Below are 55,433 nucleotides of genomic sequence, written 5' to 3'. Positions count from 1 at the left end.
GTATTCATTCTCACAGATGAAGTCATTGAGAGCCTTCAAAATGGTGATTCCTTCTGAGAACGGACCTCCAGATGAGGTCAGCTGAGCATTACAACATTCAATCTGGTGTTATCAGGGGAGGAGCTGATCAGACTACCAGGCCGGTAGAGAGTCATCTCTTCATTTTTATTTTAAAGAGAAATCAGCTTCTCCAGCCACTGAAAGGCTGGCTCTGAAGCACCAGCATGTCCTCCACCTCTTCTGCCACTACTGGATGTTGAGTATGCAGTCAACTATTGTAATGATCCATTACAGCTATTGTAGTGATCGCATGTCTCGTCTCCAAGTTTCCCGAAAAAAGCAGGAAGCTATCGTGATTCTGCTTTTTTTTTTTTTCTGCACCACACTATGCAGCTACCTAGCTGGTTAAAAAGGAGCATTTGAAGTTGTGTTCTCTTGGTGGGTGCATGGTGGTGTCATCCTGCTGGTGGGCAAAACCACACAAGCAGCCCTTTCCTCTAGATTAAACAAACAAACATAAAGCTCCAAATGACCCCCAAATACTGTAGCATTGTCAAATTATTTTGTGAATTAAATAGATCAATTAAAGAGAAATGAGTGAAAATAGGCACCATCCCAGTGGAGCTACCTTCCTGCAAAAGCGTTCCCACTTACCTGGTCAAAGGCTGAAGTCGAAGTTCAGATTCTTGAAGGGAATCGCAGTACTTCTTCAATTTTGTGCCGGGGGTCTCTCCGTTACACAGCCCAGGACTGGAAAAAAAAACAGATTAAAACTTTCCCGGACTGGAATTTGTGCGGGGAGAAACACGAGGGACGTGAGCTTCCCAAAAACCCAAGGGACTTCTGTCGGGCCGTGGGCTTGGCTGGCGTGAGGGAGGAGGGGACGCGGGAGCGGCCGGGTGTTTCGCTGTCCGCCCGAGCGGGGAACGGCCCCCTCTGGCGCGGGGGTTGCTTTGCTCGCGCTTGCTGCAGCGCACGAAAGTGTGGCCGTAACTCACAAATGCGTGCATGCATGTACAGGGGACGCATACGTGTATGTATGTGTATGCACACATGTATCTATATGGAGGGAAATGTACTGTAACATATGCATTATAAATATATATATGTATCTGTGCATGCTTATTACTAAGTATCTATAAAATACGTATGATCCCGCACGCACGTACCGGCCCACCAGGCTGCCTAAGCACACACGGAGGCACACGCCCCTCCGTGCCCCGCCCACCACCAACGTCCCCAACCGCCACCGCCCAGCGCGGGACTGGGCCCGTTGCCCTTTAAGCCTGCCTCCGGCGCCTCACCACGTGCTGGGGGCGGGGCCGGGAGCGCCGCGCAGCCAATGGGGAACGCCGGAGGGGCGCGGCGCGTTCGCGTCCCCGTTCCCGTCGCGCGGCTGCTGGCGGCGCGTCGTGCCGTGCCGTGCCGTGCCGAGCTGAGCCGAGCCGTGCCCCGTCCGGCGGGCGGGAGGCAGCTGTTAGCGCCGCTGAGCGGGAGGGCGGGCTCGGCCCCTCGGTCAGGTGACGGGCGGCCGCCAGGAGCGGCGCGGCGCGGCTGAGCGGTCCGGCCCGGCGCTCCCCTCCCCTCCCCTCGCCTCGCCTCGCCTCCGCGCAATGCTGGGCGGCTCCGCGGCGGCGGGGATGCTGCCGCGGCCGCCGCCGCTCGCCACCCGTTGAGCCGCTGCGAGAGGCGCGGCGGGGCCGCCGCCAGGCGGGGCGGCGGCAGGGGCAGGGCGGCAGCATGGCCCCCACCCTGCTCCAGAAGCTCTTCAACAAAAGGGGCGGCAGCGCGGCGGCCCCCCACGGCCGGGCTCCGGGGGAGGGGCCTGCCTTCAGGTGAGCGGCGGGGCCAGGGCGGGCCCGGGCTCGCCGGAGCCGGCTCCACATGGGCCCCGGGAGCCGCCCCGGCTGCGGGGGGCAGTGGGGCAGGTGGCGGAGAGGCCGGCAGGGAACGAGAACATCGCCTGGTGTGCCGCTGCTCCCCGCCGGGTTCCCCCTCGGTGAAGTTCCCGGGAGGAGCGGCCCGCGGGGAGGGGGCACGCCCGGCCGGGCGAGGGGGGCGGCGGGAGACACCCGCGCAGGGGTGGCTCTTCCCCCGGCTTTCCCTCTCGTTGGATCTCTCAGCCATTTTACATCCGAGCTGGAAGTGGCACGCTCGGGAGCCGTGGGGCGCTCACCGCCCGGCCCCGCGGCAGCACCGGGGGAGAGGCGCCGGGCTCCCCTCTCCTGGCCTTTGTGCGTGATTGCTGTGATAAGTCGCGTTCAGGTCTCATAAGCACAGGAAAATTAAAAAGTGGGTTAATTGTTGAGACCTAAATACACGTGCATAGTCTGGTGACCCACTGAGCATTAGGCACCTTTCACTGCTCTCTTTGCTTGTGATATCGCAAATCCTTAAAGGTGAGATTTAGTAGCTACTGCTACTTCAAGGCTTGAATATGTAATCTCTATCGGATACTGAATTATTACTGTTTTCTAAACACTCGGGAACAGCATTTTGCTCAGGCTGGTGGTTTGAAGCTTTGTTACTTTTAGCATCTGTTCTGCTCACAAGACCAAACCGATCCTGGTGAGCACAGTGACTATCACATGCATGTCCGGCAAGCTCTGTGTCTTTTTTTCTGTTCAGCGTGAGTTGACTAGTCGTGTGATCAGATAATATACAGGACTGAATTGGAATCTGGGCTTTCACTGCTGAAATTATTAAGAATTCTAAGGGAGAGGGGTGGAAAATGTCTTGATGCACAAAGTGCCATAGTGCCAAGTACGAAAGATCACAATCATGGAGCCATTATGATTTCAAAGACAGTCTGTGTGGGCCATGGCCAAATGCGTGGCCAAAATTGCAAGATCATGGTGAAAAATGGAGTAACATCAAAATGGCATTAGGATATTCGGGTTATAAGGCGATTCCTTTGAAAGTGGTAGGACACTGTACTGGTACTGCATTCACATCAGAGAAGGGTTGGTGAATTTCAGGAGGCTGTAAAGTCTATATGCGATACTTGCTAGTGTTTGTAGCACTTATTCACCCTGTGAATTAAGTTTCTCCTTTAATTTGAAAGAAAACAAATATATTTTCCATATTTAAAATGAATGGCAATTCCTGGGTAACTCTATTAAATATTTTGCCTTGTACTTAAAATCTTACCAAGTAGTCTGTATCAGAAACTAGTGCTGTTAGTTCTAGTTTTAAGGTTATTGGATTCGTCAAGGACTTCCATGAAGGCAGATTTCTTGCACAGTGTGTCCCCCATTAAAATCAGCAAGATTGCTCCATCTGGAGTATTTTGGGAGGTTAGGGCTTGCATTTGTTTTCTTCTTCTTTCTATTTCTTAGGTAAGATATTCCACACTCAGTTTTCCATTTGAATAACATTTAAATGATGTGATACTTTAAACAAAAACTGTTATCGTTAGAATATTATTGTAGGTACTCATCACTCTTTTTATCCCCTATTTCCCCCCATTCCTTTTCTATCTGCTTAGTTTTTGGCAAACTTAAGGTTAGTAAAGTTCTTTGAAGCATTTTGCATGTGGGGGGTTTTTTGCCTGTTAATATTGCATTAAGCTTCTTCCTTATGACTTTTAAATGCACTGCAATGCTTTTTCTTTCTTTCCAGTGATCTTGTGATGGCCTGCAGGAGCATACTTACTGGGTCTTAGAAGCTCTAGTACAACGTTTTTAATAAACTTTCTGTTGAGTGGTAATCTCCATTTGGAGATATGTGATTCGACCTAAGTAAAAGGGAAGATTTAATCTTTTGTAGCCTCTGTATTAAGCTTATGCTGCTGATCACTGTTAGGGGCAAAGTGGCAGGATGATCTTCTGTTCTAATGGCAAGCCTATATTTTTAAGGATTTTAATTATTTTTATTCCTTCTTCGTGTTTTCATTAGTGAGGTCTCTCCACATCCAGTATGTCTTGCTGCGTATAGCTCTCTTAAGCAGCCCTGTGAGCCCAATAACCATCTGTATCCCTGGACCTTGAATTGTTATGAGTGTCTTGAAAGCCTGAGTGTCTTCACACACCCTCCTCACCCCAAGCAATATCTCCAAAAATCTCTTTAGTAGATAATACCTCCTCAGATTAACTTAAATTGACAACTTTTTTCAAATACGTCATTAGGAAGCTATGTATTTTTCTAGCCTTCCCAGGAATACAGAAGTTTTGTTGCAGAAGGCCATCAACCAGGCTTGAGATTTGCCTGTAATGAGTACTGTGTGTGCTTGTTCTGTTGCCCCCCTCCCCTTTAATGGAAGCTAAACCTTGACCAAATGTCGGTGCTGCTTACTCTCTTTGGCTCTGAAGAGAACAGCAAGCTACAAAGTCCATGCTGCTTACCAGGATGAACTGGCACAACCTCAGAGAGAAAAAGAGACATGGTGCCTGTAGCTGAATGTGGAGCCACAGGAAATGGTTTCTTGGGTGCAGGAGCATTAACATCTTAATTTGGATCAGGAATGCTCTTTTAAGGAAAACCTCTCAATTGTCTCCACTTACTGCACTTTGGCTCACGTAGCGAAGTGGCTTCGGTGCGTAAACTGGATTCCTGTTGGACTGAATGAAATTAGAAAGTGTGCTCCAACCACTAATGGGCATTCAGTCCCTGGACCAGACTACAGCTGGCCAAAACCCCAGAACACATATAGTGTGGGTGTCAGGTCCTTAGCACCAATTAACTCACTCTGTGGATGTAGTCCTGTTGGGCTGCACTACATGTTCATGTAAACACAACCCTTACTTGCTGGGTGAGGAGAAAGTAAACATGAGGTGTAGATGTTAATATAGAGCTATTAGGGTAGTAGGACTTTCTACTAGCCTGCACCTCCCTTCAAAGTAATGGAAGTATGAAGTGGTAGAAGGGTAGTAGTTAGAATTGTAGAATATCTTAATTCTTTTTTAAAAAGAGAAATTACAAACCAGCTGGAGAACAGATGGGTATTAGTGACATGATACTGTATTTGTTCTAAGCAGTTTTGTACACAGACCTTCAGCTTCTGGTTTCTATTACTACCGCTTTTTGCTTCCCTTAACTAAAAATATCTGTATGTGTGCTTGTGTATATATGCATATAATGCATACATTAAAATATACATCTATACACATACACACACACCCCTTTCGACAGAGACATTTGAGTCACTGTAGTTCAATATATTTCTTTTCAGCCTCTAACACTCTGAGGAAATCCTAACCACTTTGTGTGTGAGAAATATGTATTTATGTGGCTAAATTCCCCTAATATTTCTTATTTCCTTATCAAATGTTACTTCCCTTACAAGATTGATTTAAGGTAGTTTGTACAGACTTTTGGAGTGCTACTAGGGTCATGTGCTCAACAGAATGATAGCTATCACTGCAAAAACAAAGCATCCTACTCCCCATGAATTTTAAACTTTAGGGATTAAGTAGAGTATTTTATAAGCACGTAGTATCTCAAGACTGGAAAGTCTCAAGTGCTCAGCATATATTTGAGTAAGGTATTGGGGGATGGATTCCATTAAGGAAATGGATATGGGTTGCAGATAGTTTGATTGTACTTAATTTTTTAGCAGTTCCTCTGTAATTGTGTTTACCTGATTCTAGAATGAGATTTCACATCAGTGCTTTTCTGTACCTTTTAGCATGAAAGATTGATATTATCCTTAAACTGAGGGCTAAGGTTTCACACCAGTTAGAGTCTTTGTTAGTGGTTTGGGTTTTTTTGCAGTGAAACCGCTATATCCAGGGGTATAAGAACAAAAAGAAATGCCTTGGAGTTTTTGGAAAACTGTGCTTTCACTGCTGAATGTGTAATTTCTGCATTGCAGCCTCTGATGAAATTTCTTTGATATTGGTATGTTTAGTGAAGGAATGTTGTAAAACAGGGAATAATTTCATTTTATGTGGATTCTATAAAAAAAAGATTGTGTTATTTCAGCTGTGTCTGAAACTTGGAAACGGGCTGTTTCTTCAGCTTTAAGTATCAGCTGCTCCTTCTGGTGTCTATAATGGAGCGGATGTCATGTTGTAACTGCAGGATATCTATCTGGTAACAGTTTGTTAGCTTTGGTATATGAGATCATTTGTTTGGCAGCTGATACTAGTAATTCCTTTGGTCATAGTGCTGAAATGCTTGGTGAGATCCTACTTGCTAAGCATTATTTCACAGCATTTATTACCAGCCTGGCAATGTTCCACCTTCTGAAAAAGGAAAGAAAGCGGCAGTGAGCTTTGAGTCTGCTTGCATGTCAGTTTGTTATATCTTTGTTAAAATGATACACTCCTCAGTAAAATCTCGTAGCCTAATTGGGTTTCTCTTGAGCTTCTTGCAGCTTTGTAGACATCCACGCAGCAATAATGGTACTGAGCACCCATTGTACATCTTTATACATGGAAATATCATTAAACATCTGGTTGTAAACCCTTCAAAAAGCATTTGGAAGAAAATCATTATTTTATATGCTGTAGGAAGGGTGATGCAGCCCAGGGCCAGGTCTGAGCATGGGGGCAGGGAAGGTTAAACAGCAAATCTAAGCCACGTACCTCTTCACTGACAGCTGAAGGTGAGCCTTAAGGTGCAGTATTGTACTTCTGCTCTGGCATTAGCCTTTCCTCAGTAATGAGAGCTAGAGTAAGTTCTGCAGAAGGAGATTTATTACAGTCTCACTCAAGAAAACAGCTTAGAGAGGAAGTGATTGAAAGTATGGTCTTTTGACGTGGAAACCACACTTCCAGCCTGGGGCTGTTTTGAAGGAAAACAAACAAACCCCAAGTCCTCCAGCTTTTGAACTTTGCAGGAACCAAGGCCATTCTCCCTCTTAAGCTGTTTTGATTTCCCCTTCCCTACACAATTCTGTCACTGAACAATCTCTTGGTTTCTTCTAGCTTTGCTCTGAGACTACTTCTCATTCTCTCTTAAAGTTGCAAGAAGACACCCCCTTCTTATTTCTTTTTTCTTTTTTTTTGCCACAGATGGCTAAAAAACTGTGTGGAAATGCATAAGCTACTGACGTTCTGAGAGGGATGGATGTACCTTGGTTATTTAATTTAATTCCATGAAAAGCTGCGTTCTTGCCTGACTGATCAAATTGGTTTTGCCAGTGGGTTATCTTATTTCTGATTTACAAATAACTTATCCATGTGGCATAACCAGGTAGTAGCGTGTTTCCTACACACCTGACTCTTAAATTGATGCACAGTTGGATAGTAGGTGCTTGATTCCTTATTCTTAGGGTACTTTTGCTGTTTCCATGTCCAAAACTGGGTAGTTGGGTACTCTGCAACATACTATGCTCAGTAGAAAGTGATTTGGGGAATAGTAGCAGCAGAAAGCCTTGGAGCTACCTTCCCATGTCAGTAGCACAAGTTAAAGCAGAACACACTACAATCTAAAGCAATGATGCTAATGCTGTAGCGGAATACTTGTCTGACATAAATGGATTGATGTGAGTGAGAAAATAGAGCTGCTTGGGGCTGAAAAATGTGGGTATTCATTCATAAAAGCTGAATTCGTAGAGAAACTTTTTAAAAGCTGATGCAGAGCTTTATTGCCAGTAGAGGCTGGCTTCATGTAAACTTAGTTGAAGCAGCAGAATAGCTTTATTAAAACTTGGGAAGAAAGGAAGATGGAAGAGGTTTGACAAAATTGTTGTAATCATTAGTCATTATGTCACCCCATTGTGACATTGTGGGATGTAGGAGTTCCAGTGCATGGTAGTGGCCTTTTGCTGTAGCTTTGGACTGAACAGTGAGTAAGAGCAGACCAAAAGCCCAGAGAGAGTAGATGTGACAAAATAGCTGGGGTCAGAGAGGCCAGAAAATGGAGTAATTGTTTTCATAAAAGCAATTTATTTCTTGTTCTGGCATTTCAGTAATATTGAAGCTGCTGAGGACTTCTTTTGCAAAGAGAATTCTTTGGATTAATATTGACTGTGTGTGCTACAAACCTTGGTGACATACCTGTTCCTGTAGGTATTCCTTCTGACACTAACAATCATGTGCTTTCATCTGTAATCTACTTTGCACCTTAATGATGTTCAGGGATGGCTTCTGAGGAGAAGACTCAGTTTTAGAATCATAGAATCATACAGGTTGGAAAAGACCTCTAAGATCATCGTGTCCAACCGTCAACCCAACACCACCATGCCCACTACACCATGTCCCTAAGGGCCTCATCTACACGTCTTTTAAATACCTCCAGGGATGGTGACTCCACCACTTCCCTGGGCAGCCTGTTCCAAGGCCTGACCACTCTTTCAGTAAAGAAATTTTTCCTAATGTTCAATCTAAACCTCCCTTGGCGCAACTTGAGGCCATTTCCTCTTGTCCTATCGCTAGTTACTTGGGAGAAGAGACCAACACCCACCTCGCTACAACCTCCTTTCAGGTAGTTGTAGAGCACGATGAGGTCTCCCCTCAGCCTCCTCTTCTCCAGGCTAAACAACCCCAGTTCCCTCAGCCGCTCCTCATAAGACTTGTGCTCCAGGCCCTTCACCAGCTTCGTTGCCCTCCTCTGGACGCGCTCCAGCACCTCCATGTCCTTCTTGTAGTGAGGGGCCCAAAACTGAACACAGTATTCGAGGTGCGGCCTCACCAGTGCCGAGTACAGGGGCACGATCACCTCCCTGCTCCTGCTGGCCACACTATTTCTGATACAGGCCAGGATGCGTTGGCCTTCTTGGCCACCTGAGCACACTAGACCCATGTCTTGTGTTATATATTTGTCAACAGTTGTTTCTACTAAGTACACCCTTGATTAAGAGCACACTACACAGTGGCATGGTCTTGCATGCCACTCAGACAGTGTTGTAAGAAGAATGTTTTTCTGCTACCCTAATTATCAGTATTTGCTATGTGAAGGTTTCCATGGGTACACTTCTTAGGCAAAAGATGAGGAATGCAATTCTGTAGGGTGGTGGTTAACAGGCTTGCTAGAGAGAATAAGGGAGAAAAGGAGGACTTTGAATTCGGTACTTCTTGTGTGAAGGCAGCAAATGTCTGTACCTTTGCATGCACTTCCTCTGATAGGGTCAGATTACTACTGATCTAACAGGCATAGATGTGGTTGTTCACCTTTGCCTGTCATGAATCATCTCCTGTGTGTGCTCTGCCTCCACTTAATCTTCAGGCTCAGGTTCTTCTCCATTCTGCTTTCTCCTTATCTTAACAGTGCTTGCTGCCTTTCTTGCCTCACTCCGTTTACCCTATTTGTATGCATTTGTCAGTTGAATACTGTAGCAATGTCATGTTTTTATATACAAGATTGAGGTCACAAGACAAACTTCAGCACAGACTGCAAGGCAAAGCATTCTTCTGAAGCACCGAGAGGACTAGCTTAAGAGTTTCAGTTATAGTGCCTGTGCCTTCCCCAATTCAATTAGGGCAAATATGGGTGCTTTTACATGACCAACAGCCAAAATATCTCTGTTTTGTCAGTCAGCACACTTCCTGGATATTGGTGAGGTTCTTAGAATTGTACTGATAAATGGGCATGAGGGTTTTACATCACGCTTGCTGCTGTTAAAACTGACTCATGATTTTCCTTCCATAGACTGTGCTGAAGTGAAACTTGAGTTGTGTGTGATGTAATTACTGAATCAGTATGGAGCTTTCTCTGCAGCATATTCTCACTTCAATGTAATACACTTCAGCTTTTCTCCTCCAAGGTGCTCAGTGGAGTTTCACATGTGCTAATGAAATCAGCTGTATTAAGTAAACAATCTGACAATATTTATTTACTTTTCTAATAGAGGTGCTAACAGGCTGAATTTGGTATTAGCACTTTCAAATTAGAAATCTGAACACTTTAGTAGTTTATATTTTATAATGAAGTCAGGAAGTTTCTTACTCTTAGCTTTTATCATCATTAAGTTTACTGACTTTTATGAAAGAAAACAGTGGCTGGAATGAACTCGGTGCTCTGGATTTCTGTGTGGAGCCTTTGCGCTGAATTCTGAGTCCGGATATTATCCAGCACCTGAAATTGCTCAACTTTTGGGCCTGGGTATGTGAATGCACAGTGTCAGGGGTACAAATCTCAGTAGAGTACATTAGATGATGTTTTTGAAGGAAACCTCAGAAAGAATGACCTACAAACTGTTGAATACATAGTTCTAAGCATAGTTCTTAAATTGTTATTCTTTCACTGAATGTAGATAACTTTACAGAATTCAATATAATGTTGTAATGTTAAAGCACTCTCTGGTCTGGAAAAGACAATTATGAAAGTTTTTTAAAGTCTGCAAGTCAAAGGAATTAGCTTATCTTAAGAGAGATTTTTGTGTCTGTCTTCTGTGTTTCTACGTGTGGACACATGAACTCGTCTAACTATTGCTGAACAGCTGAGCGCTTGTGTCCGTCATCTTTCCTCGCTTTTCCTTTCACGTTCCCACAAAATGACCTTCTAAAATCTTCATGTTTAACACTCTGCTCTCTAACTTGCACTTGTTGTGCTTTTTAAGACAAAACCTACTCTAGGAAAGGTCCTGGGCCTTTTGTTTCTGAAGTCCTGGCTTGTTTAACATGACTGGTTTAAACAAGCTGGGCAGAGACCCGTTAAGCTGCCAGAAAGGAAGGTTGGTGAGCTGTGGTGCAGGCACAAGGAAGAAGCGAGTTAGGTGCAGAAACCACTTTGCCTGGCTATACAGCAGCGGGGTTGGTCCATGTGTGTTAGGGCTCTGGTCCTGGCAAATGGCTGCAGTGGTGCAAGATGCTATTGCCTTCTCCCATGCTGTGCTGAAATTTATTATTTGCTGGACATTTGTCACCTCCATGGTAGCATTGATAGAGAGTGTTGGAGCCCTCCTCAGTCATGTCTGTGTAAAGGTCAGTGATATAACCATCTCTTGCAGTAGTTTGTGTTAAGCTGTCAGACTTCATGCAGAAACGGTTATGGAGGTCTCGTATGTTCTAGTCCTCAGTTGTGTTGAGAGGGCTGGAATAAAGAGCTGGGAATTGGTAACCACTTCAGTTCACTTGGCAGACAACTGTAGTGACGTGCATCTGAGCTCTTACTTGATCTTGGCTTTCAGCCTGGAGGAAAGTTGCTCGCACATGGTAGCCAGTAGAAACATCTTCAGGAGTGCCAAACTCTGCCTTACCAACTGCTGAAAGAGTTTCTAAATAACATCAAGTTAAAGAGTTGGAAAAATTAACCCTCTCTGATTATAAAGATATTTATGACATCTGGCTGTGGATATACAGCATGCTTACTAAGCGCTAAAACCATTTCACATATTATTCCAAGTTCTAGAGTGAGTGAGTAACACCTGATGACTTCAGTATTTGGGAGATTTGAGGATGTAAGTCAGTTATCCGCTGTGGACTGGATAGAGTACGGTTTAGTTTAGGGACAATTCAGGTACTAAATGTCTTGTGTTCAGAAGTTCCTGTGCGCAGTCTTAAGACAGGAATATGTTTGGGAATGCTTTTGAATGGAACTGGGAAAATAGTGCGTATTTGAATACTAGCTTTTTCTGTTTGTCACTTTATGGTGCACTTGGTGACTGTAAAATGCCTATCTATAGATGGACTGGTTAATGAGTCCAGGGGTAGGTATTGAATGGAGAGGAAAATGAGAACCGAACGCTGTATTTTGTAGTAGACATGGGTTTTTCAAAACACTCACTCAACTCAATGAACCTGTGTATACATTGATACTACATCTGCCCGATTTCTTTGTTTTTAAGCAAAAAACACCTGGGTGGAATGTCAAAGATGACTTGAACCTCTGAATTAAACTTTGTTTACTGCTTAAAGAAATAATTGTATGTTTGTATTGAAATGTGGTGTCATGTGAACTAGAAATCTGATTGAAACAGTGGCTTTTCATTTGCATTACTGAAGCACTAAAAGTTTGCTAGAGTATAGACTTCAGAGTGTAGACCTAGAGTTGTATCCTTGGGCCCTGTTTTGACTAGAAAAGAAAGTGAGAGGGTTTTGTTTGTTTTTTAATGAAGTTGTCCTGAATCTGTAATTGTTAAGAAGGCTCCTAGTGAGTCTGCTCTGGTAGACTTCATCTCGGAAGAAAGTCAGGTCCATTATAAAGGACTGTCTTGTACAAAGTTTTACTGGGGAACACTGAAGGAGCTTGACCAGTTCTTACCTTCTCATGAGGAGAAAGGTTTCTAATTTGTCTAAATAAGTAATTACTGCATAAGCTTGCTGACTGACATTTTAGAAATTATGGTTTGTTTTTATCACTGACTCTTCAATGTGTGAAGCATTCTCCTATTGCATGACAAGGTTGCACTTTACTCTTTTTTGTGATTTTTATTTTTTTGTCCAGATATTTAAGGATTGACAGACTGCTACTTGCCAGCCAAATGTTAGCATGTTACTGGGTGTGGTCAACCAAAATTATTTATCAGGCTGGCTGTATAAACTTTTAAGTCTAATATAATACCAGTATTTTTGAGAAAATGTTTAGGATCCTATGTAAGTAGTTAGAGCAGTTGGCCTGCTTTAAGCAAGAGGCTATTTCATAACTTAATGACTATTTATACATTCAAAGTCCTACGCAATTGGTGGTAAACAGAACGTAACTCCCTTGCATAGTGTCTTGCAGTAAGTTTAGGTTTGCCCACGCCAGTCAGCTGCAGGATTGTGGTTTGTTTGTTTGGTTTTGTGTGTAGTCTTTTTCATTGAGAAGGTATTATGGTATGAGTGATTTAACTACCCTGATCTTCTGTACAGGGTCCTAAGACATGGCTCCTCCTTCCCTTTCCAGTAAAACTTGAAAATAAATGTATGTAAGCCTTCAAGATTCAGTGCTAGTTACTGGAAAGCTACTTTCAATGCTGTCTACAAGAGAGGGTTAAGGAAAGTGTTTTGGATGGAATAGACAAATTATCATAACAACAACAAGAGGAGCAAAACATATTTTTGGCTATAACTAGTGAAAAATGCCGGAACTGACGTTATATCCCTCTGTGTTATCACTTCGTTCAATCTAAGTCAGGATTTCCTGGCATTCATCTAGACAGAGGCGATGGACTTTGCTGTTCATGCTATAGCTACTTTTGGGTGATCAAGGATGGCTTCTTGTGTATGTGTTCTTTCCCATATCCTTGCCAGTTGGGTAAATTGGTAAATTTTCTTAAGTATTCAACATACTTAGTTTTTCTTCATTCCCTTTCTGATTATTGCGGACTAACTTTTCAGTTACAATCTCTATTTTAAAAGAATCAAAAACCGTCTTGCTCTTACATCAGTTTAACCTAACCATTTACAGAGGGCTCACCAATATTATGTTAGCTGATGAAAAAAACTGGGTTGCTTCAGCTCTCAGCACTGCTAGAGAGCCACATCTGATATCTTTGATTTCATGTATTATGAATTTGGAAGGATGCACCTAGAACCAGGTAACTTTTAATTTTTTTTTTTTAGTGAAATCATAGTGCTGAATATGCACTTTTGGGTTAGTTGAAACTGACCCCTTCTGAATGAGTTACCCTTGGAAGAAGGGCATGGGGTCCCTGCGTAGCGCTTGACTCTAGCCCTGCTTGAGGGCGTTCTCTTGTGCGGTGGGAGTCTGTGTTTGGAACAGGGATGAAGAAGGGATTTGCCATGCTTTCCGCACACCTGGAGAGGATACCCTAAAGTACACCTTTTGGCTGTGAAGTTTACAAAGCCTTCTTGCGAATGTAGCCTTTTCATAGCAGAAGTGGAGGAAACTTGTAATGAAACTGTTTCTTTTAATATGCGGATGTTTTTAGTTACTTTGAGTGAAGGTGTTTGTGTGTCTTTTAGCAAAAGGAGTATTTTCCAGCTAACTAGAAAAAATGGGGGGGGGGGGGAGGTGTTGAACACCAAACAATGTTGTTCATTTGTATCAGTTGGCATTAAGATGTATTTACTTGTGTCAAATAATATTGTTTCTTAGTCACGTTTTTTTATTTTCATATTCTAAAACTGCTCCTTTGAACAGAGGCTTGGAAGATGCATACAGAGTTTTTCTTATGAAATAAAAAAAAAATTTAAAAATAGGGCTTTACAGAAGAGGGAGAAGGAACAGGAAAGAGCAGGCAACCAAACCCATGCCTCAGGATACCGCCCCTGAGGTGTGGTGGTGATGTCTGTGCTGACCTGCTCATTTTACGTAGGAGATACTAAGGTCTGAGATCCGTCAGCACTTTTGTACAGCGTTGAAAGGGAACAAGAGCTGGTACAGTGTTATAAATACCAGATTCTGCCTTGCGTTATTGCTCAAAATTCCCCTTCAGATGTGCAATGTGTAGTTCTTCCTTCTGTTCAAGAGAAGGTGGGGAAAAGCAGAGGCAGTAAAGCTGGTAGGATAAGAGATTTCTATTCATCTCACTTTCTGGCAGAGGCAGTTCTCAGACGTGCCTTGGCAGTGTCTGTATTTAGTAGCTGTGTTCCTGGACGCCGGCCCAGTCACATGGCGCCGCTGGAACAAGTGACATGGGAATGATGCATTGCTGAGACCCGGCGCTGCGTGCCGGAGGAGGTGGGGCAGCACTGCCGGCCGGGCGGCCTGCGCCCCGGCGCTTGGCAGAGACGCTGGACCGAGCACTGCTTGCTCCCGTCCGGCTGCTGCCGTTTGGCTCAACCTGTTTGGCTCCAGTGAAAGCTGGGGGTTGGTTGCTGGAGGCGCCTTTAAACAGATCAACGAGGGGGGAACCCTAAAGGAAGTTAAATTAACAAATAAACCATCAGTTCTTTGAAATTATAAAGATTATTACTATGAAACAGCTTCTGCAAACTATTTGACTTAACTTAGATCAGCTGAGCTCTCCTAGCTGTTAGAATGTATGGGGGTTGAGGGGAAAGTGGGATGGAAGTAGGAAAGTTGATTAAGACTAAGCAAGGCTTTCTGTACTGAGGAAGGGATCAGGTGATGGATCTAGGGTCCTAACCTTATTGCATACTTTACCTTTCTTTGTTTAAAGTCCTAGTTTAGCAAAACTAAACACACTTTTCTTAATGGTAGAACACAATTAAATATATGCACTTTTTCATGCAATTACAAGTCTTGAGCTCCTCTCTTTCCTAATGAGGAATTCCATTTCTGGGGCTGGCAACTGAGAGCACTGTCTCTGTGTGTGCTGTTTATGGTACTACTTCAAAGACATTGTTCTTGTTGGGTTTTTTGTTTGGTTAGGGTTGGCTGGTGTTTTGTTTTGGTTTGTTTTTTTTACATTATCACTGAGACACTGTATGAAACCTAGCTTCCAAACCTATGACTTGTAGATAAGCCAATGAACAGTGAATCCAAACTTACGAAAGTTGGCTGAGTTGGGAAACACTGGTTTAATAGGCTGTTCTTGATGTTTGTGGAAAGCTGATGCGTGCAATTTATGGTGACTTTAACTTGTATAGATCTGTTTGTTAGCCTCTATCAGGTGTGTGTGGGTTTTGTGGTCATTTTTTGTGTGTGTGTGTGATGGTATTGCTTTCTAGCAACAAAGATGATGAAAAATGCTTTCAACCTTGCAAAAATCCAGTATATTCTCTTCCCCTAAGCAGGGAGTCTGTGGAATTCTAACTTTTCAGTGAACGAACAGATCCAATGTTGTTTTGCTTTTAATACAGTAACATACAGAATTACCTTTAAAAAAAAAAAAAAAAAAAAAACAGTAACCTTTCTGTGCAGTGACCTGATATTGAGAACTTTATTCTTCTCCACCAGAACTCTTTCTGCAGGAAAACCTAAACAGAGAGAGAGAGAGAAGTGCTGCAAATAACATGTTCCTTCACTTGTTGCATGACTAATCGGCAATGTATCCCGCCTAACTTGTGTGAAACTAGTAACTATGTATCATGCTTGAACAAGGTGGTTCATCTGAGGTTAATAGTGCTTTACCATATTAGGACTACTTTAAATCATTGTGGAAAAAGAATGTGGTGTGGCATCAGCACAACTCTTCCATATCCAAGGTTTTAAAAAGAGGAGGAGCAATGCAGGGTAAATGCTTCAAATTGGGAGGGAGGAAGGGAACCCACATCTTCTACATAAGCTATTCAACAGACTAAAAGAGGGAAATTCATCATTAAGCAATCCAAAATAGATTCCACTTCACCTTTAAACATGTGTTTTGGCACTCATCCTGAATGTTTGGGTCACAGGCATTTTTTGTGTATCAATTTTGCTAAGTGTATGTTTTGCAAAAACAAACGCTTACTGAAACAGCAGGTATGATTCAAACTTTCTGTTTTCCTACACTTCTCTAGCCTGCTTCTAAAAGCTGTTTGGAAAATAAAACTTTACTGGGGGCTTTGCAAATATTCTGTTAGATTTGCAAACAGTGCTTAAGTTTTAGTGGACAGCCATAACTTCTACAGAAAATTATTCTTAATTAGATAACTCCATCGTATATATGTCCTCTTTCCCCCACCCCAAATTTTCTTGCTAAAGTATTACCTTGAGTTGAAATCACTTAGACAATTGTCTTGCAGTGGAGATGAAGGACAGGAAATGACCTACAAACAGAGCAGGTGACATGCTGTCACATAGCCTAGAAAAAGAGTGATTAGACTCTGCTTCCCAGAAGATTGTATCTGGAGAGCAGGACACTTTCTTCCATTTTCTGTATTATCTACTCCTTGGACTCAGGGTGTTTTCCATGTGTGGATTTGCTTTTCTTTCAGAAACTGTTCTGTGGGTTTTCGGTGGTAATTCCCCAGGTATTTTGTGATTTATAGTATTCTACAGATGACTTCATCTGCAGGTGAGGTAGTGTTGTGAAGCACGTCTATTTAGTGAGCTTATAGGAGTTCCTATTTCTAGTCTCCGATGTGAATCCAATACTGTGATCATCATGAATGTTTCAGGATTTTGTTTTGGGTTTTGTTTGGGAAAAAGCTAGGACAGAAGTGAATACTATCAGTTGCTGATCTTAGTCTAAGAGTAGGAACCTGGCCAACAGTTGCTCGTTTCATTGGCACTTCAAAGGTGACTAGGAACACTGATGTTTAAAGTAGTCGTCCTCAATGTGGTGAGGGCTAGAGTTGCCCTCTCCTAGATCGTTTGAGTGACTTGAGAACAGGCCAAAGCTTTTCACTTGTTTCCCTCACTTGGGAGGAGGAGTAATTGTGATCTAGAACTTGTCACTACTCTGAGAATTGAAACTGAGCTTTTTTTTTTATTGCTATAGGCTTCCCTCTGCAACTGACCAAGTTGTTGAACCTAACCTTGCTCTAGTTTTCCGCTTGACTTTTGTCCAATGTTCAGAGGTTGGGGTTTACTGAGATTACAAAATCCTTTTAAGAAGGGTGCTGTGCTATTTAGCAGGTAGCACGTAGCACTGGGTTTTGAAATCTTACTGTGTTTTCTAATTCTACTGCTGTGTTTCTTGGTGACCATTAGCAAAGTTATTTTCCCTTTTTAATCTGGAAGGGAACTAGCCCCGTGGCTGTTAACCATAAAGTCTAAAACTTTACTGATTGGGGGGGAAAGCTATGTAAGACATGAATTATGAGCAGAAATAGATAACTTTTTTTAAAGCAGGGATGGGGAAGAGGGCTTTGTTCTACAGTGGAATTACCTGAGCCTGAACAAAACATCAGATTCCTTCGTTCTGTTTAAAAACTTAAGTTTTCTTGGTCAGAAGTATTTTATTACATATTTTTGTCATCAGTACTGCCATTAAATTGTTTTAATAGGCACATGACTATAAATTCTTATCAACCAACTTGATGTCCGTGACAAACTCTTTTTGGTTGTTGTTTTGCCTACTACTTTTTAAAAAAGCTTTCCAAAATAGTAGTTTCAGATTCTTGGCCAAGTGTAAATACTATTTGTCCTTAAAAGTAAAAGCATTACAGTGCAGAATATCTAGTGTGTTTCTTGGTGTTGGTCATTTTTTTTAGTGATAACCATATGGCAATGATGACAGATTCTTATTTGCTCCTAAGCTATATGAGGTTGCTAGGGGTTGTCAGATGACACTTGCTCACATGAGAGCCATTAACAGGGTGTTGTAGCCAGTGTTAGAACAACCTTGCAACTAAGGGCGAGTCACTGCAAAAGCAACTATGCTTTTTTTTTTTTTTAGGAGGCCATATGGTTCAGTCTTGTGACTACATAATTGCCAACTACCTAATCACATACCAGGAAACAAACATAGTTAAAGTCAATATTAGCTGTTGTATCTGCTACAGCTTCGCACCAGGCTTGGTAGGAAAAAAATCTAACAGCAGCAAGAGCAAGTCTACGATGGCTTCTGAAACTTGAAAGTCATGTCTAATCCTCTGTCTGGAATAATTGCAGCAGTACATTAACTACAGCTGTGTTTCTGCATTAATGGCTTATAGAATATATGAAGATCTCTTTGCCTTTTTTTCCCCTGACAGGAAATTCGGCAGACTCTGTTCCTGTATAGGGAAGAAAGCTGATGGTAAATTGCCATTGTTAATGGTTGATCTATAGTAAAGAAATCTGCTTGAGACTGTATCTCTTCAGTGGGTATTTAGTTTCTTTGAGGGAGCTTTACAAGAGGATTTGTAGCAAAAGAAAATGTGTGGGGGTACACCAAAAGCTACAAATGGCACAAGGGGACCAATAGAAAGAGCAAGAAACAACAACGATGTACCACTTGGAAATAATCTCTCTTGTACCAAACTGGATGAAAGGATTAGAAAATCCTTGAGAGACCAAAGTGTCAGCTGTGTGAGCAAAGTGACTAGACTGCTGCAAAACAGGTATGCATGGGTTTTTTTTGATATATATGATTTTTTAACAGAATGGACATTTTTAGTTGATACTAGATTTATAATCTAGTGCCTGAAAGGGTATTTTGTAAATAATTGGAAAAGTTCTATTAGAAGCTTATTCTTGCTGATGATGGTGACTTATACTCCAGAAAGTCTTCCCTGTTGTTTGAAACTGAATCTACATTCTTGACTCTGATGTAAGATTTATGTATATGCAAACTGAGGCATGAAGGATAATTGTCTGTCTTTTCAGTTAAGGTTAAATAATCTTACCTTCTCTTTCTAGTTAGTTTCCCCTCTTTTATTTTTTTTGCCACCTCCTGTGTTAGTGGGTCAAGTAGTAATAGTTTGCAGAGCAGGCAGGAGAGAATGCTGTGAAGTGGGGGAAGAATGGAGAGGGGAACCCTCTGCTTTACTTGTAAATGACCTCTAGATCAAGCATTACATCAAAGTAATCTGGAGTACGAATAGTGTTTCTTTGACTTCTTTGTGGTGTCTTTTTCAGGTGTGTGCCAGCATGTCTTCAATGTCTGAGTCTCTACTGCTACGTAACTGTGTTGAAAATATGGTTCAGGGCAGCTTTTTCCAAATTCTAACACCTAAGGGTGTTAGAATAAATATTCTATATTCAGGATTGCTGATCTAAGAAGCAGAAAAATATAGATAGATATATAGGTATATAGATATGTTTCAGCCTTTTTATTTCTCTAGCCAATAGGTGTTGCACTGAAGTAGTGAGTGGTTAGTCACTTTCAAAAATGTTTTAAGGTCAGCTGAAGTAGTTTTTAAATATAAATAAATAGGTCACTCTTCAGTTACTGCATGCATGCTGATTATTATAAAGGTGAACGAAAAGCTTTCTTCGTAAAGATCAGGGTTTGGAGATCTATATTAACTGAAAATACCGATTCAGGGTAGAATGGGGCAAACTTTTTGGGGCTTTTTTCCAGAAACAAACAAGTCTGCTTTCCCCTAAGTAAGAGAGATCTCCTTGCCTCCATGTCCCATATCTGTAATGGAAGAAATGTTGAACAAGCCAAAAGAAAGTAGCTTATATGCCGATGTAAGAGAAAATCAAGCAAACTTAAGCTTAATATGGAATCTGGGGAGAAAACTTGCCAGGATATCTGTAAGCTGTTCCAAACTTGTGGCTTTCTTTCAAAAAAAAAAAAATTATCCATAGTATTTTAATATCTTCAGTAGACCTGGTTTTCCTGTTGTTTGAATGTAGACAGTTTGATTTTATTTATTTATTTTGATTTGAAGATGATGTTTATTAGTTCTAGCATCTTCCAGATGCAGGAAAGATCTGCTCTGAAGGTGATGCTAGATAAGTTGAGCTGTTCAAACGCACTGCTGATGCTGAAGGGAATAATCACATTGCCTCTTCTTCCTTTGTTTTCTGGCATCATGCTCTTGTCCCTTTTCCCCTTGTGTGGCCTTGGCCTTTCTAATCCTTCTGGAACTGGCTCCCCTTAGGGAGTCAGTTCAGCTCACTAAGCAGGCAGAAAACTGACTTGGGAACAAGAAAACCCAATTAACATTCTAACTAGCCTCAATACTTACTTGAGGTGTATAGGGAATGTTTTCTTTGTGCCCTTTCCTAAAGGTATATAGCTCCATGGATGAAGTGGGTTAGTATAACTCATGCTGCCACCAAGAGGTGGAGGTTCCATTGCCTCCTGCTTCTTCCTTCCTTTTTCCAGCTGTGTTTCTGATCCACTTTCATTTCCTGGGACAGGCTGCTGCTGCTGCAGAGAATTCAGTTAGTTTACAGAAGGGTCCAGCAATTACCAGAGCAGACATGAGTAAGAGGAAGGGTCATGAAGTTACAAAAAGTGGAGAAAGGATATGTGGAGCTTTTATTTTTGTGGTCAAATAAGAAAACATTATGTTTGGTCAAAATAGCCACATTTAACCTGAAACATGAACATCTGCACAAGCTCATATTAATTCAGCTAATTTTTAAGAATATGCAGGACCTGGCATAATGCATTATTTTTAAGCCAAAGCGAAACATGTCAGTTAGCTGTCAATCTCTCCACTTCCTTACCTTTCTAGGGTGTAATGTTATCAGAAGCCTGTTTTGTCATTTTGCAGTACATTGACACTCAGGTGGCTTAAAAAACCCTCTACTATAATTTTATTCATTTATTTTGTAACATTTATCTTATAAGTCACTTAGCAAATGTATTCCTTCAGCACAGATCTTTTGTCATTCTGTTTATTAAGTAGTTCTTAAATTGAACCTGTAAGGTCTATCTTGTATAAGCAGAATAAGAAAATTTCTATATAAACAGGGCTAAGGCAAATGATGTTTCAGTTAGCGTTTAGCGAAACTTATTTTTGAAGGCTTTTTTTAAGTTGACTGAAAAAATTAACAGTTTTTATCTAGAAGTAGTGACTGTAGCACATTTATTCTTGCTAAACATTCATAAAAAATATGAAGCTTACCCTGGGGATTACATAGTTTTGTTATCAGAAGTAACACTTTCAGTAGTAGGTACACGTGTCCTCTTTTCAGCTGGGATAGAGTTAACACACACACAAAACTACTTGTATTATATAACTCTCACATAGCTTCGTTCAGTATTTATGTATGGTTGGGTAAGCTGGTTTAGACAGAAACGGAGAAAAAGGAAACAGTCAACAGTGTGCCAGTTTAGATTTTACCAAATGAGTATAAGAAAAACAACTGAGTCTTGAGACATGAAGTAGGAGAGTGTCAGGAGTGGTGGTGAAGAGCTAAAAGGGCACTTTTGATATGAATAAACATCGATATTTGTTATAATTGCCCATGGAGTAGACTGTTAGAATCTCACAAAGTGGTGCCGCTGGAAAATGAAGGGCTTTTTGTACACGTGTTGAGGGTTTGCTTTCTAGTCCAAAAGTGGACGAATTAATAATTTTGTTACAGAATTGTCAATGAAAAATGGAAAATTTTATCTAATAATGTGCAAATTCTGGTGCAAGCTTTTCACATAACACTTTTAGAGTCTTCTTTTTCCCCATCCTCTACCCATCTCCCACAAATGCATCGTGTGAATTTTTTTGTTGCCTTAAAGTTAACATTAGTTCATATTGTGGCCTTGGAGGGGGAGGGGAAAGAGTCTGTTATCTCCTTCACTATTTATTTTTGGAGGATGGAAATATATATCCCTTGGTCAAACTTGGTGGTTGAAATTGATTAGTGACTTAACAAATAATTGGGCAAGGTGAACCTGTATGCATGTAGGTTGCCTGTGAGCATAGGAGCCTTTTTTACTTAGAAAAAAACAGGCTAAAATATTTCTGTTGCTTATTTCAGGTATTTTTGTCTTACTTTTTAGAAACAACTGATGGAAGAGAGAAGTTTTTTTTGTTCTTAGTCAAACCCTTAAGCTATTACTTTCTAACATCTAAAGGAATGTTAAGCTATACGATGCAGAAGTGTGGTAGTTTGTTGTTTTTTTTTTTTCATGAACTGGTATTTTGTGTGAGAGAATCTTATCTCTTTTTCAAAAACTATATGTGAAGAAGAAACAAAAAGAAGCACATGCCTTTCAGCATTGCTAAATAAGCAAGAAGCTGATATAAAGATAAGTAAGTAATGGTTTAGGGTTTTGGTTTTTACGCATGTGAAAACGGACCTGACCAATGAGTCTGTGTACTGTCTGTATTCTTCAACACTGTTTTTAGGAAATGATTGAATACTCCCACTGTCCCTGTTTTGGGGGCTGTATGTTATATAAGCTGGTTTAAACAATAAATGGTGGAAGTGCTGTAAGCAGTCTGCTCATCAGCTTTTGTGACGGGGAAAAACATCTGGTCATCTGACTAGTCTTGGGCCTGGTGCTAGATTCCACGTCGAAGTAATGAGGCTATAGGTTTATATGCCTGTACAACTTGCCTATAGATATGCTTGATCTTATCAAATGAGGTTTTAGCAGGATGGATCTCTTCCGTAGGAAGTTCTGCAGGAACTGCATCTGTGTTCTGGGTAATTCAAAGCCTGAAAGCAAAGACTTCATTAAAACATAAGTTTGATATTAGCTTGGTACTGTAAGAAGCATTATCTGAAGTTACTTTCCTGCACTTGGTCTATTAGTCACATAAAGCTCTGTATGATAGATTTTATGTAACTTCTTAGCTTGTTGCTGTCTGGTACTAGAATCTGAAGTTCTGAAAGATTGCAGCAATCTTTAATTCTAGCATGCTGTGTGGAAAAGGCCCTTCAGGCTGTTAAATTGGCTTCTACTTCAGCATGTGTTATAAAACCCAGTTCACATCTTATACAGAACTTGGCTCCGCACAAACAACATGAAGTTTCCTTTACTGCAGAATGTGGGAGTCCACCTGTTCATAAGGAAACCTAAATTCATGCAACACAAATATTGAGCATGCTTTTAGCATCAGTGGGCAGATGCAGGGCTGGATTGGCTCAATCTGTGCCTGAAATGAATCTGTAGTCTGAACTATGGATCCTGCTGTGCCAGTCCTGGAGATAAATAAGGCTTTGCTCTTGCATACAATTTAAATTAAGGCCATAGAGATGTACCTTTTCTTTGTTGTTAAAAGGAGGGAAGATCTGTGGCCTCTTTAAGAAAGCAGCATAGTTACTTCAGGTATTGTCTGTTGCAGAAAGTATGTAAGTAAATATGGTAGCTGTATAACTGAAGAGGTATCAGAGTATCTGGTACTGAAGAGCATGAGAGTCATGCGGCAGACTAGAATGAAGTCTATTGATGGCTCTGACTTCTCTTGCATTCTGTATAACTGGATTTTGTAATAGCATTGCACAGGCAGTGGGCTGAGAAACTAGTAACAGACTTTTAAAACAGATGGTGTAGTTGCAGCTCTCTGTATATGTGAGGTGTGTAGGATCTTTGTTGGGCAACTATCAACAATGGTATCAGGTCTGGTCTCATGCAGGTTAACTTAATGCTGTGACTCCCTCTGGAAGGGAAGACTTGAAAAGAAATCTGCCTGGCACTCCTAGCATTTTGGAGGCAACATGTTACAAACACATCAACAAGCTTCCTCACTGTTGATGGCAAAACAGCCTTTAGCATCGTTCCAGATCTGGCTTTGATGTGTTCTGGACCCTTGTATATTATGTACATAGAGTATACTTGTATCAGAGTACCTTACAGTGGATTACAGTGGAAATAGGTATCTGGCTTATTCTGTCCCAAGGTATTTAAAAATAGAATAAAACCTTCCCGATTGATGAGTCTTTCAGCTTTGAAAAAGGTGTCTATTTAGGCTTATTTTTCTTTCTAGTTAGATAGAAAGGGGAGTTGATCTCTGAAATGCAAGATGAAGCACAAAGAAGAAATTAAGCTGGCTTGACTTACAATTTGCAAGTCTCTGAGTGTGCTCCTAAAGCAGTTGCCCATGGTTACCTTACTGACTCTGGCAGGGGTTGATGGCGTTTACCTCACTATTGATTTATGGCTGTTAACAGAGCATGGAATAAAAGAAACAGCTTCAGAAATTCTTGGTTTTCAGTTCTATAGAGTTTTTGTGCTCTTCCCTCAATTCTCTACCTTCCTTCTCTGTAGGGCATAGTTTGGAAAAATTCCTAAATGAAACATCCTTTTGGGTGGGAGATCAGTGTGGCCTTGACTGAAGTCTGTTATGCAATTTGTTAAACCAACAACTATTAATAAGTTGTACTCTTACCCCCTAGATGCGGTCCCTCCTGAGGATGAGGCAATATGACTGAGCACCAGTGCTGTGTGGCACTGCTTTATGCAGTAGTAGGTTTTTTTCATTAATTCTAGCTTGTCAGCTACATAACATGAAAAGCATTTTCTGTATCTGAACCTGAGGCCAAGCAAACCTCCATGCTCTGACGTGCAGACCGACTCCCTTTGGAATTAGGAAATAAAGTCTCTTGCCATTGCAGCCATGATCAGTTGTGCTCCTCAGCGTCCTGTGGTAGTGCAAGGAGGCAAGTCGAGCGCTATGGTGTATCTCTGAGGAACGGGCAGATTCTGGCTTGAGAGAGTTGTTTTGCTTCAGGTTGAATCTCAGTAGTATCTTAGTTTCATCTACTAAATGAGTTTCATCGTAGTTGGAAATCAAGCCTCAGTAATTATGATTGCTCTTTAAACCCTGAAACATCTCAGAAAAGAAAGGGCAAAAATAATGGAACAACATGAACCTTATCTTTCAGTTACAAGAATTCAACTTTGGAAAAATCGTAACTTATATTGACAGGAATAGGTCAAAAGAAATTGGGTTTGTATTGTATAGAGGAGAGAAGGATGAGGGAGGGTGTAAGTCTTGAGCTTGTGAAAGGCGATAGTAAAGAGGATGATAATCCATTGTTCTTTATTGCCACTGAGAGAATTGCACAAAATAGTACACCTACCGTGCAATGAGGATGAGCCAGACCGTGTACGGAGGAGTAAATTTAAGAGTAGTTAAGCCGTGGAGCAGATCGCTGAGAAAGTTTTGTGTTCTCTTTCTGGAAAATTTTGAAAAAAGGTTGGATGAAAATTGGTCTGGCTGTGCCTGCCTGTGTATCAGTGACACTGGGCTTAGATGCTCCTTTGAGTTCCTTTTTGGTTGGAGTTCTGTGATTACAGCCTGATTCTTGTAAATGCTGAGTAAAAGATGTGTGTGCTGAATAACTGTTTCTTCACTTAAGTAAGCCTGCAAAGTAAGCACACTATTTTAACATCTTGTGTTTATAATCTGCAGCTGGTCCTCTTCAGAGTTTGACTTGAATGAAATCCGCCTGATAGTTTACCAAGACTGTGAGAGGAGAGGCAGACAGGTCTTATTTGATTCCAAAGCAGTCCGCAAAATTGATGAAGCTGTGGTTCAGGTATGAAATGCTAATCTTGCTTTTGTCCTACTGCTCTTTTGTTTCCCTTCCCAAAAGCAGGAATTTTAATATGACAGTGTCAACTTCTCAATCTTACTTGTGATCTTCCACTTGATCTCGATTTGTGATAGCTGCAACAAGGGTGTGTTAGATTCCAAGAAGCTTATGAACACTGGTATTTGGTATTTCGTATTTATAATATAAATATGATATTGAAACTTAACAACTTAGACCTGATTTGCTTACAAGCAAAGCAATCTATACCCCTTTAAACTGAGTATTTCCTTTGCCTTTTTAATGTCGACTGGGATTGCTTTTTGTTGTTAGCCCTGGTTGTGCAGTCCCGTTGTTCCAGTGATGTCTAGCATGTCTCCAAATGTGCTTGTCTTCCTTTGGTGTTTGGATTAGTAAAGCTGTTGGCTTTATGTGAATTAAAACAACTCCACTTTGGCTAACCAAGCTGTAATGTGTAAGACTGACACGTGGCAATATATGGCCATGTAAGTTTTGGTGACACACATAGAAGCAAGAGTAGATGCTGTCAAGATGCAAATTCTTTGTGCTGCTCTCCAGACGCAAATTCTTTGTGCTGCTCTCCAGGCACACAAATTGTGGAGTAATGCTTCCAGCAAACTTTAAGAGAAGTAAAACAATAGTTTTTTTCCTGGTTTGTGGGAGTTTTGGTTTTCTCCTACTAGCTCTGTGTTTCTCTTCTACATTGAATTATTTCAATTTTTTGTTTGTTTTCAAGCCTTTGTTAAAACCAACAGCTTCAGCCTGTCAGACTAGCATGGTTTATTGTAGAATCACTAGCTATATATTAATAGTTGTGACTTGTAGAAATTACTTACGAAGATGTTTAAAAAGCAGCAATCTCTATTTCAGTCACACTGCAAGTATGCCATTGTGCCCAATCAGTAAGACTGATGAGCATCATCAGCTGATGACTGATCATCTACTTAAGAGGGTAAATGGGTCAGACTGGTCTGTTAATCTTGCTCCCCTCTTCCCCTCCCCCCCCAAATTAAGGTCGTTACTATGTATCTTAAAGTTCATTTAAAACACACAGCATATGAGGAAGAAATATATTTCTGGCTTCATTTAAATACTCAAATTATTCCACTTGCTTGAATACTTTAAACTAAAAGTTAACTACAAAATGTCCTATCAGAAAACTCTATGCAACAGTAATATAAAACAGATTATAACCTCCCTCATAACACATGATACAGGCTATAATCTGTTTTCTAGCCAGACACTAATCTAGGTACCTTTTTAAAACAGCCAAAGCACTTTCAATGGCATGCAAACACATAGATGTTAAAAGTGATCTTGAATGTTTGGTCATTTGTTTGGTATGTTATCAAACAGCGAGCCTAAAACTTGATTCATTTAAAGTTAAGGCAAAGTTACTCTCAAGCTCAGTTCTGTTTAAACTAAAGTCAAGAAAGTGTGTGTGTATACTGTGCATTTATCCATGTTCCTGAAATACAGTAAAGCTTATTCACATTGAATATTCAAATACATTGTTTGTCTTTAAAGTATGCAATAAACTTACCTGGGGGAGCTAGCAGGTCTGTATTCCATTTAACCATATGCTTGTTTAATATACTGCACTTCTTTTCAGTGTTCTTAATCTAATCTCCAGTTCTTTCTGCAGATGGTGTATATCAGACCACTTTTATTAGGCATTTTTTGTCAATAGCTCATTAAACACGTGACTGCTGACACTGGTGCATTTCTAAACTGCTAATGACAGTCACATTGGGATTAGATAAGAAATAGCACATAAATACTATGCCAGGAAAAACTGCACAGAAGGAGTGCAAATGTAGAAGTCCAGGATTTTACTTTTTTTTAACATGGTAGTAGGCTTATTTTTAAATCAGTAAAGGAGCTGTGCTATCACTGTAGTTTAAACTCAACTTTTAAAAAAATGACAGATCATCTATGCCACTTTTCTTGGCTTGCTCGTCCTCTTTTTCTTCTGCATCTTTCCTTTTGCCCATTTCATCATCTTGTCATCGTGTCTTGAGTATTCTAAAACTTACTACAGTTACAGCACTGTAGTATTCAAAGTGTTAATCTTAAAAATCAGTCATGTGGAATATTGGATTCTACTTTATTTTTCATTTAATTTCCTGTTATCGTTCCTTTCTCATCTTGCTGAGCCCAAAATATGTGATGTAAATTTGGCTATGGCTGCTTTTTACTAGCATCTAGGTTATTACTATTTCGTTTTGCCTGCTTGCTTGTTTTTTCTGAAAACTATCTATATGTACCTTGTTGACGTTTTAAAAAAATTCAGTTGATCTCTGCCAATGCATGTTCCCAATGAGGTAAACCAAGCTGGTACAAAATGAGACTTATAAAATACACTTCATTCCGATAGGCACCAAATGAATGAATGTTTACATTAATACACATTAAATATATGTTCATTAAGGGATTTTGAATTTCTTAAATGTATAAGAAGTTTAAAAGTGTGAGATAAGCTTTCTAAAACTTTCTAAGCCGTTTTCATTGCTGCAAGGTTACAGTTTTGCTCCCTTCATATAAATCACTTCAAGTGCATGTGAGAAGTGTTTGAAATAATGTGGTCCTTTTAACTGACATCTAATGGACATTCAAACTGGGGGGGGAAAAAAACCCAGCCATTAAAGAAAACAAGAAACTTACTGGTTTTTGTTCAAGAAAACTGTATTAAGCAAATCCCAATTAATTAAATACAGCTTGTCGTATGAAACATGTATGAATAGCATTAATATAATTGGTATCTTTCCGAGATTTCCTTTACACCGTTCTGATCAGTTCTAAGATGTTGTTAAAATATAGTGACTTTAGAGTAAACTTTGAATTAAACAGTCATCTGGATTTAAGCATTCATTTGCTTGCCTTTTTTTTTTTTCCTTTTTAACTCCTTTACAGGTTTAACAAATAGATTTTATAACCTGGTAATTCTACCAAATGATGCATCATTCACCCCTTGTTTTTGCTGGCTATTCTTCTGTTTAAGAAATCTGTTAATCAGTTGGGGAGCAAAAGTTATATGCAATCTGAGTGATTAATTATGCAAATGATTACAGAAATTGGTTTGTAAGCAACCCATAAGCTGGGATTTTGTTTACATAAACTTTGGCAAATGTTACACAGAGCAATTCGTAACAATTGGGAATGATGTTCCAGTGGAACGTTGACTAATTACTCTATGTGTGATACTATGAAAACTTGTCTGACAATATAAATGTGAGAATAGTTCTGCACTTTCTCTGATGCTGGCCTTCTTAAAAATCTTTTAAAACTGATACATATTTTTTGAACTAAATATTTAAGAGTGTCTTTTATTTCTGTTTGTTACCTGTAGTTTAAGAAAAATCTTGCCATGCTATGTTTACAGATGGGAGCTCTCATGTTTGCTTTCATTGTTTTCATCATATTGTTCTGTTTTGACACAGAAAATGGCAGAGGATGCTTCTGTAAAGACTTCTGCCAAGAACTGCCAGGCAAGCAGTGGGAACAACAATATATCTTCCCATAGTCCCTCAATAAGCTGTATGCAAAATATCAAAGAACAAATACCGAAGTATCAGGTATTGTTGATTCCTTTTCTTGCTTGTATTTATCCATTTTACTGAAGAATTTTGTATATAAAAGCCTTAACTTACATGCATTGAACGACTAGTTATACTTCTAGTGTATTACAAGTTAATCTGAACCTTGAGATATCTACCCTATCTTTAAAGTGTTGTAGGGTAAGAACATCTTAACCTTTTGGTCTATCTTGGTTTTGTCTTTGAAAGAGTTACGAAAGATATTTAATGGCATTATTATTTATGAAGGTCATAAAAAGCACTATACCGTTCTCTGTTCTTGTTTTGAAAGATGTTTACTCATGCTTCAGTTCTGAAGAAGCTGTTGAACATGGTATATTAAGAGTCCCTTTAGTCTGTCTTACTATAACATGAAATTTTTAAGAGAACTATTTTTTAGGTACTCTGGCTGTTTCTCAGTAAAACCATAAACATTTCATGTAGAAAAATGTAATGTGAAGCATGTAGAGATTAAGGTAGAAAAAAAATGACATTTAACTAGAAGCTAAGTGATTTCCTTCAGAATTAACAAATTCTCTCCATATTTGCTATTGATGATCAGTCTTTGAAACAAAACAAGAAATCGGTCTGATTATACTTAGAAACACAGTCTTCACAAATTATTTTCCAATCAGAAATGTTTCCAAGAATCTTTCTATAAGGGCAGGGAAGGAGAATTTACTCATTTGAATAAGGAAGACAGTTTAATGCTTGGGTATCCAGACCACAGAATCTAAGTCCCGTGAACACCTACAGGTTTTGTCAAACTCTCTCTTATATGGGAGTGTTGCTGGACACAGCTATTTCTTTGGAAATGCAGTAGATCTTTTTTTCTCTTTCTTGCCTTTGGAGATCCCCCTGGAACAGGGGTAACAATGCCCATCTAGTGAGCTAAACAAAGTACATCTTCCAGCTGTACTTGCTTGTACTCGCACTCTGTGTTAGAACCACACAGGATCTTAGTCTGCATGGAAAAGCAGAACTTACTTGTAATCTCCATTCAAAATGTAGCACTATGGCACTATATTAAATTGAAATAGTATGTTAAGTTATTATTGACTTTGCTTTTCCCATCTTCTTGTCTGTGCAGTACACCAGACCAGCCTCTGATGTCAACATGCTGGGAGAAATGATGTTTGGTTCAGTGGCAATGAGTTACAAAGGCTCCACCTTGAAAATTCACTATATACGGTGAGTGTCCTTTTCTGTGATGCACTCTCTTGTTGTCAGGCACTTGGAATTGATGACTCACTGAAATGGCTGTTTATCCTTTCAGCTCTCCCCCACAGCTGATGATAAGTAAAGTCTTCTCAGCCAGGGTAGGAAGCTTCAGTGGAAGCAACAATAAGTAAGAACACTTTCTTTATTTTTATTTTTTTCTTCCCCATCTTTCCTTCTTTCTCCTTTTGTGGTCTTTCCTTCTTTCTCCTTTTGTAGTCCTTCTGTCACTGCTTCTAAATTTGACTTAGCCAAAGTGGAAAAGTCTAGTAGAAAATCAGAAATGGTGGCTGTGGAGAAGGATTCTTTTGACAGATCCCAGCCAGGCCACCCAAGTTTAAAAAATAAAATCTTTCTGAGTGTCTGCTTCTTAATTTGTCCAGGGCGTGCAACAGACTTCAGAGGTTAGGTGCTTTGGACAATCAAAGCCTCTATCTCTTCCTGCTGCCAGAAGGGTGAAGAAGGGCTATAGGTGGAGAAAGCTTTGTGTCCCTGCACCCCACTTCTGTTTCCTTCAACAATGACAGAAGATATACTGTTTCTCATCTGTTCCCTTTTTCATTGTCCCAAAAATTGCCGAATGTGAATAAACTGAATCCCAAATGTGACATACAGAAACTCAGAATAATTCAAAGAGGGAACCTACATAGAAAATAAATGCCTATTTCCTTACAGTTTCAGAAAACGTACTGGCCCTTGAGTTTGATTGTAAAGTTAATCTTCAGCCTTCTCTCTTCCATAAAATGAGCCTAATTCTCAAGCTGATATTAATGCCTATTGATCACATTCTTGAGGAACGCTGGCTTTTTCCCCTTTTTTAGCTTACAAGATAGCTTTGAATACATCAACCAAGATCCCAGCCTGGGAAAGCTGAGCTCGAATCAGAATGGTTTGGGAACCTGTCGCAGTGGAAGTAATTTAGGTAAATATTTCCAGGTTCTATGTCTTTCTGACAACTTGAGACCCTCTGTAGTTCAGTTTGGTTTTTTCCTGTGCATCACTTTTTTGTTAAACTTTTTTGCATTGCATTTCTCTACATTGCTTTTGTTTCCTAGGTGTGTTACAGCTGTGTAGCAGCAAACTGCTGCAGGGTGTGTCTGAAGGAGGTCCCCTCCGGCTCATCCGCAGTGCTTCTTTCTTTGCAGGTTTGTGTGGAATGCCAGCCACAGTGTGACCCATCCATATGCACACAGAAATCCAGCTCCTTCTGAATTCTTGCAGGACATGCATAATTACTCTCTAGAAACAGAAAGGGCTAAAATAGTGACAACAGATGTATCTGGCTTATACTTAAACTTTCTTCCAAAAAAAAGCTAAATTAATCGCTTCTTGTTCATATTTCTTTTCTAATTCCTGTGTTTAATTTTAAAGGTATTTTTATGCAATGTTTTTAATAAATGAGCCCTTATGTTTCTTAGAGAACTTATGTTTCCTGGCTTATAGTTGGTTTCTGGCTAGTGTGCAGGCGTCTTGCTGGTGTACAGCTTTTTCTTCTCTTACCTCTTGCTACTTTTTCTTAATTTGATGGCAGACATTCAAAATTAATTCCTGAGCTAAGTCTGGGAGGCTTTAAGGTTTTTTCTTTAACAATATCAATTTCTTTAATTTTCAAAACTTTAAACTACATAAGGTCTCCTTTTACAGGTATACTCATGACATACACAGGTGGGTAGATCTTAGGCCTAATTAGTTCTGTTAATTGCAAAAATGCGAACTGGAATACCGATGCAGTTTCTTCACAGCCTTTGCAAATCTTGCATGCTCTACAATTTGAGTGACTCTGCACTACTAACACTTCAATGTGATACAACATAGGCTTTGTGGATAGTAAATCTGTGCTTGAGGAGCGAATCAGAAGCTTAATGGACCTCGTATTTGACTATTTCATTATGATGTTAACCTGTGTAAAATGACAATCTTGCACGCACACAAAAATGTCAAGAATGGCAGATGGGGGTACCACCAGCCCTCATTTTCAAAGCATATCTGATTTCTGGTAATGTAGACTGTATTTACATTCTGAAGCTTCTTAGAGATGTTTTTAGAGTGGGGCAAATAACCAGCTTCCTCTAGTAACATGATACTCAGTATGGGAATACTGTTTGCTTCCACCTCTGCTCACACCATACTGCTTATTTGGAGTAACAGTACAGGATGTAACTTTGCTGTTTTATGACCTTTAAACTTAAACATTTTTTTTAAATGCTGACAAATAGTATAATGAGTTATGTAATATTTTCTATTGATCTGATCTGCTTGTTTTAGCACACAGCACGCCTGTTGATATGCCTAGCAGAGGACAAAATGAGGACAGAGACAGCGGCATTGCTCGGTCAGGTATCTGCTGTCTGTCTTGTTTGCCTGCTTTTGTAATTATGTTACAATTCTTTGGTGCTGTGATTCACCTGAAGTACAGGCACCTTATGACCTGCAAATCCAAAATTTTCTGGATCTGCTAGGTGATTTTCCTTCTGCTTTTGCCCCAAGCCTTAATGCAAGAATATTTGTAATGATATTCTTTGTTTACAGCCATCATTTTCTGGGTTCTTAACCAATTTATAATTTGGAGAAAGAACTGGCTGGAGCCTTTACTAAAGCAAGGGAAGAGAAGATGTTTTTGCACTGAATAGGAAAAGGAGGCCAGGAGACCAGGACATCTGTCTATTGTAATGGGAGGGCAACACCTCTTAGGACAGAATGCTTTTAATGAGAATAAGACGACTTTTAGTATGTTCTAGTAGGGAAGATCTCTGACTTTATAAGAAAAGAATGTCCTCAGGCAGCAAGGTTTATTTAAAATAATTGTCTCTCCTGTTGCGAGTCAGTGAAAAAGATCAGCAAGCAAGAGCAATATTTGTGGGAATTTGTTCCCAGTTAGAGTATGAACAAAAATATTTAACCAGCACTCTTTGTAATTCAGTATATGTGGGGTTTCTTGCTTTCTTGATAGCATCTCTGAGCAGTCTTCTGGTCACTCCTTTTCCATCTCCAAGCTCTTCATCATCATCTTCTAGCAGCTACCAACGTCGCTGGCTCCGAAGTCAGACAACCAGTTTAGAGAATGGTATTATTCCAAGGTGGTAAGTGCAACACCTTTCTTCTTACAACAGCGGTTTGACAGTAATTTAAGCTAATTGGAGCTTAAGCCCCTTTTTTTTAAAAGGACAAATCCTGTTATTAAATGCTCTCAATTCAGTCTAACGTCTGTGCATGCTACATAAGATTGCCAATATGAAGAAAGACCAAGTTTTGGCTGAATATGAACTGCAAGGCCCGATTTGAAATATATTTATTGAACATACAGGTTGTGTCTGAAGCCACATTCTGAAAAGCAAATTAAACTGTTTCTGAAGAAGCAGAGCATCCTGTTGAGATAAAAGGGACTGTAACAGCACTGCTGCCATAACTACATTATACTATGATGAAGTCTGACTAGTGAGCAGTTACTGAAATTTTGGAGTAATAGCCCATGATGACTCTTTTGGCTGATACAGGATGTTCCTGGTGTGACTTGTGCCAAAACAGGAAGAAAAAAAGAGCTGTGATCAAAAAGCTTGGCTTCTGTTTGGGAATTTTATTAGCTTTTGTAGCTCAGTGGCATAACAAAGCATGGAATGCAGCAGATGTTTCATAGCTAATAAGCAAATTCTTCCCTTGTCAGTTGCAAAATAGCAAATGGTTCTTGATTATCTACTCGTATGTACTCATCCGCTTGCACCCAGAGACAGCATGGAATTAGTGGAGAGCTACAAGAAATTCCTACTGTTTGGCCTCTCTCCCTCTTCACTGTTTCCAGTTAAGAGAAGCTTAAAAGCTGCCAGTTGAAATATGTGGTCAATAAAAAAACAAAAACAAAACCTTTTTGAAAATACTTCTTTCCCTTGTGTCAACACTTGAAGCTTTTTCCTGGATATTCTTACCAAATCATTTTTAACATGAAGAATCGTGCAGTGGTGCTAATGTAGCAGTCATACTTTCTAAATCATGCTTGCAGCTGAGAATAAGCTAGTAAACATTTTGCTTTCAGTAAATTGAAGTACTTTTTAGGCTAGTTTCCTAAAGAAATAAGGCTGAGAGTAATGCATGCAAAAACGCTAAAACATTTAGGGTAAATAAGATAATTTCAGCCCAGTTTAAGAAGTAGCCAAAGTTTCACAAATAGAAATTTCCTCGAAGTGTTATGAAAGTACAAATTGTTTAGAGGAAAGTAGCCTTTCTGGGCTGCTTGTTCACTGTAGGGAGTATTTCCACGTTGGAGAATCTATGCTGGGGAAAGGTATTGGAAACAGGACATTATTATTATTTCCACTATCTAGAACTACTCTTGAACTGGGGTTCTTTCTAAGCTAAAAAGCCTCTTCAGATACTTGTTTTCTGATTACTTGCTAGAGAAACAGTAGGCTTCTGGTTTAATATTTCAGTGACAGCAGAGTTTGCACTTCAGTTTGTACAGCCAAGATTCTACAGTATCTGTGACTGATGTTTTAGGCCAATAGCTCAAAGAAAATGAGATGTCTATCTGGAACTCCATGTAGTCAATTGGCAGGCAAACTAGATTAGCAGCTTTGTTGAAAAGGCTTCTCTCACAGACCTAAATTCTTCAATTTCTGTTCCTGGGAAGCAGTACAAAAGCTTGTGATGTTTCTTAGATGCTGACTGACCATCCTTTCCCAACTTCCTTGGGAATTTCTGTCTCTGCATGCAAGTTCCTGAAGTTCAAATGAGGTTATGTTTTTGTCTTGAATTCTGGTTTCCCACGAGCTGTTTTTTGCTGGGGTTTTATTGTGTGTTTTTTCTTGTATTCCTGGACTCATACCTCTATGATGAGAAACTTTTGTATATCTAACTTTGTCAAACCAATTAAACTGTAAACCACTTATTTTTAGAATGAACTTAGAATGAATGCTTAGCATTCAGGCTTTCCTCTTGTTAATTGCTTCATAGTGGTCTATAAATGCCACAGGCTCCATTTCAAGATAATTCTGATATGAAAAGCCTTCAAGCTTTTAATTACCTCTCACTGATATTGCAGTCTTAACTTACAAAGAAACTCCAAATCCAAGCTATTTCCATATGAGCTGCTGCTCTGAATGTCTTCATTTGCGTTCAAATGGCTTTCTTGTTTGTTCTTACCCTTCTACCCCTATAATTTCTCAGTGGATTAAAAGCCATTATTCAATTAAAGTTCCTTCCAAAAGACTTTTTGACCATACTATTTTACTCATTTATGTATATACTTTTTAAAGATCTTTTTTCAGTGAAATTGATCAAGAAACTTTAAAGCCAGAAAAAATAATAGTTCTGTAAATCCAGCAACATTGATAAGTAGCACTGCAATACAAGTATTTATGGAGGAACAGGGTGAGGAGATTGCCATCCTTTTGTATAATCACAGGAAAAACTTATGCTGGGCTGAGACTTCTGGATATCATCCAAATCAGTTGCTTGTGCAAAGGACTAGCTTGGAATTTAGATCAGGTTGCTGTGAAACTTGTCTAGTCGAGTCTTGAAAATCTCCAAGAATGGGGATTCCACAGCCTCTCTGGACAGTGCCCTCTGGTGTATTGACCATTTCCCCCCCAATTGGCATCATCTGCAAACGCACTGAAGGTGTGTTTTGATCCACAGGCCAGGCTGATAATGAAGGTACTGAGCAGTATTGATCCCAGTATCAGCCCATGTGTAATATTGAAAAGTGGCATAACTGTTGAAAGAAATGTGACAGAACTATGAAGTGAATAAACAGAACTTGGGGAAAGAATAATGGTTGTAAAATAGCCATGGTTTGGTTTTTTGTTTTTCTTTTTTTTTCTTAGCAGAAAACAAAGCATTTTAAACTGAAGTATATCCAACTTTGAGCTAGGCACACATGTATTTGTAGGCGTTAAAGTTGTGTTTTCACAGTAATTACTAAGTGGTGACATTTCGTCTTCAGTTAAAATTTTTTTTAAAGTTTTATTTTGCATGGTTAAGTGCCTTAAAACATCCAACTTAAGATGCTGGAACAGTATAGGTAGCATGTTTCCCAACTTCCCTCATGAGCAGCAGTACAGATTCAAGAGCACCTAGGCAGGAGCTTGAGCGCTGGATGCAGTTCACAGCTCTGAAATTACCTTTAGCCTTTTTTGCTAATGATTTTGTGTGTTGCATCTCCATTCCCTTTTCTTAATCTCCCTTAAAGATAAATCCAGAAGAAGGGGTTTTGTAGTAGCTCTGTTTCCAAGGAAAGTGTTCACGCCACTTTAGGAGCTAGCCTCTTTGGGCGTTGCCTTCCTCCTGTCTGAGCAAACATAGGTCTTATCCATCAAAATGTTGGGTATCCTCTGTTCAGAGACAGGTGACAGCAAAGTCTTATGTAGTAAGTCAAAGGACACCTAAGAATGAATTACCTTCTGCTATATAGGGAGATATGGATAGAAGATGAATTATCTCTCAGTACACGAGTAACTGTCCTAACACATCTGTCTTACAGGTCCACGGAAGAAATGTTTAGTATGGCTGATGAAAGCTGCAGCTCCAATCCTGCAATGGTTCGGAGGAAGAAAATTGCAATCAGCATAATCTTTTCTCTGCCTGAAAAAGAAGAAGCACAGAGAAACTTCCAGGATTTCTTTTTCTCTCACTTTCCTCTTTTTGAATCTCACATGAACAAGCTGAAATATGCAATAGAAAAGGTACAGAATACTAGTTTGGCTTAATGTGGAAAAATAAGTGTCAAACAGAATGAAGTATTCTAGAATCTGATAGATGAAGAGTGGGAGAAAGTGCGTGGTTTCAAGCTTCCCTCCCTCCTTACACATGTAGTCTTGAGCCAGAGCCCAATGTAGGAATTGAGCATTTGCTGAAAAAGAGGTGTGGTTTCTTTTCTAGTCAGAATGATGGAGAGTTTTATGCTATGGGTGTCTTTTCTTTTTCTTTCCTTCTCACCATATTTCACGCTGAGGTTTTCTTGACTCCCTGGAGACTGTGGAAATGATGGTATTCTACCCTTTTATGCAGTCACTGAGAGAGAGACACAAAATGTTTGTTGCTGTCTTCCCCTTACTCTCTCAGAAATATTCTCTTCTCTCCCCATGTCCAGTCTTAGGGATTGGTGTCTCATGAGATGGAGGGAGGTTGGCAGCTATTGCTGTCCTGAGTGGCTGTATAGCACTGGGGCTAGATCTTAATTATTTTGACATGTTAATGAAGCTTAAAAAGATGAAGAATGTGAATCCTTTAAGAAGCTGTTTTGTGTCTTTAACTCTTAATAAAGGCCATGATCTCATGTAGAAAAATAGCAGAATCCAGCCAAAGAGTGCAGGTTTATATCAGCCGTGTCATGGATGCCCTGGGAGAATTCAGGTGAGTTGATGGAATTCTGAATTACAAGGAGAGCTCTTCTCATGCCCCTCTAAAGATGTTTGTCACTTCCAATTATAAGCAACTGAATGCAGGGTCTTGTAATTTAGCCAGTCTTGAAGTTAGTGTGAATGAATTTTCTGTGTTGGGTATTGGGTAAATGTTTTTAGAAAACTTTAGCAAAACCAGCTCAGCCATTTTCAGAATGAGAGTAAAAGTAGCTCAGTTGCACTCACCTGTACCTGGGACTGTCAGCTAAAGTCTTTAAGATCTCATCAAGAGTTGGCTTCTGCTGATGCCTGTGCAGACGAGTGGATTGATTGTTGTATTCAGGTAGACGAGTTGTCTCCTCCTAGCCATAGATACTGAACAGTGTTACTGTCAAGAATGTTGCTATCAAAGGCTTTCTTTTTGGTACCTGAGAGAGGAAGGAATGGCCAGAGGCCAAGAAAGGCAGCTCAGGAGAGAGAGAGACAAGGCTTTGGTGGGATGGAGTTTCTGTAATGTCTGGAATGTGGAATCGAATCACTGCAATGGATAGAATGGATTCTATCCCCCCTCAAAATGATTTCTGAATTGTTTCTCTGAACACAAATACACAGGGGAATGCAAGAAAGGGAAGACAAATGTATAATTCATATGAAGACACTAAGTCACTGGTACACCGAATTAAACAGATTAGTGTGTCTGGAAAACTCTTCCAGTTTGTTTAGTCTCCTAGATCTTACACAAAATAAACAAATAAAAATCAATGGACAATAGAAGAGGAAGGGGGCTACTTGTATTTGCAAGATTGAAATGTGCATGTTAACACTTACTTTTTGGGAATTTTCTTTGAGCAGAGTTACCATCTGGAACCTATATTCTGTTCCAAGGATTGCAGAGCCTGTGTGGCTTAATATGATGTCCAGCACCTTGGAAAAGAATCAGCTATGCCAGCGTTTTCTTAAAGAATTTACATTTCTGATAGAACAGATCAACAAAAATCAGTAAGCTTCCCCCACCCCCTCTTTCATAAAAAAAGCTTGTGTGCTTCCCAGTGCATGTGGATATGTTAAAGCACTTAATGGGATATTCTTTTGCGGGTGTTACTTTGGTCATTTTCTTTTTCCTAGGTTCTTTGCTGCTTTGTTAACCGCGGTGCTGACATATCATCTGGCTTGGGTCCCAACAGTAATGCCGGTTGACCATCCTCCCGTAAAGGCCTTCTCTGAGAAGCGCACATCACAGTCTGTGAACATGCTGGCAAAATCGCATCCATATAACCCTCTCTGGGCACAGCTTGGTCAGTAGGAAATGGAAAGCTTCAGACTTCTCTGTAACTAGCACCTTCCTGCGTCCACTCCTCTTCTCTAAGAGCTACTTGTGATCCAGATCACATTTGCTGATTTGCCTTGCTGTAAGCTGGGCAGAGCTATCAACAGATGTCTTGTGCCTGGTTAATAGAGCATTTGGAGGCCTCTTTGCGTAGCCTAAGTGCTCTGCTTTTTTCCTTGGTCCCTTGTTGTCATCCTCTGTTACACTGCCTGGTTAAGTAAATTGGTATAGAAGTATTAAGACGGTGCAAGTGCTGTGAACAATCTGAGCAGTTTGGGAAGAACAAGAGGGAACAGACTGGATTGAGGGGAGTTCTCTGGGCCTTGGAGGCCCTTTGTAGTTGAAACTGCCCTGGCTACCTCCTTTTATCTCTTTCTCGCAGAGCTGGGATGAACACCAAGACAACAGAGTAGAAGTTTGGCAACTGGCAGTACATCCATTCATTCACAGTTACGTGAGTGGGCTTGGGCCAAGGTTTTCTTTCTATGCCCAGCTCCTTAGGCTGTTCTCTGACAAATATTTTATAGCTTATAAGCTGTCTCGATACAGGGGATTAAATAACTGCTGTCAAATGAGTAGGTGAGTGGGAGCTGAGTGAATAACACTGCCAGTGGTAAATCCTTGAAAATTCCTTCTCTTCTTGGCAGCAGCTGTGAGTCTGATATCAGATCGGCCTTAACTTTAACTGATATACTATATTGCCATGTAAAATAACACACGTGCACACTAAAGCAATAATGCGACTTTTACACTGTGCTACTGGTTGTGTTTCTTGCTAATTGTCTCAGTTATGTTTGTTATTCTCAGCAACCTTTATGAAACTGAGAATTGCTACCTTGGCCGTGTAGTTGTAGTAGAAGTGTTTCCTGGTTTAGGATGTCTTTAAAACATTATGCAGAGGAGTAATGGATTAGACTTGGAGGGGAAAATAGAAGCTTGCTCAGGATGTTGAGGATGGAGCCAGGCCTGGGGTTATAAAAACCAGCTGGACTGGAGGCGTAAGATCGGCAGTAGCTCTCGTGGTCACTCCCAGGAGCTACCACTGGTGACTAGTCAAAATTCTGTTTCTCTTCCTGCCTTCCCAGGCTGTATGTTGCTACCAGCATTGGCCTCGCCAAGTTCTCTGTGCCTGAACTCAAAATGCTGTCTGGTTTTGTTTCGTTCTTAATAAAGCCCAAAAGCCATTATTTGGTGGTTGCAGTAACTGATAATGAAAGTAAAATGTTGCCCTCTGCTGGTCTCCTTCTTTAGAAAGAGGGAGGGAAAAATAAAAAATCATGGGGCTTAGTGCTTTAAAATGGAAATTACTTTCTGTTAAGGAAAGGATTTTGATGTACCTGTCTTTCCACCTTCAGACCTATCTTCTCATTACATATCAATTACAATTACTTACTGATACAACTGTAAGTACCACTGTTAGGAAGACATAATACTGTCTCTTAAAGATCAGCTTCAATCTAATGGTCTTAATAGCAGGCATTAGTATGTTTTGAAGACCACGATTTTGACTTTTTGTACTGTCTTATTAGTAATGGTTTTATATAAGTCAATTGTGCAAATGAACATGAAGCCTGAATCTGATTTCCATAGCAACTGTGCTCAACTCGAAAGTAAAAAGATACCTTCCCGTTTCCTTTCCAAATTGCTAGTGCTTGTGGCCCACCAGGCATTGAGGTTAATTCCAGCTGAGTATTCTGAAGCCCACTTTCCATTACTGAGGAATGATTTGCTGGCCTGTTAGGCTATGGGGCTAGTTGCAAGGGTGTTCTGAACTGGGGGAAGACAGCACACTGATGCCACCACACAGCAGCCTCTCCAGTGCATCGCTGGCATCATGGGAAATGGCAGATCTTGGCAGGGGAGACAGTAAGTGAGAGCAGTGGAATTACTGTCTCATTGATCCTTGTTTTGCAGGAATGGAGTCAGGAGCCTTATTTGTTTTATGTTCTGTATGGCGAATAGGAGGCTGGGCATAAATGTGTTGTTTGGTTGGGATTTTGGGGGGGTTTTTTTGCTGTTTTAGTCTCCTCATTTTGAAACCAGAAGTCCCCTTGCCCTTGGTAGAAACCTTCCTGAAGCTTTTATTACACGTCTCATTTAGTGTTGCTCCTTGAGGTCTAGTACAAAATCCTGGTGGCAAACTTGGTCCAGAACGTATGAGCAGCCCTATGCCAGGGCTTAGCACCTAAAACAATCTGGTAGATTAGCAGGTAGCTGATAAAGCCTCAAGCCAGAGAAGCCTGCTTTCAAGGTGAGCACTTACAGTGGCTAAAGAAAATTGAGCTTTTGGTTGGTTGTCTCCCATCTGCTGATGATACCAGCCACAGTTTGGTTAGGCAAAGACAACTTAGTGGCTGTTCTCTAATGGGTGTCAGGTCAAGGCAACTGGGTTAACTCAACCTGGTAATAGACATTTCTTGTGTTAACCCATCTTTGTCTGATAGAGCATGTGAATGTTCCCTTATTGGCTATCTATGTTTACTTCTCCCAGAACTTTGGAGTAGAAACGCTTCAGCTGATAGAGGATTATAGGCAGCTGGAAGATAGTTACCACTCTCCCAAACAAATATGTTGAAAGTAGGATATGTATGACCTTAGTTCTGTTAAAAAAGCAGTTCTTCAGGATAAATGAGCTAGCAAATAAGCAGTTCTTGGGGGGACTCAGATTATGATGTACTACCTACCTTTCATATTACAGTTGTATTTTAAGTAGTGAATATATTTTCTAGTTCTCTGCCACACCCTGCCAAAGACAAATGCTCATATTAGTGAGGTTGACTCCAAGTACATAAAAGTGCATGTACCTTGCCCAGTAAGGTAGTTACATGCCTCTTTTTTCAGAACCTTATTTATTAAGCTAATATTGAATTCTTTTTGCTTTTTTGCTATTTTAGTCCTGAAAAATATAGTTTAAATTTTATCTGTATGAAAATTCCTATGTTTAGCAGGAAAAGTGACTGCAATAAAACAGAATAACTTTGATGTGAAAGAAAATGAGTAGGAAAATAGTATAGCTGGCTTCAGAGTTTAGTTTAGCTGGATCTTTATTCCTCTTCACTCCCTGTTGTGTCAATTTCCAAGTGATATCATCTTGTAAGCATCATGTAAATAAAAACCTTAGTGGCTTTGAACAGAGAGAAACAGAGTAATAGCAGCTAATCCCTCACAAAAACACCAAAACCCTTCTGGACACAAGCCAGGTATAAGACGTGCTAGGGGACTTCTTTTGTTATTCTTTGTTTTAAACTTTTATGAACTTACTGTGAAAGAAATTAACTATTTGATTTCTGTCCATAGTAAATGCTGTTTCAAAATGTGTTGAATTTAAACTGTATAGCTTGTATTACAACCAAACATAAGCACGTGAAATTTTTGTTTTCCTGTGTAGGTGATCTCTACGGTGCCATAGGCTCTCCAGTTAGACTGACTCGAACTGTTATTGTTGGAAAACGCAAGGAGTTGGTGCAGCGCTTGCTCTATGTTCTAACTTATTTCATTCGGTGCTCTGAGCTGCAGGAAAATCAGCTGACATGGAGTGAGAAGGCTGCAGAAGGAGAGCAAGTGCTAAATGGAAGCAAAATCACAACTGCACTAGAAAAGGGAGAGGTAGAGGAGTCTGATTATGTGGTTGTCACTGTTAAAAATGAACCTGCTCTTGTGCCTCCAATCCTACCTCCAAAGAATGATGGAAGTAAGAGCAATGGTATTGCAGAGTGGGTACATGACCCAGAAAGCACTCATGCTGTCCCAACCTCTTCAAAAGAAAAGAGAGAAGCAATAGGAAAGGCCAGTGAGAACTCTGAAGCATCTGTTGACTGTCTAACTAGAAGTTTCCATAAAGGAGCCGCTGATGGTAGGAAAAGAACTGTCACTGATACAGGAATCGTATCCTGCCACTTTGAAGAGCCATCTAAGTTGGAGGGTTTAATGGATATGAAAAACAACAAGAACCAGAATGAGAGAAAAGTGGAAAAGCAATTGTATAGTAGGTCATCTGCCTTACCTTGTCCTGAAAGGTCTGGCCACAGGAGTTCACACTTAGAAAAGGTCACCTTTCAGATTGGAAGTTCTGCGTCACCAGAGTCAGACTTAGAAACTCATAGAAGAGAAATGGAAGAAAATCTGAAGGCATTCAGAAAAAATCCAGAGGTGATACATTGTGCCTCAAGTTCCACAAATCTGACTGTGGATGCTTGCCAGAATCAAAAAGAAAGTTGTGAAGCTGCCTTTAAACCCTTCAGTAAACATAATGTTTGTTATGCACAAATCCCACTTTGTGAGGGGAAGGAGAGTATACTTAATAACCAACACATGGAAAGTAAAGAAACTGAAATTAATTTAGCGAACACAGTATCTAGTGAACCACTTTTGCCCACACATAACATAGAAACTGTAAAATTGCCAAGTCTGAAAGAAACTAGAACTTTATGCTCTGGCAATCTGGAGAACTGCGTAGAAGTAGGTTCTACTGTCAAACAGGATTCTCCTAAAGTAGGTGCTAAAGATGTCCCCTATGGGGATGCTGGAAGGAAAATCCCCTTCAGAGTCGAAGGGGACATTCCAAGGAACGAGAGTTCAGACAGTGCTCTTGGAGCCAGTGATGAAGAAGGTGATTGTTGTATCCCTGACGAAGTGCATCATGATAATGTCAGCAAAAGACTTGAAGAGTTTGCAGAAGTGGAACTTCCTTTACCAAGGTAAATAAGTTTAAATTAATTTAGAACTAAATGGAGTCAAAAGCTGTTGCTATTTTAGAGATGTTCAGGGTTTCAAGTCTGAAATTCTCTGGGATCTCGACTAAGTTCCTTGCAAACAAATCCATAACAGACACTGTTGGTGTGGTTAGGATTCTTGTAACCAGACCTGGCAAAAAGAAAACCAAGACTGAGCAGGTTTAGGTATTGAAGTTTTCTGACAAAGGTGTTCTTTGAATGTCTAATAAAAAGGGATCAAACTTTTTTTATGTAAACTGCCTGAAACATTTGATGTAGACTTGTAGACAGAATGCCTGAGGACAAGCAAAACGTCAGCTTTGCTTCAACTGATAACTGTTTAGATTTGACATATTTGACAAATTAAAGACAGATTTGAAATAAATAAGGGCGTCCTATTTGAAAACTTTTGAGCTTTACAGGTGCACATGGAGCTTGCTGATGCTTAAGGTAGGTAGCTAGAAAGAGTTTGCCTGTTGGGCTGAGTTTGAGAAAACTCAAATTTAGCAAACCTGTTAGCTGCAGAACAGGGAGCTCATACATACCACAAGCTCTAATACATTTAGATTTGCCTTTTCATAAATTTGAAGGAACCAATACATTGTTAAAGTTCAGCTTTTAAAATCCTTGTTTCAAAGAGCACCAGTAATTGATTTATTGTATTTTAAGTACATTTGTTGATTAATATTTGCAGTAGAAGCACGGAGGATAAACCAAACATAGTATTCATTCAAAATCTGAATGTAGTCTGTCAAGCAAGAATCTTACCTGCTTTGTATTTTTGTATTTCAGGTCAAATACAATCAGCAGTCAATGCGTGAAAAATTTTGGAAGATCACTTCTAGGTGGTTACTGTCATACGTATATACCTGATCTAGTGCTACATGGAATAAATAATGATGAAAAACTCAAGCAGTGTCTACTAGCAGACCTACTTCATGCAATGCATGTGAGTTAAAGTACTGTTCTGAGTCATAGTAAGAGTTGTGATATTACTGAGACCTACAGAAGCAGGTCTTCTGAATAGGTCCTGTTTCTTTCTACTTCCCTGTTCTTAACAGCCACACCTGACATGTCTTCCTTCTTGAAAGATATAAACCCTTAATTCATTGTGTGCAAAGCCTGTTCACACAAGAATCACATTTGCTTTCCTTTATACTCTCTTGAGTCTTGTCTTCAAAGATAAACACAAGCAAAATTGTTTGCAACTTCAAGTTACAAACAAGGAAAAAAAAAGTCAAACTGCTTTTCTTCAGTCACAATAGCAGACAGAATTATCTATATTTCATAAAAATTATGTGCAAGTTGAAACATTATTTTTCCACTTTGTGGCATGTGTTGCAAGGGAGATAAAGTCTTGTGGAGGTCTGTCTTATACTAGACAGTAGCAGAAATGACTGACTACAAAAAGTAGTTGTTGACTGTAGGTAAGAACTTTGCCATGTTCTTACTCTACTTTAGGTACTCCTAAATTATGTAATTAATTTATAACTAACCTTTCACTAAAGTACCTGTGATCTTGTAATGCAATTTTAAATGTTTATCTAGTAATTGTCAACAGCTTCTCTCTATAGTAATTAAGAATCATCCTGCTGGAATGAGTTCATGTACTATCCGAAACAGTGATGTGTGTGTACGTAACTATTTTAAATAACATCAGATTCGTCTAATACGACACTGTCTCTTCATGCATACCTTGCCTTGATTGTGCACAGTGAAATCTCCCTCACATATCTCTGAAACATGAAATATACTTTCATCATCACTGGATCAGTATAATTATTTCTCTTTTCATTTTGGAAGAAAATTATCTTTTCGGGGAAGGTGGTGGAATACTTGAAGAAAATTATATTGGAGTAGTGATTTTGAAGCACTAATTAAACAAAATTAAATGCCTTGATCAAATTGGCACTTAAGACTTACCTGACCCAGTGTTGCTGAATGTAAACTCTGTCACTGAAGTTGGTATTCCTTGTCATTTTTGAGATGCCTTCGGTTTCCTACTGGACAAAACCATTCATTGTACCACTTTCTTATTACCTGCCTCAGTGTGAATAAAAGTGGAACCTCAAACTAAGTTGTGGAAATGTATATGAAAGTGTCACATAATATTTGTATTTTGTATCTGTTGCAGCATCCAGTGCTAGATGAGCCCATAGCAGAAGCTGTCTGCATTATTGCAGACACAGATAAATGGAACGTGCAAGTAGCTACAAGCCAGAGAAAGATGACGGACAATATGAAGTTAGGCAAGGATGTTTTGGTTTCGAGTCAAGTGTCCAGTTTATTGCAGTCTATTTTACAGCTTTACAAACTCAACGTCCCAGCTGACTTTGTAAGTATTTCTTTACTGAAGACTAAAGCTAATGAAAATTGCTTATCTTAGATAGCAAATGCAGAGTTTTGTACACTGCATTGCTATACCAGTGAACTAATACCTGAAATAATGCAGAGTTGGTACAACATATTTAAAAGAATGCATGCTACAGTCCAGTAACAGATACTGTTTCATCTGTAATTTACATCTAGTAGTAGATCAGATTAAAGTTAACTACTCCAAAATACATATGCCAAAACTCAAGTTGTTTAGGCAGTTTTAGTATGGTCCTCATGTGTTTATGATTTGGCTTTTATTTTTTTGTTTGTGTAATTTCCACACTTCTCTTCAATGTTGTTGAAGCTTCTATCTATCCAAGCCTGTTTCTAGCATACAACTTCATATTCTTGGGCTTTCTATCCAACCCCATGCAGTGGATGCCTCTTTTCTCTCCTCCCCAAATAATTGTGTCTGTGTGTGTTTACTTGACCCTTCTGTTCTAGGCATATTTCAGCCAGCCCTGTCAGCAAGTGCTGAGTCGGGTAGTCTTGCCGATGTCTCCATAGGATTGCTGGGAGGCGACTGAAACCTGAAAACACCTGGGGGTGGGTGGGTTGCAGCAGGGGATGTTACTTTGTCATATAGCATATTCCCTATCCCATAGCATCCTTTCCTGTCCTCATTAGTAGTGGAGTTCATCAGAGCAAATCAGTAATGCTGGTTTTGCTGAATACAACAAAATTACCTACAAGTCTGACAGTGAAAATTATAATACAATTTTTAATGCACGATTGTAGATTGGGGAAGATAGGGTGTTTTCTGCAGTAGTCATTCCTTTTTCAATAAACAGAATTGATTTGTTCTTCAGCAGATAGCCTTCAGAAATTTTGTAGGAAGCCTGTGTAATGACTATGCTAGTAGATGGAAGAGGAGGATAGAGCTAAACACTAACAGCTGTAAATAGTATGAGTCGGCACTGTTTTGGATAAAATTAGTGGTATTAATTATGCCAAGTTCTTGAAGTCAAGTGCTAGGCAAAATATGTGGGTACATTGTCAATATCGTCTCTGGATTCTTCTGGGCATTGAAAAATATGCAACTTTGATTAAAATTACATCCTAACACTTGCGCAGTAACACCTTGAATTCTGGCATTTCTAAATTGAATAGTTGATTCTGCAACTGAAGTGTTCTTTCCAGTGCTGCCTTGGGGTTTGTATATGCAATTTCTGTATGCTTTGAGTGGTGTGGGGGGTTTTGGAGGTAAAATGTTTTTCCAGGGTTTTTTTATTTCCTTTTTCTTACAAAAAGGAACAATGAAGTGACAGTGCTAGTAGTTTGTACATTCTCTATAATCCACGTTAGAGATACTTTGATCCTTCTGTTGGTGGATTTTACAGCTCTTTGCTAAAACATAAACAGGGGTGCATGGAAGTCAAGTGTTTCACTAAACTCTAGGGGGAGAAGTGTGACTTTTTTATTGTAGTGATTCTATTGATTTAAATTTTGACAAAAACATATATACTAATATGGATCAGATATGAGCATAATGCAGTATGTTTGAAGTTTCCTTTATGAGTGTGTATTTCTTTACATGCCGTTACTGTTCAGATGAATAAGCTTTTTGGGTTTTTGTGGTACAACAAAAAATAAAACCCAGCTTGAGACGGAGGAAAGGCAAGTGGTGGTAAATTGTTGGGGCACTTCAGACTAGTAACCATACTGCAGAGAGCTTTGCAGTATGCCAGGGTGAGAGGGAAGTGATGCTTGCAGCTGCTGCATGTCAACAATATGTCAAAAGTTTTACCTGCATCTTTAAACTAATTTTAAGCTACTATTCTAATTTTCGAAGTGACTTGACATTTTTTTTTCTGTTTAGTCAATAAGAAAAGCTGCAGAGGAAGCTAATATAAAAAAAAAAACACCCAGACTTTGGTACCTTGCTTAACGTGGACATTTTGAACAAAATGGATTCATGTACTGAGCTTACGAGGAAAATGTCTTTTGATTCTTTGCTGGTATTCAGGAGGAGCAGATAATCTTATGTAAAGAATCTCTCTTAGAATAATGTGGGATTCTTCCTTACTTGCACCCTCACAACTTAAAAAAAAAAAAAAAAAAAAAAAACAAAAACAAAAAAACACACAAAAAAACCAAAAAAAAAAAACCACCAAAAAAACCCAACATAATCCTTTAGCATGAGTACTGGAATTGAAATATATTGAACAGCTACTTCGTGAATCAGCTGCATGCTCCCCTGAACCACTGAGGAAGTGCTCATAGGGTTTTTGCATTAGTGTTACCTGTAATGGAAAAGATAAGAATGTTTCCTTTTGGCTAGAATCAGAAGTGTTATAATTATAATGACTTGAGTGGAAACTTGCTTGAATCAAATAGATCAAACTACTCTCAAAAAGCTTTTGCCTTTCCTCCACTGGTGGCGGTTAGCTTATTCTACGACTATGTAACACATTTTTTTAAAAATGCCTCTTTATCTTCCATGATTAAGATCTGATATAAGCTCCGAGAATCATTAAAAATCTTGCTTCAGGCCATCAGAAAAATACATGGTAGGCTACCTACAAGCACGAGTCTTTTTCTTTGCTCATTATTTTTTTAATTAGCAAAACTCGTTTCACAGGATCTCATTTCTAATATTTATGGTTTTCATTCAACTTGAAAAGTACATTAGAGGATGGCCTGAAGCTACTTGCTGCTACTGTTTCTAATTGCTGTCTACGCCTACCGGATGATTATACACTTGATAATGTGAGGTTCTGCATGCGCTTCCTGCTTTCATCTCCGGGAGTTTGGAGAGCTGAACTAATTTAACTTTTTTGAAGTGGTCATCCCTGTGGAAAGAAGGAATATAACAAATTGAATATACCTTTTGTCCCAGAACAAAATACCTGATAAGACATCCTACCTATTCACCTTGTGAAGACATCCTACCTACTGACCTTGTCTTACCAAAAAAACTCCTCTCCCTTTTTGAAGCTAAGGTTCATCTGCTCTCCTGCAGTTAGTGTATGAGAAATTACCATGCATCACATGACTGTATTTAAAAATAATACACATTTCTAGCATGCCACTGGTGAAAGAAAAGGGGAGTGATTAAATTGGTATTTCAACTTGAACTATTACCTTTTGGGAAACAGCATCAGATGTTTAAGCAATTTAAAACTAGAAGTACCTAGGAGTAATAAAAACAAATGCCTACAAAGGATTCGTAACCTAGCTTCTCCAGTAAAGTACTGAGCAAAAGAGTTACAATTTTATGACAAAGATGATAATGGTGTCTTCCACTTCTTGAGTCTTAGTTTCTTGGGTGGCAGATCCCTAGAGCTAAAAAGTGCTCATTTTAGGAACTATTGTCTAGACTGAGTCTTTCAGAAAAAATAGTACTGACTCATAACAAAGACATCTTGATCCAAGTATTCTAGTTTGATTCTTAGTAAGACGTCTTGAGTGTCTTCGAACCTGGTTAAAACTATTTAAGTCAGCAGAAACACTGTGACTGACTTGAGTGGGAAATGGATGTGCAGTTTGTGCAACAAACTTGCTGCCCAAGAAAGCTGGAATGCCCCAGTTCGTTGAGGGGGTTCCCCTTTGAGGGGACTATCCAAAAGTTATCCAACGTTTTAATGTTGCTAGCAGAGCTGTAACAAAACCAATTGCCTTTTCTGGATTTTGGAGTGGAGATGTAGTTTGAAAGATCTTCTAGCTAAGATAGAAGCTAAAATGATATGCTTACATTTCTGTAAAATTTGCATGTGATTGCTAAAGCCATTCTGAGGTTTTTGGTCTGTGTTTACAGTGCATAATGCATCTTGAGGATAGACTGCAAGAAATGTATCTCAAAAGCAAAATGCTTTCAGAATATCTGCGAGGACATACAAGAGTACATGTAAAAGAACTAGGAATTGTATTGGGGTGAGTATTGCAGATATCGGTCTTAACCAATGGCAAAACTTGGGGCAGTTATTTTCCTTTTCAGTTTCTGAATGTTGACATCTTGTTCCCATGGGTGCTTGCTTCTTACTTCATATTTAGCACTCTTTCATGTGCCTAATAAAACTGTAAAAATGGGTTCTACTGAGCCATCTGGAAATCAGGAGGAGACACAGTTCAACAGCAAGAACAAATTACTTGTCATTCTTAAATCTTCAGAGGGAAGAAAGCTTGGATTTTGGTCATTAGGAGGTTATCCACGTATTCATACGCACTCTTTCTGTCTCGATCTCCTTAATGAAAACTCCATCCCAGCAAATACTTGAGAATTTTTGGAAGGTTAGGTGGTGCAGTTCTATCTTGAGGGAAGAGGGGTTCTCAAAAAGCAGATGTAGGAAAATAGACAGGCATCCTGTTTGGCAGCTGTCTTCTAATAATAGTACTTGATTGGCATACAATGTTTAGGAATGCACCTGCTGACAGCAGAATAGGGGGAAGGGAGAAGAAGTGAATACACATTCCCAAGAAGGTGGTTTTTAGCACTGTAGGTAAAACTTAATTTATCTTTATCCAGACTGTTCAAGATTTCATGCTGAAAAATGTAGCTATAAATAGTGAAACCTGAAATAAGCACTTTTCTCAGTGTGTGTGTGTGTATGTGTATAAATATATATACATACATCCTGGTCTCTGAGCAGCTTTGCATTGGAAATGGTTGGAAACTGAGCATTGCATTTGAGAGACATTCCTGGTACTGTTATTGCATAATAATTAGTAATTCCAGCTTTTGGTCATTTTTGGTAAGAAAGTGTATGGTGAACTGAGTTATATTCAAAACATGAAATGCACAGTCTTCCATAAGCTGGTGTTTAGTACTTACTTAAACTGGGCTTATTGGTGCTTACTGACTGGTAAAACTACAAGCTACGGCTTATGGTTTAGCAAATAAATAAACGTTTTTATTTAAACCAAAGAAGATTATATACCACAAAATGTAATACTAATTTTGACTTGAATGGTAGCATATTTCTTGGTTTTAAATGTTACTACCTACCTTTACTGGTATGTTATGAGTAATGGCAATAAGTAATAATTAAACAATGAACTCAGTTATAGCAAGACACTTCCAATTTCTTTAAAGTGGATGAAAAACATCCTCTTGTGTTTTTCTTCTTTTGTGAAGGTGACTGTCTGTTTTAAAGTCTGTCTCTCTTTTTTTAATTTCTAGGATTGAATCCAATGACTTGCCTTTGTTGGCTGCTATAGCAAGTACTCATTCCCCGTATGTTGCTCAAATACTCTTATAAATTCAAATCTCAGGATAGTCATTCCCTTAAAGTAAAATAAAGAAAATGGGAATGTTGAATGAAGAACAGAGGTGCCAAACACTGGTAAAGGGGAGCACTGAGGAAAGCAGGTGATGACTGTACATTCTACCACCTTCTGATTCTGATTTCAGCCGGATATTTTATTGGAGGACTTCAGTTTACATAATGTAAAAGGCATTCAGGTTTTTCTTACAATCTCACTTCTGACTTAAATCAAGAAAGTGACTGCATCCTTGTATTTTATTTTTACTCAAAGGACAAAAGTTAACACTATGTGGCAGACCAGGCGCTGCCATCCAAAACGCTGCTCAAAACCATGAAGTAACAGTTAAAAAAAAGTGGGTTAGAATGGATTTCATAATACTACGCTTGTGAGTGTGGTGTGGTGTATGTTTCTTTGCTGGAGAGGAGGAGGAGCTGTAAACTATGTATATAGCTTTCCTATACACAAGTGTATTAGATGGGACATCATTTTCTTGCAGAGCGTAAGCATGATTTTGTATAGTAGAACTGACCAGCTCGGAACAAGGAACCTGGATTCAGCAGCCAAATGTTATGTGGGAATGGATGTGTGCATGAAGTGATGTGACTTTTCCCTTAAAGGACAAGAGGTTAAGAAAGCTGTGGCTGCTTCTGTTTTAATGAGAAGGCATTCAAATGAGCCCATGGCTAGAAGTGGAATGGAATGGACTTCTGAGATAGGGATTTTGTGGGAAAGCCTTATGGAATTTCTGCTACAAGTTTACATTTGTTGCTGATGCAACTTCAATAACTCTTTTGAGTTTCTGTATGACTGTAGTCCCGGGAACTAAACCTGTGTCTTGGTGTCATCAAGTAGTACTATCTCTGAGGAGTATGAATTTGACAAACTTCTGTATGATACCAGTGCTGTTGGTGCGTGTCTGTGCACACGTACACCAAGCAATTGGCACAAACTGAAGACAACAAACAACCCCCCACCAAACCTTTAGTCAAAAGTATTACTTTTTTCCAGCTACTAGTTGTCACTCTAAGTAGGAATAAAAGAGGAGCATTGTTTGAAATAAAATGAAATGTAGGGGGCACACCCCAGTATTTGATATTACTATGAATGTTTGGAATTGCCCTTTTTGATTCTACAGAAATCTTGAACTATCATCCGGGTGCCTTTCCTTAATAGGTTAACTATTCTGAGACCAGAAACTACTTCTCCACTAGTTGATACTGGCCTTCTGTGTTTCTAGAAAGCAAAATAAAATTTTGTATTTTACTGTTTTCATGTGGTTGATAACATGAATGTAAACAAAAAATTACTATTATTGCATAAAGCACTGTTAAGCTGGATATGAAACTGTGGACCAGACTGAGGAAAGAACAAAGGATCAAAACAAACATTCTTAAAGAAACGGAAAACTTGATGTTGGACTATTCTGTGGTGAGCCAGCAGGATTGAGGTGTCTGAAATTGTCAGCTTGCAAGCAAATTGCTAGCAACACCATTGCTTGGGAATAGTGAATTCTAGTAAGAAACTCCTGGTCACTGGTTGTGAGTTCTCCTCGTTGGTGATTACAGATTTTTAACACTGAAGGGGCACACTTTTATTAAAAGTGTTTTTATTTCCTACTACCTTGATGTTTGGACTTTTCTACAGTAAACTTTCAATGATTTGAAATAATGAAATGTGCATATTGTGAGTTGTGTAAATGTGATGGGGGTTCTTGATTAACCTTGTGTTGCTTTTTGAGGGAAATAGGTAGACTGACCTACTGTGAAGAGAGGTTGTTTCCAGGTGGAGGGATACTTAATATTCTGATACAATGCTTCTAAAGCTGTTCCTTACATGCTGGGTTTCTGACCTGACATTCCAGATGTTTCTTCTATCGCATTTTCATGCTTGTCCCTAGTGTTCTGCCTAAAAAGGCTAAAATCTTTTTATGGTTCAGGTTTTCTCCTACTGCTTATAGTTAAGCAAACTTTTCATATCTTTGGTCTGTGAATCCTTCTACCTTCTGGAAAGTAAACTTACCTCTGCATATAGCTGTTAGCAGATATCACTCTATTCCACAAGGTTAAGACAAAGTAAGAACCATAGAGCAAGTCATATATTCCTTAAACTGCTCCTGTGATGGAGAACGTGTGCGTGCGCATGTGTAAGACTATGAAACTGCTTCCCTGAGTGTATATAGAAATCCTCATGTACTTTCTCTATTTCATGTCTTAAATAGTAGCTGAGTTCATTAAAAGTCAATTCCAGTTCTCTTGAAGTATCAGTTGGGTTTTTATCTGAACAGACTTTGACAATTCCTCAAAGAAATATGTGCTAACATAGAAATATGTGCTTTTGTTATTATAGAGCGTACTAGGGGAGTCAAAGGTCAGCCAACATTCAGTGATTTCAAGACTAATGCCATGATCAGTAACACCTGATTTTACTACATCAACTATTTAAAAAAAAAAAAATCTGCCTTTTGGCAAGACATCAAATTAACCTAGGGGTGGCATGTAAGCCGATGGTCAAAACCACTTGGATTTTCTTCAGCCCAGGCTAAAACTTTATAGTTCTTGCTGCTTTCTCTAACATTTTGCTGCTCTTCAGAAATTACATGATGAACTATCTTGTGCTCACAGTTTTAGTTTTGAGGGAAAGAAAATCCAAAATGAAAGCTGTTTATTACCTTTAAAAGGCTTTTAGACTAAAGAAAGTTAAATACATATTTTCCCCTCCACCAAATGTACTACCTCAGTTGACCGGATTCCACCTTCTAGGGCTTTTTTTGACTCTAAGTCTTTAACTTGTTTTTTTTTAAACATCTTGCTGTTTATGTAAAATAGTGTGGCATGACAGGGCAGTAAGTATTTACAGATGTGTTGTTAGACATCTTTAGGGCATGTTTCTGGTTTTATTTTAATAGGATGAAAAGTGATATGAATGTACAGATGTGTTTAAAGTTGATAATGCAGCTTAATTTTCAAATATTCCAAAGCTGTTTTTATCAGTATTATGTAGTTTTTTGTAAACTTAAATACATACTTCTTGGTTAAGTGGGAGTGCACAGTCTTTCCAAAATCCCACATAAATGCAGTTTACACAGTGCAATTTAAAGAATGTATGCTTTTTTTCAGGCAAGACGAAACCTTCATACACAGAGGGGAGGAATGAACTCTAAATTGTAGTATTTAATCTAAATTAATTCTTTAACCCCAAACGATACCAAGATCTAAACATTTTAATTTAAGTAGGTACTCTCTGAATTAATGTATACAACTTTCTTCTGCCCAAAAGAAATGAATAGACACTGAGTCTGTAATTCACATTTCTAATGGCATCCTCCAGTTATAGATTAATCTTCCCCACTGCCTACGATATGCATCTTTACTCTTAAAGTCAAAAACCCTTTTCAAACACACCAAACTCTCGTATATAAAGTTTACACAAAACGATCCCTTATCCCTCAAGTGTAACTTCTGCTTCAGTTAAAAGGACCCAAATCAAAATTGAGTCTGAACTGCTGAATATACTCTAGACATTTTTTTGTTTGAGGTCAGGTGGGCTAATTTGACATACATAGCAGGTTTTCCATAGTAGAAAAAAATGTGTGTTGCTATTGCATGTTTGGAGAGCATAGGCTTTTTTAGGAATGACTGAATACCAATGTCAAACTACATGGTTTTTTTTTTCTTATAGTTGTTTATGTACGCTATCATTTTGGTCTTATTTCTTTGCGGCATTTGGTGCAATAAACTCTCTGAAATGAATGTAAGTGGTATTTGGTATCTTCCTTTTTAAAACTTACTTCTGAAATAGCCGTTCTTGTGGTTTGTAGCTGAGATCTAATAATGTGTGGACATCCGTGGACATTAGTGGAGTAAGTAAATGTTGCAAAAAATGTCTAACAGGAAGGCTTCACAAAATTTGGAACCTGATTGAACACTATTAGCATCTTTGGAAGCTTTACCCCACTTATATATGTAAACAAGAGCTCTTATAGTGTGAAAACTAACTGCCAAAAATAATGGAAAGTGAAGACACTGACTGTTGGAATAGGTCCTGCAGAGGTTCCACACACCTGTGTGGCTGGCACGTAGCTCAAGTGCATAGGAAAAGAGCTATCTGAAAAATGTGTCGCTATTACATAATACATCCAATTTTAAAAATTACACAACCTAACAGGAATGAGTGACACCTTGTGTCTACTAGATTATGAATT

At 39.5% G+C, this 55,433-nt stretch overlaps 1 protein-coding gene across 4 annotated transcripts; it reads left to right on the top strand.

Moving 5' to 3' along the window:
- The first annotated feature begins 1,718 nt into the window (after positions 1–1,718).
- On the top strand, positions 1,719–54,981 carry FNIP2 (folliculin interacting protein 2). Of its 4 annotated transcripts, none has more exons than XM_075149415.1 (18): positions 1,719–1,835; positions 25,347–25,473; positions 28,929–29,063; positions 30,154–30,254; positions 30,340–30,411; positions 31,103–31,203; positions 31,337–31,426; positions 32,547–32,618; positions 33,232–33,361; positions 36,754–36,955; positions 37,537–37,625; positions 38,465–38,611; positions 38,738–38,907; positions 42,328–43,636; positions 44,444–44,600; positions 45,786–45,986; positions 49,785–49,900; positions 51,147–54,981. In XM_075149415.1, the coding sequence occupies exons 1-18, from the start codon at positions 1,741–1,743 to the stop codon at positions 51,223–51,225; spliced, it is 3,393 nt and encodes a 1,130-aa protein (XP_075005516.1). In that variant the 5' UTR covers positions 1,719–1,740; the 3' UTR covers positions 51,226–54,981. The 4 variants fall into 4 exon arrangements, with proteins under 4 accessions (XP_075005516.1, XP_075005518.1, XP_075005514.1 ...); XM_075149413.1 differs by lacking the exon at positions 1,719–1,835 and adding an exon at positions 17,670–18,644; XM_075149417.1 differs by lacking the exon at positions 31,337–31,426.
- Positions 54,982–55,433: the final 452 nt, after the last annotated feature.

This window comes from Calonectris borealis, chromosome 4 (assembly GCF_964195595.1).
Source record: "Calonectris borealis chromosome 4, bCalBor7.hap1.2, whole genome shotgun sequence".
Taxonomy (NCBI): Eukaryota; Metazoa; Chordata; class Aves; order Procellariiformes; family Procellariidae; genus Calonectris; species Calonectris borealis.
This window is presented reverse-complemented; position numbering and strand designations above follow the sequence as displayed.

Bases quoted from the DNA above. Each gene is read 5' to 3' on its own strand.
- FNIP2 (XM_075149413.1), top strand. From the start codon at position 18,460: ATGTGTGGGGGTACACCAAAAGCTACAAATGGCACAAGGGGACCAATA. The intron at 36,956-37,536 runs GTACAGAATACT...CTCTTAATAAAG, and splicing joins TGAAATATGCAATAGAAAAG to GCCATGATCTCATGTAGAAA. The intron at 37,626-38,464 runs GTGAGTTGATGG...TTCTTTGAGCAG, and splicing joins GATGCCCTGGGAGAATTCAG to AGTTACCATCTGGAACCTAT.